General features: G+C 38.6%; 2 protein-coding genes and 2 pseudogenes across 4 annotated transcripts in view; 1 reads left to right on the top strand and 3 right to left on the bottom strand.

Moving 5' to 3' along the window:
- LOC131538062 (GTPase IMAP family member 9-like) overlaps positions 1-2,834 on the top strand; it is a 6,922-nt gene extending 4,088 nt beyond the window's left edge. For 2 of the 3 annotated variants that reach the window (XM_058771871.1, XM_058771872.1), the window contains exons 2-3: positions 452-498; positions 582-2,834. In XM_058771871.1, the coding sequence (XP_058627854.1) occupies positions 480-498; positions 582-1,414 (852 nt within the window). In that variant the 5' untranslated portion in view covers positions 452-479 and the 3' untranslated portion in view covers positions 1,415-2,834. Of the gene's footprint in view, positions 499-581 lie in introns of all 3 variants that reach the window. The other variant, XR_009270460.1, reaches the window with a different exon arrangement.
- Positions 2,835-5,677: 2,843 nt separating this feature from the next.
- LOC131534441 (zinc finger BED domain-containing protein 5-like) lies at positions 5,678-7,486 on the bottom strand. Its single transcript, XM_058767309.1, has one exon. The coding sequence runs from the start codon at positions 7,484-7,486 to the stop codon at positions 5,678-5,680; it is 1,809 nt and encodes a 602-aa protein (XP_058623292.1).
- Positions 7,487-10,630: 3,144 nt separating this feature from the next.
- On the bottom strand, positions 10,631-18,823 carry LOC131534448 (interferon-inducible GTPase 5-like; annotated as a pseudogene).
- A 6,001-nt stretch (positions 18,824-24,824) lies between these two features.
- LOC131534457 (neoverrucotoxin subunit beta-like) lies at positions 24,825-43,363 on the bottom strand (annotated as a pseudogene).
- Between the last annotated feature and the right edge of the window lie 28,726 nt (positions 43,364-72,089).

The raw sequence follows: 72,089 nt of genomic DNA on the forward strand, positions 1-72,089 counted from the left end.
AGCTTTTCAAATCTTCATTGCACAGTTGCATAGTTCAATAAAATAGTAAACATTCAATTAATTTGGAAAGTTGTCTGTCAAATGCCAATGTCAGCAATTAATTTAAATTTAAATAAATTGTTAAAAATATGATTTTTTTTTAAATTCCAGAACAAATGAATAAATATCCATTGTATTTTATTTTAGCATTATTTTGTATGCGTTTTTCATTTTTAGAATGATTTTTGGGTCACTCAACAATAGTAGGTGTCATCTTTTAGAGAAATAGTGCAACAGAAAATATCTTTATAAGCAGACATGGAGATCCAGAATAGTTTTTTTTAATTATTAGGATATACTTATCCTTCTTTCTAAATCATTAAAAAAAAAAAAAACATTTGATTTACTCTTGGGGGGAAAAAAACATCAAGTTTTTATCCTTTAATTAACAAAATGTGTTTTCTTATGATAGAGAAGAGAAACCATATCGGAAGAGCAGCATGGAACAATATCCTCCAAGTAAGTATTGAGCAATCCATCCTTCCATCTATTCATCCATCAGTACATCCATATCAACGTCTCTCTGTTTGTTTTATTTACAGAGCCAGAAGTGAACATGATGCTGTTGGGAATGACTGGATCAGGAAAGAGTGCATCAGGAAACACCATCATAGGTGGACATAAAAAACCATTCAAAGAAGATTTTTCTCCTTCATCTGTGACCAAAGTCTGTACAACAGAAATTGCAGAGGTAAACGGACAAACGATCACTGTGATCGACACTGTAGGACTCTCTGATACAGATGTGGAGATTACAGATGCTCAAACTGAAATAGAGAAGAAATTACAGCGTACAAATCTTGATGCGTTTCTGCTGGTGATCAAACTGGTTGAGCCTTTCACAAACGAGAAAAGAAAAGCAGTGAAATGGATCCAGGAGAATTTTGGAGCAAACGTCTTAAAACACACAATAGTGCTCTTTACTCATGGAGATGCATTAAGAGAGCAAATAGAGATATATGTGAGTAGATCTCAGTCACTGCGGTCAGTAGTTGAGCAGTCTTCAGGAGGTTATCATGTGTTTAATAACACAGATGAAGATCAATCTCAGGTCACTGAGCTTCTGAAAAAGAGTGAGTCACTGAGGATGAAGAATAAATACAGCAGATACACTGAGCAGGACTATGCAGAGGCTCAGAAAGCCCTTCTACGCAAAAAATGTGCTACAGGAGCTGCAGTAGGAGGAGGAGTAGGAGCAGTAGTAGGTGGAGGAGCAGCAGCAGGAACAGCAGCAGCAGGAGGAGCAGCAGTAGCAGCTGAGATTGGAGTCGCAGCACTAATAGGAGCAACAGGAGGTGCAGCTCTGCTAGCAATGGGAGTTGCTACAGGAGTGTATTTTTTGGCAAGAAAATATAAAAAAGATAATCGTGACTGAAAGGCTCTAAGCATCATTACAAATATATATATATATATATATATATAATGGGTAAAACAAACATATTTGAAATAAGCATTCCCTGCCATTGTCACAAATCTCACCTCTGTGATTTCTCGCTCTCTTGAGATTTCCTATAGACCATTTCAAGGAAGTAAACAATAACAAACGTGTCGAAATCTCAAGTACAACACATAATTTTTAAATCCAGTGAAAACAGAACAGTTAATGTATTTACAAAAAATGAAAATAAAGTCTGTAGAATTACCATACATACCGAATCAAGAATTTGAGATGCAAGATTTTCACACGCAACATTAAATGTTTGCCTGAAATATCTTATCCAGACCAGAGTACAGATCTGGCCATTCAAAATGCGTCCAAATAAGAACGTTCTTTTTTAATGACCTAAAATTAACGCTCCCAGAACATTCCCTGCAGGTTATTTTTAGTTGTCATAACCATGTGAACTAATTAAAACTTTGCACATTTTTCTGATTATTCTAATGCTAAAATGTGTTTTATTTTTGCAGAATTTCATGTCTGAAATAAACTTTTAATAAAGTGTAGACATCAGTAGTCAAATCGCATTATAATGATAATATAATTAAAATTTTATAGCTGAAATTAAGCCGAGGTTATGCATAGTCTGCAAAGCATACCATAAACACTGGGTTTGTTTGTATGTTTCTTTACAGCGCTTTTCTTATATGTGCCATATAACTCGGATTAATTAATTTAAAGATTAACGGTCATTTTGTTTTACTTACTGACTAACACTCGTTTGTTGATCTCTTTATTGAATAATTACTTATAATTAATAAACATTCGAGAGTAAATACTGTGATTTCAGAGAGATTTGACAAGTAATTGAAGAGAACATGATATTAACGGAGAAGTTTTTGTTGGTTACGGACCAAAAGAGAGAAGCACATCATCGTTAATTTCAGTGGTAAGAAATGAATGTAATATTAAAGTCAAATAAATGTTATTCATTTGTAATGTCTGTAAAAATAAAATTCACATTTTTAAAACCCAATATTTTGTTGAAATCATTGTAATTTGGTGCTTAAGAAATATAAATAACTGGGGTATCATATGGTACATGGTAGTTTTAATAAAGAAATCTTCCATATTAACAGATAATTCAATCTCATGTAATGCTCCTTATGATGGTTAAATGTGCTCTGATCATCTTTAATGATTAAACAATTTTCTGAAACAAGACATGGTTTGTAGTACTGATTATTGAGGTCCATATCTGTCCATCTTCCATGCCGCTTATACTCTACTCGGGACGGGAGTGCTGGATGATTACTGACAGCAGCGGTATCAGAGTAAAGAGGTTAGGAGAATGTTCTGGGAACCTTCTAGGAACATAAATAGAACATTTCCTTTAGGTTAGGAGAACTTTCTGGGAACCTTCTAGGAACGTAAATAGAATGTTCCCTTTAGGTTAGGGTAACATTCTGGGAAGGTTCCCAGAATGTTCCCCTAACCTAAAGGGAACGTTCTGGGAACCAGACATTTTTAGATGGGAAGGACTTGGAAACCCCATTTATGTTTTCAATATTTGTAATGCATACTTTATTGCGCTTTACACATGCATTGTCGATATGTAGGCTACTATAGGCTATAGCTAAACAAATCAGCATGATCGTCCAAGGCTAATTTATCATGTCAGAATTAGAACAATGCCACTCAGTCAGGTGTGCCAAAACTCTTATTTAAATGATAATATTTCATACAAAATAAACAATTGTTTTCTAAAAATGTGGCTGTAATATTTTTTTTAGGATTTTTGTGAGAGTCATGGTCGATATGCTGCTCTGAATAATTTTTTACATTTCTTTTGGTTGAAAATTATTTTATTTCCATATTTTATTTTCAAGTGTTTTGAGTATATTTATCCTCTTTTTGATTATTTTATCATCTTTAATGGTGTATTTTGATGTTTTATTTGTTCATGTAAAGCACTTTGAGATGTAACATTTAAAGGCGTTATAATATAAACACTTATTATTTTATTATTATGAAATTATTACATTGGCTAGCTGTAAGTTTCTTATTAAAATCACTGAAATATATAAATGTCAATATCATTCAAATCTGTACCGTTCAGCGTCACCACAGCCTCACTGTGTTGTTATTTGTGAGTGATGTTTTAGGCCGAATATGTGAGTGAAGTAAGTATATCCAATATGTGGCGAACATGGAAACATTTGGATTTGTGCCGAATGAGAGAGGGCTTTAGTTTCAATTTAAATTAATTCAGTTTGGCTTGACATTTATATAGCCTACTGTTAACTTTAGACAATGAGTAGTGAGGGGAAATATAGCCTATAGTTTTTTTTATAGTGTTAAAAATTATTTCTAAATGCAAAATGCAATGTATGTGTGATCTTTTTTCCACCCAAAATTGCAATTTTATAGTAGCGCATTTTTTAACATTGCAGCAAACATTTTAATATAACGTGGAAAAAACTTTAATTTCTTTAAACCGTTGAGAGTTTTCCTTTCTTCTGGCCAAAATGTTATAAAACCATAATTCTTTATTGGCTATGACTAGACAGCAAATAGCCTACTGTAGCCTACAAGCCCATTCTGCAGTTAAACACCCAGACAAGATCAACGATGGTGTTTTAGTGCCATGCTAAATAAATAATTAAATAGTCATAATGTTATGAGAATAAAATCAAAATTACGAGAATAAAGTCATTGCCATATTGTTGCGAACAAAGTCGTAGCAATATGAGATCAAAGTCATAATATTTTTAGAATAAAGGCATGGCATTATGTACGACAGCGTTTTAGTGCCATGTTAAAAACAAAAATAAGATAATATTTTGAGAAAAAAATAATGAGAATAAAGTTGTAGCAATGCGAGAATAAAGTCGAAATATATTGAGAATAAAATCAAAATTACAAGAATTGAGTCGTAGCTGGTCATTAAATGATGAACACATTCTTCTATTCTTTGTCGGACACATAGGTGCACATAAATTAGAGATGAATCGATATCAAATACTGCCACAACGAAACTATCACATTAAACATGAGTTCTAAGTCGACAAATTAAACATGAGTTCTAAGTCGACAAATTAAACACACACTCTTAGGCTGATGATACATGGGGCAATTTTTTGAGCAATGTTGCGTGGGCACTTTCCCAATGAGAATGGGTAACAAATTTAGATTGGTCGTGGACCCTGTGTCTCATCTGTTTGTCCGTTGGCTAATGGCTCGTTTCCACCGAGCGGTACGGGTCAGTACAGTTGAGAAGATGAAAAGAGTAAGAGGTGGTTGATGATGGTTACTGTATGATGATTGCAATTGCGAAATGGCCTTAACCCTTGTGCATTCCTTATTTGGGAGTCACACTCATGGTCTTCACGGTCAAAAGTGACCGGACACCTGAAATTATATTTTTTTCTTCTTCAGTAAAATCAATCTAATATATTTTTGTTCAATAATATTTTTTCTTTTGTATTTTGAGAGAATTTTATAATACTAAGTAATTAATATTTATGCAATAATTATGATAAATTTTTCCCATTGAAAATAGTACAAAAAATTATTTTTCAAATTTTTTACAATTATTTTTCAATTTATGCAGTATTTCAGATGAAAATAGACACTAGGCCTAATTTTTGAATGCAGATTAGCACCTCCTGGTGTGAGCAAAGAAAGAAAAAACATGTAATTTCATGGTGTAACCACTAGTTGCCTGTATAGGACTCTATAGAGCAGGGGTTCTCAACCTTTTGCAAGCTGGGCCCCCCCAAAGCTGGTTCATTGCAGTTGGGCCCCCCCACACCGCCTTGCATAGATAGATAGATAGATAGATAGCCATAGGCTATTATTTTTAGGCCCACATTATTATTATCATCATCAGTAGCGGTAGGTAGGCCTATTATCATTACTAGGCTATTGTTATAATTGGCAGTAGCACCAGACTTCTAATGTGAGATTGCAGACATTATTATTATTATTATTATTATGAGTAGTAGTAGGCCTATCATCATTACTAAGGCTATTGCTATATAATTATATGAGGTTACATGCTTTATTGTTGTTGCTGTTGTTATTATTATTATTATTATCATTATCAGAATAGGCCTATTATCATTACTAGGCTATTGCTATAATTGGGAATTGGCACCAGACCTCTGATATTAATTTATGCTTTATTATTGTTATTATTACTAGGCCTAATAGTAGGCATCATCTGCATTTTTTACAGAAGCTTGCAGGTAGGTGATGTTAATGTGAGACCTGAGCCTGCTTTGCCTTGCAAAGATCCTCAATTCTTGGCTCAATGTTTGATAAACATAGCCTCAAATCATCCTCGATTTGTGCACGATTGCGGTATTTCGTTTTGAGTGCAGTCATTTTTGAGAATCCTGCCTCACATAAATATGTGGACGTGAAAGGAAGGAGAATCTTCAAAGCGACGTCACAGAGTTCAGGATATTCCTGCATCGATGCTGCCCAGAATGACGAAAGAGGACAGGAGCTAAAGAGTTCCTTCAGTCTACTGTCACTCTTCAGCTCAATAAGCTGTTCCTGCATATCAATTGATAGCTCGTTTGCTGTGCACACAAACGGATCTCGAACCCACGCAAAAGAGCGATAATCCTCTTTAAAGTACGTCGCAAACTGTTTACTCATTGCTGACAGGTGCTCAGACGCTGATTGAAATAGGGAGGAGAAATCGTGTGACGTGCCTGCATCAGTGATAAAGTCTGCAAGGCTGGGGAACATGTCGCAGTTCCCTCGACTGATGCGGCCATGCCAGAGGTCTAGTTTTTGTGTGAAGGCGTGCACTTTGTCTGCAAGGAGCAAAATATGAGTTTCGCGGCCTTGCAAAGACAGGTTGAGGCCGTTCAAGCGGTCAAATATATCGACCAAATAGGACAGAGACGCAAGCCACATAGTGTCATCCAGATGCTTTGCCAGATCTGATCTGATTTCTGTCAAAAACCACTTCACCTCCTCTCGCAGCTCATACAACCGCTGTAACACCCGCCCCCTGGAGAGCCAGCGAACTTCAGTGTGCAGAAGCAGCTGTTCGTGCCCTGACCCCATCTCCTGGCAGAGGACCCCAAACAAGCGAGAGTTTAGCGGCCGTGATTTGATGAGATTTATAATTTTCACGGATTGGTTCAGCAGGGAGTCAAAAAGAACCGGCATTTTTTTAGCAGCTAGTGCTTCGCGATGGACCATGCAATGTGTCCATTTCACAAGTGGAGCTACTTGCTGAACGCGAGCAGCTAGGCCACGCTCACGCCCCGTCATTGCCTGCGCACCATCCGTGCATAGGCCAACGCATCGGTCCCAAGCCAAACCATTTTCACGGATAAAAATATCAAGGACATTGAAAATGGCTTCTCCTGTAGTGTGCGACTGAAGAGGCCGGCAAAACAGGACATCCTCCTCAATCGCCTTGTCCCGCAGATACCTGACATAGGTGAGGAGCTGTGCCTGCCCAGCAATATCAGTGGATTCGTCCAGCTGCAGCGCGTAGTAAGGACTCTTTTTTACGAACTCTATCAGTTGCTCTCTGATATCATTGGACATGTCTACAATTCTCCTAGCGACGGTGTCATTGGACAGTGGTACTGCACCGAGTTTGGCTGCTGCACTATCGCCTATCATTATTCTGCACATGTCTTGCGCTGCCGGCAAAATGAGAGTCTCAGCGATTGTATGCGGTTTACCCAATTTACGGATTCTTTTGGCCACTACATACGATGCCTCCAAACACTGTTTAGACACAGTGCTGTGCACTGAAATGGTTGCCTGTTGCTGATGGAGGCCATCAAGCTTTCTTTTAAAATATTCAGCCGGTTTATTTTTAATGCCAGCATGCTTTGTTTCGAGGTGCCTTTTTAATTTGCAGGGCTTCATACTGTCGTTTGCCAGCACCTCGGCACACACGACACACTGAGGTCTCAGATCAGCCGTGACTGTAAACCCAAACTGCAGGTATGCTTCATCGTACCTTCGAAGCTTTTTTGCAGCTGGTGGTGCGTCGGTTGGCTTGTTGGTCCTCACAAGAAATTTCTCCATTTTTGTTATGTGTTTTCAATAAAGTTTAGGCAATATGTAACTGTGTGTGTGGCTATGTTGAGAGACGTATCAGGGGCTAATCAGTCGGGACTTAGGCACGATCTTTAATTAAACAAACAAAATAATTATTTTGCAGACAATTCAGATTTTATTTTAATACTTAACGATTGTAGTGTGTGTGTGTGTGTGTGTGTGTGTGTGTGTGTGTGTGTATGTCTTAGTCGCGTGGGTAGTTTTAGCTAAGTGTACTGCCTAGCAGTTAAAAAAAATGACTGGCTAGGGCTGAGATTTGATCTAATCTTTAAAAAGACTGTTGGGGTTTTGTAGTAAAGGCCTATGTAAATCGAGATTGATAACAGACTAGCGAGAGCTGGCACAAGCGAACTTGGCAAGAGACTAGACTAGAGTGAATGGAGAGCTATGTCGTCAGTCAATTTAAATGCAGTGATTTATTTTTGTGTGAGAGTTAGTGAACATTTACATTTACACCCCGCTCTGTAAGCCAGGGCGGGAACGGCGGCGGCCATGCGCGATTCATTTGCAGCCTGGACGCGGAGGGGTGTGTGTCTCCTCTCTGCTCTGACTGCTGCGCGAGGCTACTGAGAGACTGACCACCTGTGAGTGTTTTTGGACGGGAGAGGGGCTCACGTTATATACGTTTGCAGCCTCTGAAACTTCCGTCCGTCATAAAAATTAATTCGGATGGTTCGATTTTCTGCATTTTTCGCATCCGTTGCAAATATTTTGAGGGGTGTTTTTGACAATTGAGAGCCACCAAATGACGAATATGAAAAAACGAATACGACAGTATCGGACTCGGTCAGGGTGCAAGGACCTTAAACTTTTGAGGCTCGCGCAGCTTCTCGAGGAGAAATCAAACAAATGAGCGCCGTTTTCTGAAGTCTATGAGCGCAGCACACACAAATAAACTAAACTGACATACTGCAGTTAAATTTCAAAATGTGTTGTTTTTATATTTATAACATTTGAATACAGTTCAGCAACATGCATCACATGACCTGACGACCAAGAGAGCTGACAATTGACCATCACTTAATTTACCATCACCTCACGATTGAAAATGTGACACTGATTTCATATGACAGTTCAACAAACAAGTTAATAATATTAAGTCACTTACATTTTAGACGAAATATTGACTGTTTTGGTCTGTTTTAGCAGCGAAAATAGATCCGATGAATCCAAACAAAGATCACAGCATAGCGCACCTCACAGCAACACTCAATCGTGTTTTAAATGATTTTAAAAATAATAATTATATAAAAATACAATTCAATCGGTTCACTCTGGGCAGAATCAGTATTTTAACGTTTCTGTTCTTGCGTTTCTTCTGTAGGCGTATCATTACCGTTCTGAAACCGTTTTCAGTAGAAAAAATATAGATTAATAACGTTAATTATTTTTTCTTTTTTGACTATAATAATAATAATCATAATGGTAACACTTTATTTTACAGTATGTGTACTTCCCTGCTACATACATGGTAAATATCTTGTACCTACAGGCAAATGAGTGGTAACACAAGGTAATTGCCCGAAATGTATGTACATATAACAAATAAGAAACACGGCTGTACTTAACAGTCGTACATGCATGGTAATTAGTTTGTAAATACAGACAAGTGTGGGTAAGAACCGTCACTGACAGGTAGTGCCCATACATGGTAACTAATTAGATACGTTACTGGTAGATGGGAGTTTTACTTAAGCCCTGTTCAGACTACACAATTTTGGCACGATTTGCTTGACGTAGGGTGTCGTGGGGATTCGTAAACGACAATAGGCGTTGGGACGCAAGATTCAATCATTTCATCTCGTGTAGTGTGTCATAGTGCATGTGTAACCCTCCTCTAAAGGGTAAGTACACACTAGGTTCAGATACTCAACTTAGGGTCACTGAATTATAGTATAGTGAATGGTACAACCAGAAGTCATTGATAACCACACAAATTACCATTTCACATGAACTGTATTGAAAAATATAAAACAATTGTTGACACCAAAACATTAATAAAGTGTGGTGCGCAATCAGTGTATGTGTTTGTCTCTTTTTTTCTCAGTCCAGTCTTTCAGATGACCAGAAAAATGTTTCCTTCCGTGGAAATCAGTTCTGTCTTTTGGTCCAAAAATGAGTGAAGCGAAAATACAAAAAAAATTCTATCCAATCCCAATCCGGAATTTAGGAGAAAGGGGAAAAAATGCATTCAAGGGTCCACTGAGATCCTACCGCACAGCAGTATGCGGTATGCTGAGTGCTAAAATGGGGGATTCCCCCGGTCTATACTTCTCTGCATCAACTGAATTATCCCCCATTTATTTTTTTATTCCCAGTGAATAGGAGTTAAAACTCCCACCCAGATGACAATAATAGACCATGCAAAATACAAAAAAAAAAAAAATAATAATAATAATTATATCTTTAAAATATTGCCAAGTAACGTTGCAAACAACAATAAAATCACAGAAGGACTTTAACTGTAAGCGACACAAGTATACGGAAAACAACGGTATTTCCTATTTTTTCCTGATGTTTGTTATTATTTCAAATTTTATATACATTTTTATAAACTTTTTTTATTTATTTACTACTGCATGTTGACAATAATGTCTTCAACATTGTCTATGACCAGATATGTTTTTAGTGGACTTTCAAAATGTGCTTTGCTTGAAAAAAGCATGAAAATATACAGTTATGATGTTTTTTTGTTGTTGTTGTTTTCATATGATTTCGTCGGGTTAGTTTTGCATCAAACACAATGTAATCGAGATCTGGCAACAACAGCACATTTTTCCACCTGGGCGAGCGCTTCGCGGACAGCTTACCTCGCGCATGAAATCAGCCGCATACCAGCAAAACACTGAGAACGCGCTACAATCCTGACGAGTCACAGCCACAGAGCGGAGGCGCCGAAGCTGCGGAGAATCCGCTTACCCGGAAGCTTCCGTCACTGACGTAGATTTAAAGAAAAATGACCATTGTTTTCAAATAAATAATTTTATATACTTATTTCCAACACTTTATTCACATCTCAAATAACAAGGGATCAACTTATAATCATGTTTATATTAATTAGCCCGTGAACTCATTCTCTCAGACGGCCTGGGTATGTGGCGCATTCACAGCTTATATGGACGGAACGCCACTGCCGCACAGTGTTATCTCATGAGACATCATGCAGCAATCAATGACTCCATGGATCCAACGATCAAGGGTGCTTGGCTCGCCATCTTCCCTCCGGAAGAATTCAATTGCATACAAAACCTGGCCTGCAATAAAACAGGCACATCCATATCATTGTCAGGGATCAGTCACAATCACCCACTCACAGTCACCTGACTACTGATCACACGCACCTGCTGCCACTAATCAGCATCAGCATATAAACACACACATCCCTACCTCTCATTGTCCGGTCTACTGTTCACCTTGACGGACTGCCCTGGACTCCCTCTAACATATTACTTACCTGCGATACTTACCTCTTGAACTCTCCACCCATCCTCCCTCGAATCCTGAGAAACCCAATCCAAGATCATCCTTCTACCTGCAACAGAAAGACACTGCATCAAGATCACAGCTAAGCACTCTGAAACCCATAACATCTTGCTCACTCACCTGCCTTTTGCCTATCCCGTTCCTGTTCCCCAAGTTCTCTTCAATAAACCATCCTGTTTGTCACCTACCTGTTGTGTTTACCCTTGCTTTGTGACAATCATATTACTCAATCAACCCAGCAATCAATTGCTATGGACCTTAATGCTCATTAACAGTTTAGACATCATTAATGAATTTAAATCATGAATTCAATTCCTTAAACATTCACAATCATGTGCTCAATTTACTAAATCTACATATACATAGATACAGGTCACTCAGTGAATTTGTCAACAACGTGACTTCCACACTTCAAATACATGTTCATTTCATATACTTAAGCTAGGTGTGACTAAACAGTAAGTGGGAGCAGTTAAGAAAAAAAACATATTGCAGCCAGCTGAGACGAGGCTGGAGGGGATGGTCGGCATCACACGACACCACTCAGTGTCACTAACTGAATGTAACTTGTGTGTGCAGAAGAAAACTGACTGCTGTGGTGTAAACTGAGGATGTCTGATAGCTTTTCCGTGATCTTAAAGTAAAGCATTATACAGGTATGCCAAACTTGGGAACCTTTATTACATGGGTTCTCAACTCCTTTGGACACAGAAAAGCAATGATAGACTGTTTTGAGATTTCCACAGAGAAACCATTCAGTGTGAAAGTGTGTGTCAGAATGTCTTCTACCTACAAGCACTGTTTAGTATTTGACAGATCATCTAGCACTTCTAAGAATCCATGCAGAAAGGGTCATCAGAAATGTTTGGCAGAAGTATCAAATCATCATCATCTTTATATTATTATTAATTTATTCAGCTTTCTTTGTAGTACTTGCACTGTGTCCACTTAAGGAAACAGTGTGCTGATGATTCATCATGCTTGTCACATCTTCTGTTATGTATTTTGAAACAGTTTTTTAACAGTGTTGCATTAATAATAAAGTATGCATAATGCCATTTTCATAAATGTGTTTTTGATTGTCTCCCTGTTATTAGTACTTATGAGTACTTGTTATCAGCCAAATGAAGTACGGAAAATTGTGAACAAACAGAGTAAGGTTTAATGGTAGAGACTCACATGATGTAATTACTTACAATTGTGCAAATGATGTGTGCAAATCAATGGTAGACAAAAACAGAACATATAAGTGTATAAGTAAATAATATAAGTTTTTATACTGTAAACAAGATAATCATATATCCAATGAGGTTGGAGGCAGCGATGCGTCAGGTAGTATGGATCAGTGTTAATTGTTAATCATCAATGAAAAATTATATAAATTACGGTTCCTAAAGAAATTTGCTGAGATTATCTCGGTACCGTATCTTCTCGGTTTGCATCAGTTTCTTCAGTATGACAATTTAATCGGTCTTTACTGTACAGCTCTGTACACTTTCAGTTCACTGCTCAATGCAACGATACCTTCAAAATGGCGCCTCGTTGACGTCACACATAATAAACGCACGTGACTGACAAAGACCTATTGGACTGATTACACCGTGATTCAGAGCACGGTCACGCTGAAGGCGTTCTCATAACGTTTTCGACACAGCATCTCATTCCCTCAGGGAACCATGGTTACATACGCAACCTGGAGACGTTTTCTGGAGGGAAGGTCTCAAAAGCAGAGAGAAGTTCAGTATAAGCTTTATTAAGAAATAAACTGGCAGCGAGCCCCGAGCTCAGCCACAGACAGAACAGAGGTAAGAAATAACAGGTGAAGGTTAAACATAAATATGCAACCTATTTTATCCAAACATAAAAGAAGCACAGTTACTGTCAAAACAGTAATTACCACTTCATCGGTAAAGTAATAATATTCTTCCATTGAATCTTAGACATTTTATGTTAGTTTCTTTGAAAAAAAAAAGCATCAGCTGTATCTACCGGATCTCATGAAAATGCATATCAATACCACAAGTTTTTGCTTCTTTTTTTGCGTACTATTTATATGCATAATTGACTTTGGTGTGAATATGATATGCAATGGTTAGGATTAGGGGTGTGGGGTAGGTGCGTATTATATGCGTGCGAAAACTGCGTATCATATGCACGCCAAACTCAATTTAAGCCTATAAATAGTATGCCAAACAGAAAGAAAAACTGCTGTATATATGTAGAAATGAAAATAAATGTGCATCAAATGTCTATTGTCTTCTGTATTCAGTGTGATGAAGATTTTTTTTCTGTAAATACCTCAAAAGCAATTTGTAATAAAAGCTGTTGAATAGACCTGTCACATTTTACATACCTACTTCAGCCTCCAGTGAAGCCATCAGCACATTCCTAGCATCATCAGCTAAGTCATTCAGAACTCTCCTCAGCATTGTTGAGACTGTCACATAAGACATTCCTCCTGCTGCCACAGTGCCAATTATTGGTATGAGGCTCACAAAGTACTTAACTGATTCTTCTGATATAAGATGGGATGCAGAACCAAGCATGGTTAATACTGAACTTAAGTTTATATCTTGATGCAAAGGAGACTTTTCAGTTCCTCTAGGGTTTTCCCAGATCTTTCACATGGCCTCTCCAGGGATTGATCATCTAGACTAAATGCACTGTAGTAATTTGTCAGCTCTCCTACTATGATGGCTAAATCTACAGCGATTGAAAGTCCGGGAAGAGGAAGTGCAGCTGCAAAAGCAGACGCAAAGGCAACTTTTGTAATGTTTGCCTCTATAGCTTTCTTCTTTTTCTCATTAATCTCTAGCGTGATATTTGGCAAAGCCAACATCAGTAGATAGCTTTTATACTGTGGAAGATCTTTATCAATTCTCTCATGCAGCAGATTTATGTCATATTTGCCAAATTCCCAGCCAGAAATCAGGAACACAACAGGATCTTCTATACCCATCTTCCTCAGCCCTAGACAGAATCCAAAAAGCCAAAAATGACAAACATAAATAATAAATATATGGGTCATTCTATAATTAAGGGTACATTTCAAGTCCATTGGTTGTATTTATCATTTTTACTGAATATTTACTTCAAGCAATGATCACTTTTATATTTGGGCACATTCCTCTTTATTTCATGCATAAAAGTCAACCAGTTCCAAAAGTTAATTAGGAGAAAATGCATATGCTGTACTGGAAATAACAGTTTTTGTGCTGTCCGATTTGCTAAAAGTCAAGTTTTGCCTTTCAAATTAACACTACAATACATGTTTTTTTATATTATTTTCATCATTATTTGTTAAAAATAATCATTAAAACAAGGCAAATGTATTTTAAAAACTAATTCACTTGTTTATATCTATTAAATTATTAACTTTGTGTGTGTCCGAGAAATCTTTGTCAACTGTGTTACCCATTGACAAAACCCCTATAAATCAGCAATGGTTTGTTCCAAAGTCACATGTCCAACATCATGTGATGTCACGACCTTCAGTGGCGGGAATTTTAAATACAGTGTGGTAAGTTTCTACTCCTCCTCTTCAATTTTTAATCATTATTATTGTCTACACATAGAGTAGATGAATTGCTCATCAACTGTGTTATCAACATGGTCGTGTGTACTTTAGATATTATATTTACAAAATGTAGATAAAATGTATAAAAACACTAGTTGATCAAGGTAATGTGGGGACATGTTCAAGGTCTACAGTTAGCACAAGGCCCTAAAATGGAAGAAATGTCAACTGTGTTACTTGTCAACTGTGTTACCCATCAAGTGTAACACAGTTGACAGGGATTAACACGGTTGACAATGTTGGCTGGGTTTCTTGTCATAGTTTATGCCTATATTGAGTATTGTTGATAAAACATACATTAACTATTGTTATAACACAGGAATGACATGGTAAAATATGAACAAGTGTAATTACATAGTAATAGTTATTTTATAAAAACATGTGATTCACATTAAGGGATTAATTTAACTAATCTTAACACTATAATATTATCTATATATTGCACTGAATAAATCATTACACTCGATTAAAGGAGCATTCCATAGCTTTTCAGCAAAATCTATATTATCTCCAGAAATATACATATATCAACAAACAAGGATTTCATGAAGTATGGTTCATTTTTATATGATTTCATGGTTTGGAATGGTGGGTTTCTGCTGACATTTATTTAATGTGATCCCTATCAAGCAAGGTTGAAAAACTATAAAGTGCTCTTAATCTTGTTTTAGGGAAATTATGTTATCTGCTGCAGAGAAGCAGCGCCAGTACAGGGCTCGGCGTGATGCTGATCCTGAGAGAAGGGCTGCGTATTTACAAAAACATAGACTGTTTTGTGAATGAGACTAATGTAGTATTAACAGCATTTTTTAAAGTTTTTGTTTGTTTTCTCCATTGTTTCAAGAGAGTTGATTAATTACTTGTTGCTGACACTTGTCAAAATAAAAAGGTTTTATTTTAAAGAAAGTTTTCTCTTTTTCTCCTAATGCATCCTGTCAACTGTGTTACTTTATCTGTCAATTGTGTTACGTGTGATTTTTGTGTCATAAATCTTTAATTGTAGGCAAAATTTTTATAAAAATTATAAAAAGGACATCTCTAGAGTGAACAGTATTACATAAAGACGTTGAATAACTCTAGATTCAGTGTAATGGAGAATTATGTTGAAAAAATATCCATCCTTGATGATAGTATACCAAAGAATATCCGTTATTCAGTTTAAAATTCATATTTTTTAAATCAGTTAGACATACAACCTCAAAACCCCTGGTGAATAGACTCAATAACTTTCAAACAAATGTTTTATCATATGTGTAGTACTTCATTTATTTCTTCTATGACACCACTTTTGTCTGTAACACAGTTGACAAAACAATGAATCAAATATTTATTTTCATTTAAATATTTAAAAAGTAATTTGAGTTTAAGCTTGGCAACTAATGAATTTAGAACAATATGGGGGTATATTATGGAAACAACTAGATTATTTTGCAGAAAAGCACACTGATTTCTTCACTTTTTTGTTGACCTGAAATGTACCCTTAATTATAGAATGACCCACAGTATGTAGCATCAATATATGAAAATGATACTATAGCTTACTGCCTTTATAATCAACAGGAGCTGGACCTAAGGAATCAGAGTAATAAAACGTGGCCACTTTCATAAAGCTTTTGAAAATACCAATACTAATGTGTCATTTTCCAGCTACAAAGACATGCATTATTATATTAGTGTATGTAAACGAATAGTACTGAAAAAAGCATAGAACTGAAAAATGTACAAGTAATATGTTGTCCTGTACCTTTGTTTTTATCAATGATACGTTCCACAAACCCCGGCTTGTCACACGAGGAGAGAATATATGACTTTGCTTCATCAACAGGTTTTATCCTCTACGTCTTTCTGAACATTATGGCACTGTGAAAATAATTTCAAAAACACTCAAAATTTACACACATGAATTCAACAATTTAAAGTCATTCAATATTCAGTGGTTTATTAAGTTAAGCTGTTATAAAAAATAAAAAAAAGTTATATATACAGTATCCACTCTGTAAATTCTGTACAATAGATAGACAGCTAGACAGACAATATATCTAGATAATATAGCAGTATATGCTAATCTAACATCAGCAGCTAATGATCTAAATAAATTGCTAGCAGTATACGCTAATCTAACATTAGCAGCTAACGATCTGAATAAAACGCTGCTTTAAAAACCATTTTGTTGTGCAACGACATTGCATAAGACTTTAAACGAAACTAAACCATATACAAAGTTTAAACGAAACTACATAATGTAAAAATAAAATATGACATACCTACCTGTCGTCCACATGTAGAAATTCCCATGTTCGCTTTCCTGACCTGTTCAACCACATGGAACTTCCGGTTTGAAATGCTCTAACACTGTCCGTAACAACAATTAAAGCCCAAGGGTTCCGTGGTGGGCTTTTAGAATCCAGCAATCTTATTTAAATTGTGTTTCATTAATCTTTCTGTTGATATGGGTAGGTATTGACATGAAAATATATCAAATGTACAGGAAAATGATATAAACCTGCCTGCTGTTCACATTAAATTGTTTTTTCTGTTGATTCAAAACATTCAAAACACATTAAATTACGGATTTAAAATGGTAACACCGTCATGGCGAAAAAGAACAACTCCTCCCTTTCCATGGGCCTGTCTCATTCGACTAATACACTTCCGGTAGTGTGTATCTGTGGTAATACCACACTGTCAGATATAGGTGCGCTAGAGAGCAAACACACACACACACACGAAACCAAACTTTGGTAACTCGTGGGGAAAAAAAAAAAAGCATAAAACATATCAGGAGAGGCTTCTGAGGTAGTTTCAATTAAAAATCGGTGTGGGGCCCGTTGGTGAGCGCCTGGTCACTGGGCCCAACAAAGTAAGAAATACAAGTACGCACACACACACACACACTCACACTCAGGCAGATATGCCAGACTATAGGAACCAAGGGTCAAATATGGAAAATGTCGAGTAACATCTGGGATGTCGCATAAGGATAAAAAATATTTGAAAACCATCACCGGTCATGTGGCAGTTGATTGGCTTACTCCTTGATTAATTATAGAGGTTCAAACACTTACACTAGTTTTAGGCGTCGCTAAAAATATAAAAATGTACATTTTTCCAGGAGCGGGAAAAGAGATTTTCAAGATAGGGTTAGGGTTAGGATCAATTATAAATTTATAGATTATAAACACCAAATGTCAAAATAAAAAAATTATATATATATATATATTAGGGCTGTCAATCGATTAAAATATTTAATCGTGATTAATCGCATGATTGTCATGAGTTAACTCGCGATTAATCGCAACTTAATCACACATTTATATCTGTTCTAAATGTACCTTAAATTAATACTTTTCAAGTTTTTAATACTCTAATCAACATGGGCAATGACAAATATGGATGCTTTATGCAAATGTATGTTTATTATTAGTGAAACCACCCTAAACAGAACATAAAGAACATAGACATGTTTTCAAAGAACATGTCTGTCTATTATTAAGCACATGGGAAAAGAACAGAAATACCAGGTTCCCATTACTTCTCTTTCTGTGCACTGAGCAATTTACATGTAATTTACACAAACCTGTTTACAGCTCACTTCTTCTGAACATGCAAAATGAAAATGTATTGTTACCGAAACCACCCTAAACATACAGCATAAAGAACATAGACATGTTTCAAAGATGGTAGATATGTTTTTTTTTAAGAACTTGTTTATGTCTATTAAACACATGGAAAAAAGAACAGAAAAACCACAGGTTCCCATTATTTCTCTTTCTTTGCACTGAGCCAGTTGCTCAAACAGACAAGCCTGTTTACATTTTCAGATGACAGGGCAGCTCGCTTTTCTGAACAACATGCCCTGACAGTGAAAACAATCTTTCACAAGGTATGGATGTGGCAGGTGTTGCTAAGTATCTGCGTGCAAGGTAGGCCATCTCACTGTGTGCCCCTTCATGTTTGGACCACCACTGCAGGGGACAGTCCTCTATTCCAATAGAGGGCTCTGCCTTGTAGCGCTCCACACATTTCCCAATACAGTCCTCTTCTTCATCAGATGAAGACTCTGGCACAGACATGAGACATAATCTCTTCTTAGGTGGCTCAGTTGTCACTGGTTTATCTTGCTCTGCAAGCCCCCTCTCCCGGAGCAAGGCACAGATTGAACGCCATGCCTCCGCTCTGCCAGCCCTGCTCAGACATTTGAGGTCCTTAAACCTTGGGTCCAGTGCTGTTGCAACCTCAGCCATGTGGTGTTGGTTTTTTCCTTCCGTTTGTCCATGTCTGTTGTGAAAGTTTCCTTAAACATAACCATGTATGCTGGGTCATCTTCTGAGACCTCCGTCACACGTGATAGATGACGAAATGCTGGCAGCACAACTGAGCAAGAAACAAACTTCTCTCCTCCTAGAAGTGCACTCACATACCTGCAATAATATAGAAAATAAATTGTATAGACAAAATACTTCCAAGGCACTCACAGGGTGAAGTAAAAAGCCTTTAATATATTGGGCTTAAAGCATTACAAATAATTAGTAGATCTACGCGTTTCGGGACAAAGCCTTCTTCAGGACAAAACTTTAGTTAGACATAATGAGTGTCTCACTCTCACTGACACACACACACACTGGATTTCTCTGTTGTTCTGACGTGTCTCTGACACTCTAACATTATAAATGTCTTGTATAGAAAAAACTAAAATTATCCACAAATTATCAGTTTCTATTTATTTATGATTTATAGGTGTGTTTTAATCTCTCACTGACACACACTTCCCCACTTTTTTGACACAACCTTACTTTGACTGAGAAACAAACATAATAAAAGAGAGTATCAATAAATTACCTGCATTGTTCCAGCACAGTCTCCAATCTCTTCAGTTTATCCAGTTCAGCATGTTGATGTTGCTTGCATGTAAGGCCAGTGCATCTCTCAATGGTTCTTGATTTCTTTGAACACGCTTTATCATTTCCAACGTGCTATTCCATCTAGTTGACACCTCCTGTGTGAGTGACTCTTTCTTTTGAAGATGTGCAACTTGCTGTTGTTCGAGCTCTGCTGCGTTTGCTGGGCTATGCTTGAAATGCCCCACTACCTTCCTGCATTTTGCCAAGGCGCTGTCAAACGGGCTGTTCTGGAGCGAAACTGTGATAGCTCGGTGGAGGCTGTGTGCAATGCAAGGCATATGCTCGAACGGGAGCTGCCTGGCCGCTGCAATCATGTTGCGTGCACTGTCAGTGGTCAGTGTGCTAATTTTGAGTTCAATGTTCCACTGTCTAGCTACTTGCAGAAAGTGCTCAGCGCAAACGTCAGCATAGTGCCTCTCATCTGTCTTCATAACGGTCAAAGCGTGCGACCGAAGATTCCAGTGTGTGTCAAAATAATGTGCCGTGACCCCAGGTAGCTATCGTTACTGAGGGAAGTCCAGTAGTCTCCGGTTAGCGCGACTGTGTTTGTCTGTCTCAACGCCTCCTCAACTTTAGCTTTCTCCTCTTCATAGGAGGTGTGAATTTTGCTTGTAACGGTGGCTCTCGAAGGTAGTTCATATGTAGAATCGTTAGATGCGATGCGAATAATTTCAAGTAGACCCTCATCCTCCACTACATTAACTGGCCTATGCTGTAGCCACCCATTTAGCTATCGCTGTAGCGAGTCTAGTGCTTGTGGAATTGTCCATCCGTCTCTGCTGAAAGTTAATCGCGCGTTAATAAAATTAGTGCCGTTAAAATGAATTTGCGTTAACGCGATATTAACGCGTTAACTTTGACAGCACTAATATATATATATATTAACAGGCCACACGATAAGGGCTATTGTCCCGGACATGTCTGGACTTAGATGTAGTGATTTTAATACTCCAACACCTAAACCTTCCCATCACAGTAAACTTTCTACATTTATTTTTCATTAAAATTTTCAAGACCATCATTTAGTATAATTTTTGCACAGGTCAATCATTTGGACTCTTACTACACATATGGTTTGTGGGACACTCCATATACACATAATGATTTTTTTTTACTTTACAAACTCTAGACTTACCCATCACACAAAAATTTCTGCATATGATTCCATTTTTTTATTAAATTTTGTTTGCAAGCGATCTTAATTATGAGGACTCAAGAAATATCCTCATAGTACACACATACATAAACATTTCAAATATGGAAATAAATAAAATATAGATTTATATATGACATCATAGTAACAAACATGTTACTCAAGCAAAGCCAGCCATTTATCATACATTTTAAACAAGCATTTTAAACAAAAATGTAGTTTTTCACTAACCACGCATAAACGTGGTTTTCTCAACAAAAAAAAAAACAAAACAAACATGTACATTCATGCTGCTCACATATTGTAGCCCAGTTTGTGCTGAATACAGTAGCCTTTATATATTTTTAAGATACTGAAAAACACAAATGTCAGGGCATGTCAAAACTTCTCTAGTTCCCCAAAGACCCCCATTTTAAATAAAACATTGTTTAGTATGTTTGTAAATATTTTAATTATAATGACTCGAGAAATAGCCTCATAAACTGCATTTATGCAATTATAGCAGTTGTCTAATGCTTTAGATGCATCAGAATGTGGATTTTTTTCAGTATCCAACATGAAATTAAAGAGTTGTATCAGTTGTTTCAGCTGTTTATTACCATTTTTATTATTATTATTATTATTATTATATTACTCACATATAGAATAGGTATAGAATAAAACTTATCGTCCATGCTTTTCCCCTTTACAGACCCCCATGCACAATTGTAAATTCAAGAGGCCTAGTTATGCACCATTTAAGAAAAGTGCCATAATGCAATCAGAATTCAGAAAACCCCCTCTCGATCTATTACGACTGGCGTTTTACTTAGTCAAATGATCAGGATTACGGATGACACTGTACACATTTCGTTTGTTGGACCGTATATGTCATTACCATGACTGCAGGCGAGGCATTCTCTCTGAGAGCCATCAGCATTCACTGTTTATAGAAATAAATGAAAATTTCTACTTGAGAGTGTTTGACTAATTTGGTATTTCTTTTAGGACAATTATCCATCTCTACAATGAACTGTCAACACATAAAGTAAGGTCAGATGTCCAGGACCTCCAGCAGAAATATAGGCCCACAACATCAAAATACAGCAGTATATTTCATTGTACACATGGGGTACTTTTTATCCCTGTGTTCACCAAACCCATCTTGAGTGTTTGCTGCTAAAAAGCTCATCTTTTAGTTTCATCTGACCATAGAAGCCAGTCCCATTTGAAGTTCCAGTCGTGTCTGATAACTGAATATGCTGGAGTTTGTTTTTGGATGAGCGAGGAGAATTTTTCTTGAAACCCTCCCAAACAACATGTGGTGATGTAGATGCTGTTTGACAATTTTTTTTTAAGGTTTTCTGACCCCAAGACTCAACTATTTTCTGCAGTTCTCCAGCTGTGGTCCTTGGAGAGTCTTTAGCCACTCAAACTCTCCTTCTCACCGTGCATTAGGACGATATAGACACACGTCCTCTTCCAGGCAGTTTCTGAACATTTTATGTTGATTGGAAATTCTTAATTATTGCCCTGATGGTGGAAATGGGAATTTTCACTGTTTACTCATAAGAATTTCTAGGGGTGCCAATAATTGTGTCCAAGGTGTATTTGAGAAAACATTTATTTCATAATGAGATTTTCCCCATTTTAAATTCTTATTATCCAATGAAAGGTTGGATTTTGTGACCTTTTTAATTTATTTTTAAATAAAAGATCAAAAGGATTAATAATGCAGGCTTATTTTCAGAGCCTTCTTTGATCATATTTACCAAGGGTGCCAATAATTCTGACCACGACTATATATATATATATATATATATATATATATATATATATATATATGGGATGGCATGGTACATGTATTCGCATCGAACCGTCACGTTTCGGACATCTCGGTTCGGTGCATAAGGCCTTACAACGAATACAGGCAATTCACCCTCAATCCAGAAGGGGGCACCTGCAGTAATGCAGCACTGTTTGATAACCGCCAGCAGAAGAACAGCGAATGCCATGAGTTGTGCACTTGAAAACAAAGCCCCTAGACAGTGACCATGTGCTGATTCTGAATGCGTCTCTCACATAGACTGACAAAGGTACTTTAAAGACTTGCACACGCAACTGTTTGCGAAATGGGGCTTTGTGCTCATGTATCCTACCTCTCTCATGTTTTGTGTGTGTGTGTGTGCGCGCGTGTGCGCTCAGGCGCATCACTTCAACTGTTTCCTTATACCAGAAGAATCAACTTTAAACACTTATTGTCTTATTAATAATCACTGTATAAAGGTCTGCTTTTATTTGTGTACACTCACAATGAAAACAAAACAGATTTTATATATATAAAACATGTAATAATATTTATTTTCACATCTGGATGGAAAAAAAAAATTGTAATTTGCACTACTGTCTGTTCAAAATAAATGAAAAGAAACTGAGCATAGTAGATTTCTTTTTATCGTATTGAACTGTGACCCCGAACCGAGGTATGTACCGAACCGTGACATCTGTGTGCCACCTAATATATATATATATATATATATATATATATATATATATATATATATAGTGAGTTTACATCTCGCAATATGGAGCTTTTTTATCACAATTTTGAGTTATATCTCACTGTGAAAATAAGTCAGAATTATGAGAAAAAGTCAAAACTTTGAGATATAAATATACCTTTGTTATTATTATTATTTTATTAATTATTATTTTTTAGAGTGTATTAAATAATGTCAGTGCTGCATTCAGCAGCTTTATTTCTCAAACTGTGCATCTTGGACACACGGTACAAAAGTTACCTTTATTCTTTCAGTCATTTTTGAGTCATGGGACAAAACATGTCCAGCAAATTGTAACTACTATCAGGTTTAAAAAAAACTAAAATTTTCAATTGTAAATGTTATGGGTATTAATAATAGAATGTATTTAACACAATTATCCCCTTCAATTTAATTTTATCATTATTATGTGAAATCTATGACACTTATTGTCTTCTCACTACATGTAAAACAGTGTGTCCACAGAGAAGGGTTCGATCATTCATATGCTATAACATGGAAAAAAAATGTTTTTTAATGATGAAAAAGACCTTGTTTTACCAAAAGTAACACTTAATAATGTCTCCTATCAAAGCAAGGTTGTTTTTCAGTGACACATGCATGTAGGTTTCAAAGTTGTGTGCCTACCTTTTGTCAACACCGTCAGACATTCATTCAGATGTAATAAAATTAGGGAATATCAGGGGCAGCTGTCACTCTAAAGGACCCCCTTGCCCCAGTTCTCCTCTGCAGAGTACATCACTGTCAGACAGGCTCTGGTCAGTTTTATAGTTTTAGAATATTTTAAATCCTAATGTTAATATTTCCTGTGTCACAACCATGATATGTCAACACCATCTTCCAATTTCTTGGGAAATTATTTGAAATATTTAGATCATTTTATTCTCCTGAAGCAGGTTCCATTAGCATCTAGCATCAACAGAAAAAAACTAAATGGCTACTTCATGAACTCTATTTGTTTTGTGAAAGAAATGCCAAATTTGTCAACACCGTCAGATGTCACCATCATAAGATTTTGTGTTTCAATGATATATCAAAATACTTAAATGTGACTCTTGAGTAAAAGCTTTATAAACAATAACATATGCACTGTTTGTTGTGTTTGTTTTAATACAGTAATTGATTGATTCAATGTATTTGATTGTTAAAATTTAGGTTTTTGTCACCACCGTCAGCTCCGTCAGTTCTGTCACCTCCGTCAGAGGAAAATTTTGATAATATTTCATTTGTTGAGGAATTGTTGGTCGCATGTGAAAGTGTAATCTGTTTGCTAACATGAGAATGTGTTTTGAAATGTTAAAAACATCTTGAATGCTGTTAAAGATAAAGTTGAAATTATATTACACAGTCCAAGGTAAAAAGCACATTCTTATTCTTAAGTGTAGGGAATAAGAGCAAAATGACAATGATATCAGGTCCTTTTACTTGATTTGGTGAGAAAAAAATAAATAAATCTAAGAATGTGATTTATATTATGAGCACATAGTTTGATTTGTAGAAAAAAAGGGAGACATGAATGTGAATTGCGAGACTAAAATTGGAATGAACTGCCTTGGTTTACTGAAGTAATTTTTTAATATTGAAAAAGACATTTTAATTGTGTATTACTCAGTTATTGGATATGTGTTTACTTATAACAGTGTATCCTGCTTTAAGGAAGCATATTTTTGTGAATCAGTTCTCCATGTCTATACACATAGATAGAAGAGCCTGGATTGGAGGGATCAGAGATATCAGAAATAACAAAAAGGACTTTCTTTCCCTCAGCCGCTTTTATAAGTGTTTTGAAGAGATAGAGGTTACGTCTCAACCGATCAGAATTATAAGAATCAGAAAACCACTTTTGGCAGGTGCCACAGAAACCATGTTTTGTTCCCCATCTGGTCCTTTAAACCTGTCCGTGTTCAGGAACTCCTTCAGGGCTGAAAGATACGGGTCTTCATACTTCAGAGACGTGAATGTCAAGCACATCACTACATCAAAATCAGGATTAGAATGGAACTCATTAAGATTGTCTTTAATTCTGATCCCTTCCAGTGACTTGGTTTGAGAACTCAAGAGAAGTAGTTCTTGCTTTGCATCATCTAACCAGTGGTTAAGCATGTCAGCATTGAATGGGGAGTTTCTGTGGGTCTTTAGGATGTCTTCCAGAGACTTCTCCTCCATCTCTCCTCCTCGAATAGCAGGCAAGACCCTGCCAACTGCTTTCAGTAGCATTGTCTTGTAAATGCTAAATGAGTTGTGAAAAGAGTTCAGCCTCGTTTTAACGTCTCTGAAACTATTAACCAGTGTGTGTCCTGACAGGTCATTGTATGTCCTCTCTGTCTCTCCCAGCTCATTGATTATCGATTCAATTTCGAAAGCCACACTAGTACTGATTTCTCTCTCCACCCGAGCTGCTGTTGCATTCAGAAGATGAAGCGGATAAAGCCAGACTTTTATTGGGACTTCATTCTGTGGTTTGTCCCGCAGCTGAGATGGGAGTTGCTTGTACAAATTTAAGGCCTCCATGTATGTGGTGGGGTTCTGCTGAAGGTGGACGTCACCATAAAATTTGCAGTTGATCTCCTTAGCCATTTTCTTATCCTCGTCGGTCATTTGGAAAGCTGCATTTCCCTCAGCGGATAAATCAGGGATCTTTTTAACCATGGCATACAGTTTTCCATCAATCTCCTGCTTGTTTTCCTCTTCTGAAACTGTCCGATCAAACTCCATGAATACCTGCGCTCCGTACAGCACAGCAACAACCACATGAGTTGCAGTTTTCTGGTCAAACACCTCTGGGTAGGTGATCTTGCCCAAATGGCTCACAGTGAGCTGTTCGTATCTTGTGGTTTGACTGTAATACATTGTGATTCTGGACTGTTGTTTTGAGGATTTGGTGTCACGCAGGTATTTGGCAGATCCTTCCACCTCCACAAGACCCCCTAAGAAACTGGTCTTCAGGGAAGCTCTTACATCCAGGAGATTGAGTTTATTTGAGAGAGAGTCAGAGTTTCTGTAATTCACAGAGGTCTGGGGCTTTGGACGACTGTCCAGATTTTCACTCAGAGATTTCTTATCCCATAAAGTAACACCTGAAATCAGAAATAGCTCTAGCAGTTATTCTCTGTATGAAGAAGTGGCTGATGGATGGTTTATTGACGGGTTAACATGCAGGGTTTTTTAGTATGTTTTAAACAAGTGGAGATTCAAGATGTTATGAAAAGTTTGTTTAGTGTGGAGCAGCACCTGGAAGGAAGGAATCCTTGCGGCAGTCGTAAAGCGTACCAGGAAAGAGAAATCTTCCTAGGGCTTCCACTTCTAATGTGTCTGATGGCAGAGCTGTTGAAAATAACAAAGAAAAAAGATTGCTTTCAGAACAGAATAAAAAAATTTAAAAAAAGTTTGTGAAATTTTGCATGAGAAACCCTGAGCATGATTTAATGTATTGCATGTATTTTTTCCAATATGTTTCTAGCATGTTTTATCATGTTGCTAGCATCAAGTAGTACAATGTTAGCATGATTTAATATGTTATTAGCATGAATTAGCACATTTCTGGCTTGTTTCAGCTCATTTCTAGCATGCATTAGCATGTTACTTCCATATTTTTATGCTGCTAATTAGGGGTGTCCCCAAATAGTCAACGATTCGATGCTTCGATTAGAGGAGCCTGATTCGACTCCCAATCTCACAGTCGAATATTCGCGGGGTGTTATGATCATGCCATTTTGGCTATATGGGGGTGCTCAGTGTCTGATTTCACATCAAACTACCGGTTTTCTCCCAATAAGTTAATATACAGCCTATTATGATAATGCTGTAAATAAGAATCTTAAAAGAAAGAAGTTTTAAATAAATATTAACGTGCGTGAATAAATCCAACTTCCCCTATAGATTAAAGTTTTGCTTTCTAATCCGTCACCGACAGAGGAGCATCTTGGCGTCAGGGATTTAAATCTTTAACAAGACTCAAACTGACACAGACAGAGTGGAAGACAAAATTTGTATTTATTTTTTTTGATCAGGTAGGGTATAACAAGTGATTTCAAAACGTTTCAGTCGGTTTATTTATATTGTGTATATATTACTTATCTCGTATAAGATGCATTTGGTTGAGTTACGCTACAGTAAAGTGCTTTATTATACATACATACGGTGATTATCTCTTCAGCGCACGGTGCGAGCAGAACAACAATGCAGAATATTAATAACTATGACACTGTCATATACATAGCATTATAATGAGAACTCTATAATAATAAATGCTGTGATTTTTTTAGTGTTTAGTTGTGTTTCTGCATGTTATTGTGTGAAGAAGACGTCCACAAAAGGAGTTCATTCAGAGCCGCGCAGACGCGTTCATGTGCATTCGGGGCATTTTGTGCAGATAGCCTATAAGTTGTAATATTAACATTATGTTATATAAATAACTAAGCCTATTTTATGTGAGATAAATGAGTTAAATCCCATTGATTAAAAACCTGCTATCATATGCTTCATTCTACTGGTCATCTTCAGCGCGCGCAGCTCAAAACAGAAATGCAGAACGTTATAACTACGATCATATAACGTTATAATGAGAGCACTATTGTAAAAAAATGTTGTGAATTCTTAAGGGTTTCGCTGATGTTTAATGTTAACTATCTTTTAATCAAAACATAAAACATTATTTACCCCGTTTGTATCTGCGAGGCCTCAGTTACACAATTTCCGTGTATTTATGACTGTCGAATGTCTGACTTGGCCCCGCCCCCAAATATATGATTCGACTATCGCCATGATTCGAAAATTCCGATTCGACTATGAAAATCCTTAGTCGGGGACACCCCTACTGCTAATGATTTTTAACAAATGATTGCTAACATGTTTTAACATACTGCAAACATGAATTAGCATTTTGCTAACATGTTTTAACATTTTAGCTTGAAATGGCATGTTGTTGGCATGTTTTATCATATTGTTAGCATTAATTAGTATGGTGATGGCATGTTTTAGCACATCACTAGCATGAATTAACATATTGCTAACATCTTTTAACATGTTGTTCTAGGATAGTTGTTAAGCTTTGGTAGTGATACTGTTTAAAAGGTTTGAACCCCTCAATGAAAGTCTATGGGTTTTATTTTCGTGCATCTCAATAAATTACAATGTCGTGGAAAAGCATCCAAACCCGACAAACTCCTGCAATGAACAGCGGTGTGCGCTCCTAATTTACAGTGTACGGTAAATGATAGACATGTCAATCTGAGTGAACCACCCAATCCAAATGCACTCCAACTGTTAAACAGTGCCCAGTTGGTGTCTACATATTGTCCCCACCCACAATATGCTAGATCAAATTCCCATTGGCCGGATTACTGTCATTTTTCAAATGATCCTGGAAGTCACAGCTCTAGACAAATAGCATTTCATGATATTCCATAAACATTATCTCAAGATCCATACATCACTTTATATTGTCTATAGGCTCGTTTGAATTGAGATTAACTGCTCTAAATAGCAATGTGAAATTGACTATGCCTTGCTAATGTTTTGCAAAGTTATAAGCTATACTTTGCACAAAGCATACAGTATGTACTGTTTAACATTGTGTACATGGCATTTTTTCTTACAAAAACCTTATATAGTTTGATCTCTAACTAAAACAAATGTCCTTGGTAATACCTCTTTTCATGCCATGAAAATGGAGCACTTTAATATGTTGTTAAAGTTTAAAGCCATTGTTAGGAGCAAACAGACACTCCTTGTCCATGACTTTGCTCCTACTGCTGTTTACTTTCCCTTACCCAACACACCCATCTACGCTCCTCTCCATTTTTCTCCTACCTTCTCCTCAGTTGACTCCAAAGCAGCCCCTAGCGTGAGGCTGCCTCTGCAACAAAGAACCACTCTGGCTGCTCCTTTGCATCCCTCTCTCTTTTCTTCCTACAACCTTTCTTTTAGAAGTGGCCTTACGTGAGGCTGCCTCCGCAAAGGTGCCTGCCTCTTCTCTCCTCTCTGCTAGCTATCCACCACCTACATCAGCTGAGCGGCTATCTTGCACCCTCTTTACAGCCACCCACATAGCAACCCCAACCCACACCACTGGTATGGAACTTCTGCCTGTCTCTGGGTGTTTTCACACCTGGTCATCTTGTCACCCAGTCCATCTCGGGAAGGCTATACAGCCACCAGAACTGCCAGCCTCTTAACCTCCAATATGCCGCTGCTGCAGCAATGATATTTCCCACATCTCTTGCAGCAGATGTCATACAAACTTTAATTTCTCTCTGCCGCAGCAGTGATTTTGCACAGCACTCTCGCAGTGCCCTGACTAAACTTCATATATTTTCTTCTGATTTTTGCAAGAGCAGTGATTTTCCCCCCAATTATTTTTTTTTCCTTTTACATCACTGTTTTCTCACTCCTCTCCTACAGGAGCCCTCTCATTTACTGGCCCCAATCTGCCTTATATTGCCCCAATGCTGCAACAGTGAAATGTTTTCTGAAATGATTCAGTGAAATTGAATCTATTAAAGTTTCCTCTACTTGTAGCACCAAACTATTCGCAGTTGATTGCCCAGCTTGCTGTCCCTTGTAAACACATTTTTTTGGGGGGTTGAACTCTGAGCTAAAGCCGAGCCTTGGGTTCGAGCCTCCATTGAGGACAGCAAGCCAAGTTTGTTTACCATTAAACATCAGGACTGGATAGGCAGGCAAACACGTGAAAGGTGAGTTTGGTGGTTGTAGCTATGAAGCTCTAGGACTAGTTAGAGTCAAAAATTTTAATCTCAGAAGATGAACCAGTTTAACCAACATTTCTGTATGTTGACTTTCTCAAGACAGCATAAAATTTTGCAACTTAGTGCTAATGAAAATATCATTCAAATTATAAAGACACTAGAAATGAGTTATAAAATATTGTTACTTGACCAAAGAAACCCAGGCCAAGCTATGCCACCAAGCTGATGAAAGGGAAAATCATTAAAGAGACAAACCAAAATTAAAGTCAGCACAGAAAGATGAATTGAATGTAAAGATAACTTAAGACAGTGCTTAATTTGAGCTGAATCTTGCTGGATCCTGTTCCGGAAAATGTCAGATTTTGGATTTTTGCGTTCTGGTATTTGCTTTTAAACATCCGGCATTAACAAGTGCAGTAGATTGTGACCGTGCGTGCATGCATACGAGACAGAGCGATTGCGGGTTTATGTAGATGTATTTGGAGCATTATTTGTAGATTATGTATTGTTCCTCAACATATTATTGACCAGTCACCTTTCTTAAATGCAAAATACCTCTCGTTGATTGGTGCTACTGCTTAACCTCCAAAAGTTCCCCTGCTCACAAAACAATAATTTGTTTTGTGAGCAGCGGAATGTTTGGAGAGAGTGTAATAATACCAGAAATATTACCGAATAAAGTGAAATATTATAATGTATAAACATTATAAACACTATAATCATAGCCTAGTTCCCCTCACTCCAAAACAAATCATTTAAATGTAACGGTATGCAGAACAGATCAAGAATGAAAAAATATATATAAAGCTAAAGAAACCAAAACAAAGCGACACTGAAAGTATCGTTGGGCTCACGTACCTCTTATTCAGCACAAATCCAGATGTTTCCATATTCGTAATGTATTTTAATGTTAAACTATTATTTATAATTTAGACTGGCTTTATGCACGTTCGTATATCGATGGAAAAACTCATCCTCTTCACATGCGCAAAAATGCACGCTTGGCATAACAGCAGCTGTAGACCGCTTATACTATGTAGGCCTACTCTTTAAATTGATATGACTGACTGTACTTTATTTTGATAATGAACAGACTACGATGGCAAGTTTGAATTGCTAGAATACAGGTGCATCTCAATAAATTAGAATGTCGTGGAAAAGTTAATTTATTTCAGTAATTCAACTGAAATTGTGAAACTCGTGTATTAAATAAATTCAATGCACACAGACTGAAGTAGTTTAAGTCTTTGGTTCTTTTAATTGTGATGATTTTGACTCACATTTAACAAAAACCTCAACCAATTCGAATACTTCATAAGACCAATAATAAAAACATTTTTAGTGAATTGTTGGCCTTCTGGAAAGTATGTTCATTTACTGTATATGTACTCGATACTTGGTAGGGGCTCCTTTTGCTTTAATTACTGCCTCAGTTCGGCGTGGCATGGAGGTGATCAGTTTGTGGCACTGCTGAGGTGGTATGGAAGCCCAGGTTTCTTTGACAGTGGCCTTCAGCTCATCTGCATTTTTTGGTCTCTTGTTTCTCATTTTCCTCTTGACAATACCTCATAGATTCTCTATGGGGTTCAGGTCTGGTGAGTTTGCTGGCCAGTCAAGCACACCAACATCATGGTCATTTAACCAACTTTTGGTGCTTTTGGCAGTGTGGGCAGGTGCCGAATCCTGCTGGAAAATGAAATCAGCATCTTCAAAAAGCTGGTCAACAGAAGGAAGCATGAAGTGCTCCACAATTTCTTGGTAAACGGGTGCAGTGACTTTGGTTTTCAAAAAACACAATGGACCAACACCAGCAGATGACATTGCACCCCAAATCATCACAGACTGTGGAAACTTAACACTGGACTTCAAGCAACTTGGGCTATGAGCTTCTCCATCCTTCCTCCAGACTCTAGGACCTTGGTTTCCAAATGAAATACAAAACATGCTCTCATCTGAAAAGAGGACTTTGGACCACTGGGCAACAGTCCAGTTCTTCTTCTCCTTAGCCCAGGTAAGACGCCTCTGACGTTGTTTGTGGTTCAGGAGTGGCTTAACAAGAGGAATACGACAACTGTAGCCAAATTCCTCGACACGTCTGTGTGTGGTGGCTCTTGATGCCTTGACCCCAGCCTCAGTCCATTCCTTGTGAAGTTCACCCAAATTCTTGAATCGATTTTGCTTGACAATCCTCATAAGGCTGCGGTTCTCTCGGTTGGTTGTGCATCTTTTTCTTCCACACTTTTTCCTTCCACTCAACTTTCTGTTAACATGCTTGGATACAGCACTCTGTGAACAGCCAGCTTCTTTGGCAATGAATGTTTGTGGCTTACCCTCCTTGTGAAGGGTGCCAATGATTGTCTTCTGGACAACTGTCAGATCAGCAGTCTTCCCCATGATTGTGTAGCCTAGTGAACCAAACTGAGAGACCATTTTGAAGGCTCAGGAAACCTTTGCAGGTGTTTTGAGTTGATTAGCTGATTGGCATGTCACCATATTCTAATTTGTTGAGATAGTGAATTGGTGGGTTTTTGTTAAATGTGACCCAAAATCATCACAATTAAAAGAACCAAAGACTTTAAATAAATTCAGTACACACAGACTGAAGTGGTTTATGCACAAGTTTCACAATTTGAGTTGAATTACTGAAATAAATGAACTTTCTTTCTTTTTTTAAATGCACTTTTTGCACCTGTATGTGATGTGTGCTCTGCCAAAAATGCTTTTCTTACTTAGATTTTTTGTCTTGTTTCCAGCCAAAATATCTAAAAATCAAGAAGGATTTTCTAGACAAGTAAAAATTATTGTCTTGTTTTCAGAAAAAATAAAATAAAATCTGCCAATGGGGTAAGCAAAATAATCTTGTTGAAATAAGATTATTTTGCTTACCCCATTGGCAGATTTATTGATTGTTTCAAGTTGTTGACTTGTTTATGTTGAAAACAAGACAATAATTTTTACTTGTCTAGAAAATCCTTATTTTTAGATATTTTGGCTGGAAACAAAACAAAAAAATCTAAGAACAGCTTTTTTTGCAGTGTGCGGCCCCGCGCAATCAAACAGCTGAAACATTAAATACTCTTATCTGTGTGACCAAAAATGGAGTAAGACAAACCACAAAGTGTTTACTTTTATTTTTGCACATTCACAATAAAAACAGAATTTTTTTTTAAGTATAGCAAACAAACAGGATGCGCGTTCTGTGATCTCAGTTCTCTGTTTCCTTTCTGTGAACTTGTTTGCGGATCGCCGCACCTCACATCTGTTTTATATCTGTTAATTATTTATGTCAGATATATTTCGCATATTTATACCTTTTCTATATAGATTATGATTGTATTTTATTTTTATGGAAACAAATTTTGTTATTTTTAATGTAACTTACATAAATTTTCCTTAAATCATGGCGACCTATTTTTGAACACCTAGGTTGTATAGTTAGGTCCATGCAGAAACTTGTGAACGATGCTCTATAGGCATCACCGTTTAGTGACGTCATTGAATGTTCCAGGAAAACTGAAATTGTATTGTCAGTGTATTGTCAGCGCCTTTTAACTGCTGATTTGGATCATTTGTTTCATTTACAAATTAAGCACTGACTTAAGGCCTATAATCACATAGCGAAGCAAACATTGTTGTCAGAACATTGTGAAATCAAGAGCAGATACAGCATTTTTGGACTTAATACTATAGGATATTGGAGTGAACACAGGACATAATGAGTCCAAGAGAGATTAAGTTAGGTCAAGGTATGACCTAAATCGGTCTCAAACCAAGCTTTCAGACTGAAGCGATTTCCAGAAATGTTATAGGATTTCAAACCACATGTAAATGTATCTCAAAACAGATTTGTAAAAATCACATTTTACTTTCAAACTTGCTAAATATGACTGGATACATTTTTTAAATTTGTAAAATGAAGCATATGCCATTTGGCTGTTTATCCACTATTTTTAGAGCCGATTATACAGCATTTCAATTTTCAATTTTCAATTAAAGAATCACTAGTTTGAGACCACACTGTAATACAATATGAGATGCGGGACAAAATAATTGTATGCAGAAACAAATGAGCTGCCTCAGTCGTAATGTAATAACTAATAAGTTTAAAACAATTTAAGTTCATCTTAACTATTTTTGACAGCCTTTTTATGTTTATGTCAAATTTGAGTTGTGAGTCTAGAACTACTCCTATAAAACTAACTTCATTTACCTCCTCTATTTCTTCGTTAAATACCTTAATTTGTTTTTTTTCTGTTTGCTTTCTATTAGAAAAACACAAAGACAGTTTTCTTAACATTTAATGTAAGATTATTTTCATGGAGCCATCTAGATATCTTTTCCAGTTGCTCTTTAAAAAGTGCAGCAACCTTAGCTGATGACTTAGCAGATGTATATATTACTGTATCATCCGCGTAGAGCTGACATTCAACATCTGAACAACTAGATGGCAAATCATTTATAAACAGACTAAAAAGCAATGGACCTAAAATTAAGACTTGAGGTAAGCCCATTTTATTCCTTATAAACAATGATTTTGTATCCTCAATTTTTACACACTGTTCCCTTTGTTTTAGATAAGAGGTAAACCACTCAATTCATTGCTTACTAAAGTTAAATGTACTTAGTTTAGATATCAATATAGTGTGATTAATTGTGTCAAAAGCTTTTTTTTAGATCAATAAAAACAGCACCCATTACATGGCCCTGATCCAAAGAAGCCTTTTAGCCTTTTCTAAAAATAAAAATAGTTTCGCTAGAATGCTGTAGTCTGAAACCAAATTGATGCTGATGAAGGAGTTTATTACTTTCTAAATAGTTTTTAGAGAAAGTTGTGGCTGAACAATTAATAAATTTAGACATAACCGATCAAATTGATATTGGACGATGATTTGAAATCATATTAGAATCTCCTGTTTTGTAAATTGGTGTGACAACAGCTTTACATTCTCTGATTGATAAATTTACCAAATGTGACCCTGGACCACAAAACCAGTCTTAAGTGTCAATTTTTCGAAATTGAGATTTCTATATCATCTGAAAGCTGAATAAATAAGCTTTCCATAATGGTTTGTTATGATAGGACAATATTTGGCTGAGATACAACTATTTGAAAATCTGAAATCTGAGGGTGCAAAAAAATCTAAATATTGAGAAAATGAAGTTCTTAGCAATGCATATTACTAATCAAAAATTAAGTTTTGATACATTTATTGTAAGAAATTTACAAAATATCTTCATGGAACATGATCTTTACTTAATATCCTAATGATTTTTGGCATAAAAGAAAAATTTATAATTTTGACCCATACAACGTATTTTTGACTATTGCTACAAATATACCCCAGCGACTTAAGACTGGTTTTGTGGTCTAGGGTCACAAATGGGTTAATGGAGGTATCATCAAGGAGCTATATATTTTTAATAACATTTATATCTAAATTTGGTAATATTTTTATAATTTCAGTTATTTTATTTTCATCAATCTCCTTAATACTAAATAAATGTAATGCCTCAGCCTCCACCCTATTTTCTGATACTTTTGAAATTTTGAGCTAATTCATCTACTGAACGAATAAAATATACATTAAACTCGTGTGCCAAAGTAGCTTTATCATTTGTTACTTTACCATTTAAATGTAACTCTTTAACTACATTTTGATTATGAGTCTTGTTAGCTACATTTAGTTGTTTCCATAAAACTGTACTTTGTCCTCTAGCCCTCTCTATTAGTTGTGTATAATATGATAATGTTGACTTACATAATTCTTGTATTACTTTATTTCTTAAACCTCTGTAAATTAAATTATCTGTATTTAGTTTAGAAGATAAAGCAGTTTTTAGCATATTATCTCTTTTTTTCATAAGATTACGAATGTCAATGTTCAGCCAAGGTAACAATATTCTTTTTCTTGAACTTTTCTGAGAGGTATAATACTTATTTAACAAATTGGTCAAATTTTTTTGTTAGAGAAGTGCAACACTGATTTACTTCATTTAAATGTAAAATATTACCCCAATCAGCATTGTTAATTTCCAGTTCAAACTGACTTACTCTTGATTTTGGTAACCCAAACTTAAATCTATTGGGTCTCTGATTTTTGAACTGCTGTAATCGTCGTTTAGTTCGTTTCCTTGCTGTTAATACCATATTATCTGATAGACCTGTCAGTAGATTATACGTTTTTATGATACGCTCTTCCCTATTTGTAAAAATAAGATCTATTACAGTCCTGCTATTTCTAGTAATTCTAGTTGTTGTTGTTTTTAATTAACTGATGATAATCAGTGATGAATCAAATGTGATAAAAGTATCACATTTATGGCTAAACTTATCACATTTAAGTATACTTGGGCTTTACAAGTAATGCAAGTTACATAATCAGATTACTTTTTTCAAGTAACTCGTAAAGTAACATTACTTTCTAATTTAAACGAGAAAATATCTGAGATGCTTGTTCAAATAAAATGCAGTCAGTTACTTTATTTTCCCATATATTGACTGACAATGTCTGTGCTGCTGACCTTCGATGATACAGTTTAACCATTCTAACAAGCAAAAATGCCTCTAGATAAATATTTCATTTATGCTTTTTATTGCTGAAGAGTGTTTCTTTCTTCTGCAGCATCCGATTCTTCTGCGATCCAGAATGGCTGCACAGCGAAAAGGTTTGTTTGAGCTGTGAATTTACATTTCTTTCAACCTGAAGCTTATTAATTTCACTTTTGGTGTGAGAGGGCTTTTACATTTGCCAAAGATTGAACGTTTTTAAATTAAAAAGGCAAGCCCAGATAAGAAAAAGTATTGCATTTTATGGGAATGTATACTTTGCATACATTCCCATAAAATGTAATTAAGTAACAATTAGTATCCTGGCCTTATGTTTTAGTTTGTTGTTGAATACCATCACCTAGTGGCCATTCCAAGAACTCTTATACTCTTAGCAATTACATCAGCCATTGTGGGATTTTCAGAGCACATGGTGCAGAGTGTGTTTGTGCATCCACGTCCTTCCTACATGTTTTACCCTTGAGAACGCAAAAATCTTTAAGTTTGAATAATTATTTATACATCGATATGATTAGGTATTTTGCTTGGTTGTATATTTTTGAGAACTATTTACATATGCCATGTTAGAAACACCATTCAAAGATTAAAACCTTGATAATAGATTGTATTCGCTTAGTTATAATAACATGACTATGTTTACATTTTGTTTAAATGTATGATTTAAGCACTTGAGTGTGTTTTTGAGTATAGTGCTGTGTGAAGTAACAGTGCTTCTGTTAGATAAATATCTTTACACCATTTTTGTTACTTTGTTACAGTTTCACAAGTTGGTCTACAGTAAAGAGCATCTAAAACACAAACTGTCTACGACCTTTACTGAGGGCTTTGTTTAGCTCGCTGCCGAAGCACTGTATAGAAACGCAAGCTGGGGGCAGAAGAATTAGTTACTTTTTATGGGGTAACACAACATTGTAATGCATTACTTTTACTTTTTGTTTGTTTTGTTTAAGTAACTTTCCCCAACACTGTTTAGGACTATTCAAGGCCACCCAGTAAGTGAGACAAGTTTAATTATTTTGCTATAAATAAAAGATGAGTTTTAAGGAATAAAAATATTGACTACAGTGGGACTAATTTAACAGTTCAAACGTATTGCACATATTACTGCACGTATACCACACCTCACAGCTGTGATGTCACTGAGTTCTAAACAGCACATTCACATGTTGTAACAACACTCGCATCTTACCTCGAGTCTTCATAATTCCTCTAGGTGCTCTTACATTTTGTTCAGTTAAAGTCCCAATCTCATCAGCTTCGGTTTGTAACATCTCCTGTTTTTGAAGAAATGGTTCATTCAATCTTCCACAGATTTTCAAAAATCTCTTATCTCTTAAAGACATTTGCATTTTGAGTGAGTGCACTCACCTCTGCATTTCCCACAGCAAGATATGCCAACCACAGATAAGCACATATGTAGATGCAGTTCAGCTGCTTCAGGTACACCAATAGCGACGGCATCTTAGAAAAGTTAATGGGGAAACCCAGTAGAATAAAAGTCAATGGAGAAGATGCTCAGTGCACTCAATTAACTGCTTTTGAGAGAAAGTTCGTTTAGAAACAGAGCATATACTACATCAACTTTCTCTATACTAATCGTCAACCTATTGGTCATGACAATTTCGTTTAGTACAGTTCAAAATGTTTACAGTTCAAAACATTGAAATGAATCAGACAAATTAATTTACAGTAGATTTGTTTCTATGGCAGTACTGAAAATATTATACAAATTAATGGTGCAGCTTTATACTCTATACAAAGCAAAAAGCCCAGTGTTAAATTAACTCTCCCAAGAGTTTATTTGAATCCACACTCAAGAGTGTAATCGGTGATTGACCATTATTGAAGACACCTGATGTTAACAAGCAGAATCACCAAAGGAGAAAATCAAAATTTTAAGTCACCATTATAGTGGTCAGTGTTTGCTTTAGTTGTGCTCTTGACCCTTAAATTGTTAACATTAGATTTTGTTTGGCTGCTGTAACTGGAGTTATAACAGCCAGACATACCAGAGGAAAGATGATCATGTGGTGTTGGTTATGTTCTAACATAATGTAAGGGAATCATATATGATTTTATAGGGAATTTGAACAGAATCACTGTTTTACGGCTTATCACTGAGTCGGCCAGCAATTCACTGAACGAGCCATATAAAATCAACTCTGCACTGGATATTAAAATCCAAAAATATAGTGAAAACACTATTAAATAGCACAGTAACAAGACCGGCAGTTTAAGACATTAACTTGTAAGCACAAAATACAAGATATTTCTCTTTTCAATATAAATAAGACTTTATTGGATAAATCTAAGACATGCAAACTAATCTAACACATGCATTCACACAGAGGATGCTTCCGTACTGCCTCCTCCACACCACCAGAGGGATACGTCTCCCGAATATTAGTCAATTCCAGTTGAACTCAAATTCCCATCATGCCTCTTACCTGGGTCTGATTGCACATCACACCTGCACCTAATTTACGCACACATAAAAGCCACTCAAACATACCACTTCCCTGTGAAGTCTTGATTTGCCTCGGCTGTCAATTCTGAGCTGTTACCCATGTTTACTTTTGTACCTTTTTTATCCAGGACTGTTCATCTCGTTTCTGTTTGTTCTCTGCCTGCCCTGACCCGACCCGGATTGTTCCTTGGACTCTGATTCTACCCGCCTGCCCCGATTTACTGCCTGACTTTCGACTCTGTCTCTGCCTTGCCCTCATTGCACTGTTTGCTGGTATTTGACTCGGCCTGTTTGACCATTCTAATAAAAAGCTGCAAATGGATCCAACTCAGTCTGATGCTTCGCAACACACACATTCACACAAGTTGCAGAAAGACAGCAAGTGAGGAAAGGATGAGTTTAAGTGAATGAAAATGTGAAATCCCATGTTTATAGCAATATGTGCAACTGCATAGACCTGAACAACCATCAATCACTTAATTAACCCTCGCATTGAGTTTCTCAATGAGGTTAAAATTTATATTAACCCTCTGGGGTCTAAGGGTGTTTTGGGGGCCTGGAGAAGTTTTGACATGCCTTTACATTTGTACTTTTTTCAGTTGCTTATAAACATATAAATGGCTAAAGTCTTATATCACTGTAAACAGCACAAACTGGGCTACAATAATTTGTTAGCAGCATTTATGTACATGATTTTTTTTTTGAGAAAGAAACATTTATGTGTGGCTAGTGAAAAACTAAAATTTTGAAGTCACTGAAATAAGGCCATAAAACACATACAGAACATTTGTTCACTAAACTTTTGAGAACTGAATCTTGTAGCCTAGAATTTTTGCTTCAAAATGACATGTAAATCATCTTGTTTACTTGCTCACAGAAAACAATATATTGATTTAGAATCTTTAAGTCACTTTTTGAGTGGAAAGGCTCTATGCGAGAGGGCGTGGCTCACACCTGAGAAGACAAAGGCCCGCATAATGAGCTCCATAATGAGCCATTGAGTCAGGTGTGTGACTGAGAGAGAAGAGTTACAAGACAGAATGTGAGGAAAAAAGAAATGTGTATACGTATAACTATCACATAAAATAACTTGAGATTCACTTGTGAGTACAGTTTATTAGGAACAAAAAAACAAATAAACAACAGAAGAGTCAAGACATTGTGGGTGCAATATCCAAAATATCCAAAACAGTGGCAGGAAACTGGAACCCAGGAAAACAGGAGACAGCAGAAACTGCATGAGAAAACACAAAACAGACATGAGCCACACAATGAACGGACAAAGACAAAGCAAACATGGTGACAATACATACACTACCAGTCAAATTATTTAAACAGTAAGATTTGTGTAGAACAGTAACAGTAAGAAGTGTCTTCAGCTCACCAAGCCTGCATTCATTTGATCCAAAGTACAGCAAAAACAGTACATTATATTTATAGCATAGAACATATAACTATCCTCACGTCGTGCAACATTTAAATGCAATGAAAGGTTGCCTATCATATTTCAAAATGTTGCACTCGATTTTACACATTTTATTCTGGAGTTATAGTTTTGGACAAGTTCACCAGTAAACTTTGTCACAACAACACATTATCGAATGCCAATAAGAAACATTACTTACTCGGTATAAAATATCTCTTCCTCCAGCTGCGCTCGCGTTCAGTTTGTGAGGCAAATACAACTCTTTTTCCTCTCAGCGCGTCTTCTGGCGGTAAATACAAGGCTTTTTCCTCACAGCGTGTTCTTCCAAAACTGAAAAGTATCCGAGATGAAGGCGTTGCTGCTTTGTTTACGGTGGTGTGCGCGTTTACATGCCGTGTGGCTCGCGTGGAGGTTTGTAATAACAATAGCGCGAGGCCGTGACCTAATTAGAGATAATGAGACCAGACGGAAAAACTGGCCTTGGTTTCATACGGATTACTTTATCACAGAATATTTGTTTTCGGTAAGACTTACTTCATTTAACAGTAGACATGTCAAGCTTTCTATAGATATATTTCTCATGTCTCTGTGTGAAGTATTTGCTGAGTTACAGTTCATTTTAGTGACGTGTTTCAAAAAGCAGTTCGCGGAGAGAGTGAAGACTGAGAGCGCACCCTGTTTGTTTTCTTTATTCTTTCAAAAGCACAAAGTTTAGTTGTTATTATGAGTGTATACAAATAAAAGTAGACCCCTTACAGATTCGAATGGTGTATTGCTCTTATCTGTACGATCAAAAATGGCAGAGTAATTCAAGCTCATTTCGGCCTTATCAGGAAAATCTGCCTCAAAACGCATATATGCGTTTGTCGACCCCAGAGGGTTAAATGCACCAATTCAGCTAGAATCTGGAGTTGTATTACTTGCGTTGCCTTTGTGTTAAGGGATTCCCTTTTGTCATCGTCGTTGCTGATTGGCTGAAAGTTCAGTGGTAGTTCGTAGTGAAGTCTTGGGCATTGGCTGAAGTTGTGGAGTTGTGGTCTGGTTGAAGTCTTAGATGGGTGCTCGAGGTCGGACTCGGAGACACAGCGTTGGCAAACTTAACTCAGAACACGACACTCAACGGATTAAGCTATTCAATAGTTATTAAAAAGACATACACAATGAGTGATTAGGACAGGATAGTCAAAAGTGTGGGTTACATACATAATATGGAGTTATGCATTGAAATGATTTTAGGTGCATCTATCTAGTTTCTGTGCCATTCTGTGTACGTGAGAATGTGTTCTGAGGAACACAGGTCAAAAAGGGTTTAGAAGGAATTTCAGTCTGGTTCTTGTCCTGCTAGTTGGGGGAAGTCAATCTGAGGAAGCTCATGATTTCTATCATGGATTTACATGTGATGGCCATGCTGTGCATCTCTTTGACCATCAGTCTTGGTTACTTGCCCCAAATTTGACAATCTCCTTCCTGAGTTGGGAATCATGATTGTGTTCTTTTGTGTTCATGTTGTAAGTTGTTCTGTGAAAGAGGCTTGTTGGTTAGGCTTGCTTCAGACGGGCTGGCGCTAGGGTATCGTGGACAGATTTATGACGAACATCCTGTTGCCTTGGGCCTCTTTGTGGAATTTTGGCTGCTCGTGTTTCAATGTTCTGATCGAATCTTAAATTGTCTGATTCGCTCTGATATCCTACAATAATCATAATGTAGTGACCCAAGTAAGAGTTAGGTTTTTTTTATTGATTACTTCAACCCTGTGAACAATGTAAAATGTAGTGTTTTCAGTATAATCAGACAGATGTTTTTAAAACTTATTTTGATCAAAAACTTGATCAAAAAGCATGTTGTAGCCCATTAAAACTCATCCATGGTTCCCATGATGCATTGCAGAATGAATAAATGATTCATAAATTTGGCTTTGTAATTTCTTTTATTCTTCCTATTTTCTTTCAGTTTTGCTGTTTTTTTATGCGACTTTTTAGTAGCTTGTTTTGTGATGTTCAGAGTTGATGTGTTTATCTGAATATGCTGTTTGTCACCATTGTTGAGATTCATATGCTGATTCTTGATGTCTGTGTGTGCCTAAACAAAATACTTTTTTTTTTTTTTAAATCAGAAGAGCTTGTAAAAAAACACTTACAAAATTCAAAGAAAATACAGGCTCTTTTGCTGTGGAATCACAAAGCTGTTGTAATCAATAAAGGAAATATAACTCAGAGATGAGACTCTAAATGATTTCAGTGATTGAGGTCAAATAATAATTATGTGAAACAATAATCACCACCACCCGATGACTTTTGCTCTTGGCTTTGTCTGGCTGTTATAGCTCAATTACAGCAGCTAAACAAATTCTAACATTAAAAAGTCAAGTGTCAAGAGCCCAACTAAAGAAAACACTAACCACTATAATGGTGACTTAAAAAATGTGATTTTCTCCTATGGTGATTCTACTTGTTAACATCAGGTGTCTTCAATAATGGTCAATCATCCCTCAGTGAATCACTTAATTACCTCATTGCTTCAGTGTTCAATTAACACTCTACAGTATTCATTTTAACACTCTTGAGTGTAGACTCAAATAAACTACTGGGAAAGTTCATTTAAAACTGGGCTTTTTGCTGTGTACAATTTCAATAATAATATTTTAATATTTGCTATGCTTATCCTCTAAAAGGCTTGTGTCATATGTTTCTTGTAGCAAAAATGTTGGTTTAGATTGAGGTTTCATGAAAAAAAAAAAAACATAAAATACAAATAACTTTAGTCATTTCATTAATTCTCTCAATGTCTTTAATTTCCTTATAAATACAAATTTAATTCATTGTTTAAAATAAATCCAGTATTAAGAAATCAAAGTTTCTTTAGTTTGTTTGCAGTTTAGTGAAGTTGTTTAATTGTAATAAACACACGTCTATAAATCACCTGTGATCACATCTGAATTCTGTCCACTTGAGCTCTAAACAGCACATTCACACTAACTTTACCTGTTCATATTGTATTAAAATGATTTATTACCTGCAGTCTCGGTGTGTTCTTGGTAAGTAAAGAGATGAAATCTTCTGTTAATGTCTTCAACTGATGTCTGAAGCGCATGGGATTTCTGTACTCATATATATTCTCAGAAAAAAACTGTCCCTTTGCCCTCATGGACCCAGACTCTGGTTAGTGCCTCCACTACAACATCACAGCAGGGGCGAATTTAGTGAATTGGGGGCCCCAGGCAAATATAGGAATGGGGCCCTATACATTTGCAAACATTTACCTTGATCAACCTTGAGGTTCCTTTTTTGTCGAGATGTTTGCTGTTGCACAATGGTGACCCATAGTTGAGTCCAATGTTTCTGCATTTTTCATGTACATGTTATAATGGGATTCTTTCATTTACATTTATTCATTTAGCAGACAAGTTTATTCTTTCATGTTGTAGACCACGAAATAGCAATAGATTTACTGTTGAGATACAAGTTATAACAAAAATCTAAATAAATTATAAAATGATAAACCTTACAACTGAACCTTTAAACCATTTTCTTAAGAAAAGGGATGAGTCAGAAGTATAAATTATTTCATAATTTAAAATGGGTTTATGTGGTTGGATTATCGCATTGGTCTGAACAAAAACTGCAGACTGGATTACTGAAAATGTACATTAATTCTCTGCCAGTAGGAGGTGCTTTTGGAACGTCAGAAATATAGCGGTTACCCCGGCAAAGGCTGTCACACTTCACGGGGAGCGAGGGAACCAGGAACGAGGAATCTGCACAAACTAGAGTCTTTAATCCAACATGGAACACAGGTCACAGGCAGGGAAGACATTCAAAGACCGACAAACATGAACTGAATGGACTGGGGCTTATAAAGACAGGATAATGAGGGAACTAAGGAGACACACCTGGAATCAAATTAACAATCAGACAGGGGAACAACTGGGTCAGAGAACACATGGGGAGCAAAAACACAACAAAACAGTCCAGGGGCGTGACATAAACAAAGCAGCGCTCAGCTCATAAATGATACTTTATCAGGTAAAATGAATATGTCATCGAAAATTTTCTGAAGACAATCGGTTCCCTTCAGAGATTAATTCATATAAAATGTTGAACTAGAGAGAATGAGAAAAGTGTGAAACAATATAGCCTATATTGACAAGGAAAGTCCACTGATGAGTTACCAGCGTAAGCCTACATTTAATTTTAGTCATTTTAACTTAGGGCTGTCAATCGATTAAAATATTTAATTGTGATTGTCATGAGTTAACTCAGGAATAACCGCAACTTAATCGCACATTTTTATCTGTTCTAAATGTACCTTAAATTAATACTACAACGGGATGAATATGAAATAGTGACTGAAACACTACCCATTAAGACTAAATAACCAGCTCTCCTTCCAAGATGTTAATCTGCACAAAAATCCTTATTTATAATCGTGCTGTCGTCTGATAAAATCAAATAGGCTATACATAAGATAAAGACAATAGCTGTGCTGTGATTTTGGCTATACTTGCATGTAAAATTAGAGAAGTAACATATCTGTTTTTAACTGAAAGCGCAGCTCCTTTCAGCTGCTTGCTGATCAGAGCAGACGCAGAGAGAGAGGTGTGCACGCACTGGGAAAGAGAGACCTCGCGCTCGTGCAGCAGTCAGCTTCAGATGCATAATATTTTCATTTGCTACAAGCAGGATACACAAGAAGCACGTTCAACTCGGACACACAGACGGTTGCCGTGGTAATAAACATCATAAAAAGTAATTGTTCTCGTGTCAGCGCTTAATGCGCATCTCGCCTATGAAAAGCATTTTAGGGGGCCCAAGGCAATCTTTGTGGAAAAATACCTATAGGCAGGGTTTAAATTGGGCCGGGACCGTCCGGGGCTGAGCCCCGGCACATAGACTCCAGGGCTTGACATACGCTTCATTAACGTCAGACAAGTAACATGATTAAAACATCACTAACCAAAAATAACTATGTAAACACCAAAATGCAAGTATTATTCTGATTTTATTACATTTAGAGTAAGTGGTGAATAGTGGATATAGCTAATGTATATAATGCATCTATTGACAGCAGTGGTGGTTTTAGGCATGGGCGAACGGGGCAGCCGCCCAGGGTGGCATTTTTTCATGACACGTGGGGGGCGGCACAAGCACTTGAAAAAAAAAAAAAAAATCATCTGCGCAGCTAAGCGATTTTCTATTATCTATCATATAACTGTGTGGGGAATTGGCAAATTAGCGCCCCTGCTTGCTGAGAAGGTGCCGTGTAGAGCCCTGCGCGGGACTGTTTTCTTAAACCCGCACCCGCCCGCTTCCGCTGAATTTCTGACCAGGACCACCCGCTCCCGCAACCTGCGTGTTCCGCTCCCGCCCGCGCCCGCAATGTTTGTGTCCACTCCCGCCGACTTTCTCTCAGAGCTTGTAAAAAAAATGTTGGCTACACAAATACTCAAATATTCGTTCAACTTATCATCCAGAATAGCAGGATTTAAACATGATTGCGTTTAAATAAGATGAAATAATGCTAAACCAAAGCACCACACCCGACAAAAACATTGGGTATTTTTTTTTATTAGTGTTATTAAACATTAACCGTTAAAACAAAAGCACAAATAGCAGTAAGGTTACCTCAGTTTTTAAAAGTAGCCTACTGCTTGATACAGAAGCACCAAACGATTTACTAAACAAACAGTTTAAAGGTCATTTCACACCCAGTCCGAAATGTTCGCACGTTAAAAAATAAATACAACCTCACATTATGTCACACACTGCCTCCAAAACTTTCATCCTTCATTAAAAAAAATAGGATCAGGTTCGAGTTTCTGCGTTTTCGCATCCGTAGCATGCATTTTGATAGGGAAGGATGAGGAATACGAAAAATCGGAAAAACGCACGCAAAAATTTCGGACTCAGTGTGCAATGACCTTAACTGTTAAACAGTTTAAGTATGCTAAATAAGCCAAAGCAAAATATGAAATAACTTTAATTTAAGTAAATAAACACATAGAACTTAGAAAATAGGTATGTCGCCTCAGGGCAGAGGTGCCAGATTTATGTCCTTGTGCACATTTATCGCAACTTACGAAGTTTAACTTTTTTCAGTGACAATTGAGAATTGTTTCCAGATGTCTGACTTGCCTTGCTTTGCTTTTGTCATGTAAACAGCCGCTTTAATTTTCTTCTCAACTTAACGTGTTGACTCCATTTCCATTACACACCAAATCCCACCGTTCCCTGCAGGTCTCACGCGAAAATTTCTGACCGCCCACTCCCGCCCGCTGCAAAGGTAAAACCGCCCGCTCCCGCGAGATTTGCGTTGGGTCCTGCGGGAGCCCAAACCCAATACAGCCCTCTAGTGCCTTGCACAGAAGCTGTGTGAGAAGTGGAAAGGGGAGGGGGGCGCGGCCGCGGAGGACAGTTCACCTCTCCGGAGGGCTTGTCCGCTCCATTAGTGGGACAAGTGGGATAAAGTCAGTAACACCTTGACTTTCTTCCAAATAACGCACATTTCATTCATAATATTAAAACACAGGCCTATAATTTGCACGTTTTTGTTTTTTTCTGAATTGTGTGAAATGGCTAATAAAAATAGGTAATACAAAACGATTATGTGGAGGTGAATTGGTTTAGTCTTAACTTCTGGTCGTGAGTGACGGTGTTGGGGGATGGGAAATCTGTTGATTGTCGATTGCCAAATAAACACAGAGTGTTTATTATGTATATACAGTATAGAGTTCTGATAACTCATACTGTTTTGTGCAGAATTGTGTTTTTCAAATGTTCTGTTGAAGGATTTGTGCAATTGAGAAATATAAGCTTATAAACTTATATTGTTATAGTAAAACATGGCTGTTTGTGCACATTTTTTGCAAAAAAACCTAGATTTTTTTTCTCGGATGGGGTGCGCTCAGAGGGAGTCTTGCCCGGAGAGTAATTCAATGTAGAACCGCCACTGATTGCCAGTATAAGGTTGCGCTGCTGAGGCGAGGTTCACGCAGCCTCTCGAGGAGTAATCAAAACACGCAACACTAAGAAACTCAGCATACTGATTCAAAATGGAGATTTATAGCCTATGTCACAGCTAATAGAAAACCGATGAGAATATTGCATTAGAATAAATTATATTTGCAAAAAACAAAACAAAAAACACACACATTATATATATATATATATATATATATATATATATATATTTCCATTGTCCTCATTTGTAAGTCACTTTGGATAAAAGTGTCTGCTAAATTGTTAAATTACTAAATGTAAATATATATATATATGCTCGATACCATAGAGCCGCCCCACATAACAAATCCCAATTTAACCCCTGCCTATAGGTGAACAAACCCTTTAAAGCCCCCTTCGTTTGAGGACCTTTGACATTATCGTGTATGGTGAATTTGCAGAAACTCTTAGCAGAGTTTGTTTTGTTGTTAATATTTAACGCATTCTGCTTATCATTGTACTTGTTATCTGTATCAAAGAACACACTGAAAACTTGGTTTCATTCATCCAATTAAAAAAAATTAGGGTAATGTTTCACATCTATATTTTATAACTTGAGCCAAAGAAAAATAAATAACTTGCCCTAAACAATATTTTCTATGTCTATGAAAACTATTTGATCAACTCTGGCACAAAGTATATTATTCTTGTTGAAGAAAGTCAATTAATTTAAATTCTATTTTTGATGTAAACAAAAATATATAGATTTAATCAAACAATTATTTCTCTTTTTTAAAAATACAAGTTAATAGAAATTATTTGTTTTAAAACGAACAAAAGATATGAATTAAACAAAACATGGTTCCCATTAAGGAACATTACTTAATATTTAATCTTATCCAAAATCTAAAAAAAACTAAACATCAACAATGTTTTTATTATATCGATATTTAATAACTTATTATACATTACTTTCACACATCCACAATTTCAGTACTCAAGTGTCAGATTTTTAATTTCTAAGAGCTGGCAAACATTGACTTTGCACAATCTGACTTTGCTGCAGCCTGAATTAAACTGCTGGGCCCGTATGTATAAAACTTCTCAGAAATACTCTTGAGAATAGTCTTAAGCTTTGACTTAAGTGTCAAAAAATTTTATAAAGAAGCTAAAAGCAACTTTCAGTAAAGTCTAAGACTGATTCTTAAGTGTTGACTGAGGTGACACTTAAGTGTTGTGAACTAAGGACTATAATGATGTCAACACAAAATGGCTGACCTTGACCTCTGAATCAGCCAATAGTGAGCCTGCTCATGTGAAGCCACAGCAGCACAACACCAATCATTTAATGTAACTACAATAAAATCATTTAATTAATTTTAATATTTAAATGTATCTTTTTAAATGCTTTGCATTGTGCAAAATTATCACAAATTATTACTGATGCTTTGTTTTCTATTGGTATGTCTCCTCGTTTACAGTTGGAGCAATGATATGAACATGAGTTCCATCAATGGCTCCAACAACTCCAGGAAAGCCCACAATCCTCATAAAAGTAGCTTGTTTTTGCAATATGGTTGGAAAGTCAATAAACTGCCATATAATAGTGGCCAAAAGTGATATCCGTCCTAGGAAATTGGACATCTTCACCCTTAATTTAAAAAAAGTGCAAGATTTTGTAAGCATATTGCATTGCTTAGAGTCAGTTGTTTTATTTGTGATAATAATGCAATGAAACATGCCAAATTGTGTGGTCATAATTTTCGGCCATGCTGTCATACAAAGAAATTATGAACACATGCAAAAACAAGAGGAGCAATGAAATGTAAATAACTTATGTTGTAGTCAGTGTGCCAATGTTGCCAGTTCAGTGATTTTGTCACAAGATTTAGTGACTTCCTCATCCCTTTAGAGACTTTTTTTTCAAAAGCCTAGCAACAAAATCAATTTCTTGGACAAACCTTATCTACATTCCGAGACTCTCCCATGACGTCATAAAGGTGAGTTTACTGATCTATATGAATATAAATATAAATATAGATCAGTGAACTCACCTTTAGGAGCTGAGACGTAAGCTGTGTCCCAAAGTTAAGTGCACACACTTCGAAGTCCACGGACTTGGAAGGCCACGCCTCCGAAGTGCACGAAGGACCCTCCGAAGTGCATGAGACGCTCCGCCTTCGCAGTGTAGGGTTTGATACATAAATATAATTTAATTTAGCTCAAAGGGAATCATTTATGATTTTACAGGGAATTTGAACAGAATCACTGTTTTGCGGCTGATCACTGAGTCGGCAGCGATTCACTGAACGAGCCGTATAGCATTAATTCTGCACTGGATATTAAAATCCAAAATATAGTGAAAACACTATTAATAAGCACAGTAACAAGATCGGCAGATTAAGACATTAACTTGTAAGCACAAAACACAAGATACTTCTCTTTTCAATATAAATAAGACTTTATTTATATAAACCTAAGACATAAACTAATCTAACATGAACACACGCATTCACACGTTGCAGAAAGAGAGAAAGGATGAGTTTAGAGAATGAGAATGTGAAATCCCAAGTTTATAGCAATATGTGCTATCGCATAGACCTGAACAAACCATCAATCACTTAATTAACCCTCGCATTGAGTTTCTCAATGAGGCTAACATTTATATTAAATGCACCAGTTCAGTTAGAATCTGGAGTTGTTTTACTTGCGTTGCCTTTGTGTTACAGGGATTCCTTTCTGTCGTCGTCGTTGCAGGAAAGGGGTTTTCCCGAGTTGGTGATTGGCTGGAAGTTCAGTAGCCTTTGAAGTGATGTCTTGGGAAGCCAATGGTTGGGCATTGGCTGAGGATGGTCTTGGAGTCAGTTGCTGGTTGAAGTTTGAAGCGGGTGCAGTCGGAGCTGGACTTTGCGGCAAACTTAACTTTTGAACACGAGACTCAACGGAAAGAAAAGAAACTAAAGTAAAAGAATAAAATGAGTAACGAGACTAGATGGTTTTTCTTCTCATCGTGGTTGTCACGAATCTGGTCTGCACTCCCATTCATTCACCACTAGAGGTCACCCACTCACCACATGGACTCTCACAGCACACAGCACACTGGACTCAATTTCCCATCATCCATTGCACTAATTGAGCACACAGCTGTAGGCACTAATCACACGCACACCTGATCCCACACCTTATTTAAACCCTGGACTTTCTCTGCCACACTGCCGAGTATTGTTTGCGTTTACTGCTCCCCTAGCTGTAGCAGCTCTCAGAGCCCCTGTTAGTTTTCCTATTGTTCCCTTGCCTGTCTTGGATTGTTTTCCCGTGTTTGATTCTAGCCCGTGTTCCCTGGATTATCTCTCTGCCTTGCCCACCGGATTCTGTTCGCCTATCGTTGACCTTTGCTTGCCCTAGGATTACTCTTCGTCTTGTCTCTGCCATACCTGTTTGCCATTGCTCTACCCTGCCTGTATTTGACCATGCCTATAAATAAAAGCTTGCAGATGGATCCGCACGTCTCATGTCTCGTCAGCCCTGTTACAGAGGTGTTAGGTAGCAACTGGCCTGTTAGCCAGAGCACGCTCAAAGAGCGCTAAAACAGCGTCAAAACGCAGTGGCGAGAAGAAGGATGAGAGGGAAGAAAAAAAAAATATATATTTGATGCTGTCCTGAGGTTTTAAACTCGGCTTTTTGGACACATCCCATCTGGTGTCTTGACCAATTAGATAGGCTATTATCTTAGCTAGGGTTGTTCCTTCCATCATAAATCAGCATGTTATCAGTCACATGGTCTGAATTTTACACACTCTTGCAAAGTATAATTTCGGATGTGATTTCTATAACCAGACTATGATACATTTGACAAAGAATCAGTTGGAAGAAACGTTTCAAGCTACAATTGTCAAACTCATACATACCAAACACGAATAAACCTTAAAGTCATTCAATAGTTATTAAAAAGACATACATAATATGTGCTTAAAACATGATAGTCTAATATGTGGTTACATACATAATATAGTGTTATGCCTAGCAATGTCCTTTAGGATGATTTTACGTGCATATGAAAAAGAAAGTCTCTGTGTATTTCTGTGGAGACCAAAAGACATGTTCTTTGGACAGAGGAATTTCAGTCTGGTTCTTTGTCTTGTATGTGTGGGGGAAAAGTCAATCTAAAGAAGTTCGTGATTTCTCTCGTGGAACACATGTGATGGCCATCTCTTTGACCATTAATCTTGATTATTTACCCCAAATTTGACGATCTCCTTCCTACGTTGGACACTTATCAATAAGTGTTCTTTTGTCTTAAATGTTGCAAGCTGTTCAGGAAGAGGCTTGTTGGTTAGGCTTGCTCCAGAGGTCGGAGATAGGAATCTTTACGACGTTGTCCTGTTCTCCTGGAATTTCAGCTCCTCATGTTTTGATGTTCTGATCAAATCTTAGTTTTGTCTGACTCGTTCTGATGCTACAGCAGGATTTCCTAATTGTGCCACCAGGTGTTCCCGATTGCCGCTCCTGACACATAGCAACGGTGTGAGAGGAGAGCTGCCATCCTGACAGGATAGGTGGAGCCAGAATTGCTCATTTTTGGTTTTTATGTCATAATGAAGGAGACGGTGATTAGCCAAGACCGAGGCCAGGTAAATTACACTGGTTTGTCCTTAATTGCTGGATTACAACTTTAAATTCAGGTATTGGCTTGGAGCTTACTTGAATAATGTAATGATACATATGAAAAACTACAAAACACAAAACCTAACCCTAACACACACACACACACACACACATTTTCAAAATAATCAGTGGTGGACTTTTAAGGAAGTACATTCAATAAGTATTCTCGTACAAATGTTAAATACTAAGTTTTCTTTGTCTTTTTTTTTTTTCTCACAGGACAGCAACACTACAAAAATATGGTCTTTTACAACATGATGCATTGTTGTAGATTAAACTACCCAACAGTAGGCAATTTTAAATTTAACAATCTTGAACATATTCAGAAGTAAAATGCAACATACATACACAGTAGTGCAGCAGTAATATTAATGCCAAACCATCCTGACAAATTATTTTTCAGAACAATACTATAAATACCTTTACTTTTACTCTCTGTACCTTAAGTATATAGAGTATGCAAGATAATACTTTTAATTAGAGGATAGATGCCCAAAAATGAAAATTCTGTAATCAATTACACACCCTCAAGTTGTTCCAAGTTTGGAATTTTCATTTTTGGGTGAACTATCCCTTCAACTAAGGTTTTAAATATGACTAGTTTTCCACAATGTGGTATTACTACAAGTAGTTTACTAAAGTACCTCAATATTTCTTCTACTAATTATTTTGTCATAGCTCTAAACAATTTCTCTTTTCCCTCTTTCGCTAAATCAGACCAGACCAGACCCCTGTACTGCAGGATAGAGCTGAATGTGTGTCAGCGCTGGACAGGTTTTTAATGGTTTTTGGCTGAGCAGGGAGGCTCTGACAGTGCTGCTGGATCTTCAGAGAAGTGAATGGCAACACTGATGGGGTGCCACAATCCAGACCCTTGTGTTTCTCTTCTGTCTGGCCAGTGGTGCATCATACAGAGTGGTCTCCAGAGCGTTTGACATGCCTCGTTCCACTGTCACCGCATTGTCCTCCGAGTCGCTGAGGAGGTGCTGGCCATTCACCAAGAGATTCACCTCCCGAAGACCCCAGAACACCTGGAGGCAGGGCTGGGCTTAAAATTGATGTTGTTGTTTTTTTATGTTAAACCTAAGCTATGTTGTAAATAGTACTTTCAGTAATGTATAGAACAATTTGTTTTAATGTGTAAAAAAAATTATTTATGTTAAATAAACATATAGAAGAAGGTTTTGTAAGCTGCATTAAAAAAAATTAACAATGTACATAATTACTTCCCTTTTATTTACACATGTGAATATGCATAATAAAAAATACAAAATGTACTGAAAGTACTCAGGCTCAAATAAATTATGGTGACGCAATCGGCCTTGGGATGCGGTCTTCGGAGGGAGCATCCTGAATTGGGACAGCTTACATCGTGACACAATCGCACTTCAAATACGGACTTCGGAGTGTGTACACTTCACATTGGGACAGTCTTCGTAGTGTTGGTGTGACGCAATCACACTTCAAGTCCGGTCTTGGAAGGGTGCGCACTCAACTTTGGGACACAGCTCTAGTCTTAACACTTAGGAACCTTTATGAATCAATCTTATTCTTAAGTCTAGGAATAAGAGTAAAATTACATCAATCTTAGAATTTTGACACACTTAGGACTCTGAGCAGCTTTATACATACGGCCCCAGGGCCCGTATTCATGAAAAATCTTAGTGCTAAGAGTTGCTCCTAGTAACAAAATTCTAAGAAAATTCTTAGAAATGTCTGTTGCCTCTTAAAATTAAGGAAAAGATCCTAGTAAATAAAAAAGTAATTCAGAAAGCATCTAAACCCTTAAAAGAGTTCTTAAGGTCCAAAATTGTTAGGAGTACAAACGAGGACTTTTAAGAAGCTTGAAAGTTTCTTTAGCAGAGAAGAAAATGGACTAAACGTGAAGAGGGAGAAGAAATGTGTTGCACACAATGCATGGCAGTGAGTTAATAAGACGCTACACATTAGATCGTGCAGGAATCATGTTTGTGACCGATCTTATTAGAGACACGCTAACATCCGACACCATGCAGAAATGCCATAGCACCAGAAATGGACATAATCACTACATTAACATATTTGGCAACTGGAAAAATGCAACTCTGCAGCAGCGGTGATTTGGGTCTGTTACAGCACTTTCAGAACCTCATTGTGTCGCTGTTCATTTCCTATAAAATACGTTAAGTATGACAGCATGGTAAATAAAAAGTAAAGAATATATATACATATATAATGTGTGTGTGTGTGTGTGTGTGTGTGAGTGAGAGAGAGAGAGAGAGAGAGAGAGAGAAACGGTAAAAATACGCCTGTAATTTCAAAGTGAAGGCTTATAATATACCCTACTCTTAAAGGTTTGTTGTAGTTTGGATTTAATATTACTTTAATATTGTATTTCAAATAAGACACAAACTCTGTTTATCTGTCATCTCAACACTATTAAATCACAGTGCATCGTAGCTAATTGGAGTGCACAGAATTTAGTTCGCTGTTCTGTGTATTTTTTGTTAATACCATTTTCTTTGAGTTGAGGTTCCCGTGCAGTGGGCTCTGCGGAGGTTCCCGAGCTTCCGGTGCTGGGTCCGGTCGTCTAAAAGGACTGCTGCGCTGCCTCCACAGTTCTTTAGTTCCACTTGCCGGCACCAACAGACAGATAAATGGCGGGGAGAACAGAGATGGTTGAACTTAGGATTGTTTGTTTAATGCTTTTTCTTTAATGGTATTTTGTTGGGTTTCATTTAAGATTGGCATTTAATCTGTATTTTTAGCATTTAAGTAGTTTGTTGTTGGTTTAAATGTTGTACTCTGTAGTTTGTGTTTCCCCTTCTGTGTGTAATTAATGTTGACTAGTCCAATTGTATAAATGTGGTCCTGTTGTGTCATTTGGAGTCAGTTCAGTTTGGTTAACACATGTATTAGTTGTTTTGAGTTTAGTTTTGTTCTGTTGACCATTCCTTTTAATAGGCCTAGATATTTGATTATTTGCAAATATTAGTTTTTTTCCCTTTCCAAATGTGAACCTATTTTTTGGACTTATTAAAATAATATATTTTTTGGAAACTTCTTTTTCTATGCCTCTTATTGCTTTTGGCTCTGTCCCTCACAATGTGTTTCAAAAGATAAGAAATCTGTGTAAACGGCTTCAACCATAGAGAGTAGTGACGGCGCAGGCAAGATGTGGTTTCTGTCCGATGAGTTACGGCATATCGTTAAAATGGATTGCTGTGAAAAACTTTTTTGAGTGCAGCGAGCTTAAAGTTTAGAACTAAAACCATGACAGCAACTGAAATGAGGAAATAAATGTAGAAGACAATTTTAACATCCAGTCATTTTTAATTGAAGCGTATGTGAAATTTCAGACATAGCTGAATTTAATGAACAGTAAGTTTGTTAAATACATGTATCTGAAATATTGCCCATCCCAGCGTGCATATACCTTCCATTACTGCCATCCTCACTCATGACTGCACAACAGCAACCACTCAGTTTTGTCAGTAGATGCACAAGAGGCTCACATTTCATATTAAAAGCATTGACTTTTTATTTTATTTTGAATACCTCCTGACACAAATTAAGAAATTACTGTCACAATAACATATTTACACTGAACAAAATTCTAAATGCAACATTTGTTTTTGCCCGAATTTTTCATGAGCTGAACTCAAAGATCTAAGACTTTTTCTATGTACAGAAAAGGCCTATTTCTCTCAAATATTGTTCACAAATCTGTCTGAATCTGTGTTAGTGAGCACTTCTCCTTTCCTGAGATACTCCATCCACCTCACAGGTGTGGCATATCAAGATGCTGATTAGACAGCATGATTATTGCACAGGTGTGCCTTAGGCTGACCACAATAAAAGGCCACTCTAAAATGTGCAGTTTTACTGTATTGGAGGGGGGGGTCCGAAAACCAGTCAGTATCTGGTGTGACCGCCATTTGCCTCACGCAGTGCAGCACATCTCCTTCGCATAAAGTTGATCAGTTTGTTGATTGTGGCCTGTGTAATGTTGGTCCACTCCTCTTCAATGGCTGTGCGAAGTTGCTGGATATTGGCAGGAACTGGAACACGCTGTCGTATACGCCGATCCAGAGCATCCCAAACATGCTCAATGGGTGACATGTCCGGTGAGTATGCTGGCCATGCAAGAACTGGGATGTTTTCAGCTTCCAGGAATTGTGTACAGATCCTTGCAACATGGGGCCGTGCATTATCATGCTGCAACATGAGGTGATGGTCGTGGATGAATGGCACAACAATGGGCCTCAGGATCTCGTCACGGTATCTCTGTGCATTCAAAATGCCATCAATAAAATGCACCTGAGTTCGTTGTCCATAACATACGCCTGCCCATACCATAACCCCACCGCCACCATTGTGGCCAGCCTAAGGCACACCTGTGCAATAATCATGCTGTCTAATCAGCATCTTGATATGCCACACCTGTGAGGTGGATGGAGTATCTCGGCAAAGGAGAAGTGCTCACTAACACAGATTTAGACAGATTTGTGAAAAATAGTCCTTTTGTGTACATAGAAAAAGTCTTAGATCTTTGAGTTCAGCTCATGAAAAATGGGGGCAAAAACAAAAGTGTTATGCTTTATAATTTTGTTCAGTGTGTGTATATATATATATATATATATATATATATATATATATATATATATATATATATATATATATAAAATGTAATATGACATTTTGTGTGCTATTACAGTTAATGACCACACTTTATTTTCCAGTGTCCATGTTAGTGTAATTATACATTTAAATACTTGTATTTACTATCCTCCTTTTTCCTATGCCACTTTGCATAATTATTAATGATTATGGATTGTTATTATTATGTATCTTCGGTTAAACTGTAAATAATCAGTGAAAGTCTCACTCTATGGTTGCAGTAAGCTTTCTTTCTTAAAAACAAAACAAAACTGTTACGTCTCTGGACGTAATGTGTCATTTCTTTATTATTCATTTATATTTATTTTTAATGTTGTGAATTGTTGTTGTGCAGTTCGTTGTTTCTCTTTTGCTCTATCTCTCCCTCTCCTTTTGAGTAGGCTTGATTGGGTTCAGCTGCGGCAGATTACGTTGATGAGAGCGGGAGTGTTGAAATACTGGGAAAGACGGCAATGCAGGAGAGCTTCTGGTGCACACGTCGTAGAGCTCCGTTGTCGTTTGTCCCTCATCTCCTGCCCCAGACATTTAGATTTTTGTTGGAGTTCTAAATGTTAATGTGTTGTTCTTTTGAGTGAGTTAAGCCTGTGTGGCCAGTTTTCACTGTTGAGTTATGAGGACATTTGTCTTGTTACTTTGGTATGAGTTTATCTTTGTATTATATTCTATTTATATGTTTTTTGTTTATTTAGACCGCTGCTGATTATGACATTTGTTAATGTTTAATTCAGCATTTTTGGAAGCCGTAGGGAGGAGGTTGCCATTTATTTTTCCTGAGTAGTTTTCTCGTTTATGGTCAGATAGGGAGTAAGTAAAGACTTTTGTACTTTCTTTGGGATTTTTATTTTGTTAGGTAAGTTATATTTGTCATGAGTCCGGGTCCACGATGCTCCCCCTCACCACCAGAGGTCGCCACCTCCCGTCTTCCCGGACTCATTTGCCATTACCACACACACCTGCCACTGATCACACTCCCAGCCAGCTGTTCCCCATCACCATGGACTATTTATACGCCTCACTCCCCCTACTCTGTCTGGTGAGATTATATCAGATTGTTGTTTGTGATTTGTAGTTTCTGTCAGACTCTGGGGATACATGCACTGTGTTGCCGTTTTTTGTATCCCACTCCTTAATCTGTTTTGTTTTTGCCCTGTTGGCTTTTTCGTTGACTATTAAATTAGTTTTTTCCCTGCATTTGGACCCAGACCCTGTTCTTACCGTGCACATTCCTACCGTGCCGTGACAATATTTATTTCTCTTTTAGTTAAAACCATTTTTGTTTGTTATTTTGGCCTGAACCCCTTCTGAAGATTCACGCTTCCTGCTATTCATATTTGTGTCAATAAAAATAAAAAGCTTACTTTTGACACTATTTCGTTTTTGGTAGTATTTGTTTGTGAGCTGGGACAGGAGAAGGGATATGCATAAAATTAATTGTTTTATTTGTCATCGACATTCCTAACCCTAGACGGGGAGGTCGTGACAAAACTGTGTACAATAAGGAGACATTATTCTACTCACCCTTCAACCAATGAACAATAAAATGAAACTTGTAAAAGCATTAACGAATTACTTTCAAGGAAATTTGAAGTAGCCCAAAAGCTCAACTATTTCCGTAGCAATGTTACTGATGTGTTCATTTTTAGTGCAGTATTAAAATTTGGTTTAGAAACATTCCAGTAAACACTGCTAATAGAATCCCTTTTCAATATTGTATAAAGCATCTAAATGAAAACAAACATGGAAAGAGAATTGAGGGGGGAAAAAATGGATTTCGACTAATTATTTGTCGGATATATTGTAAATTAAATCAGGAGAGCAGACCACAAATGCAAAGTACAGTGGAATACAGAGAAAGAAGAAAATATTCAGGAGGAAGAAGCAGCTGAATGAAAAGAGTTCTTGCCATAGATACTTTGGTGTATTATAATTCCAAGCATTACGTTACTCAAACATCTGAAAATAAAACCTAAAATAAAAGTGACAGCTTGGTCATTCATAATGATTTTTTTTTAAATTTGAAATTAAATTGAAATGACTTTTTTCAGTCTTTTTATAGTTTTTAGTAATTCGTTTTGATAGTAATTACTATGGTAACTACATGTACTGTGTAACGAGGACACTATAAAATAGTGTTAATCCATGAATTTTTTAAATAATGTGTTAACTATTAATGTCATTCAATTGAATATTTCTTTTGTTACTTGATTATACAAAAAATAAAGCAACAATATATTAACATTACATCAATTCCATGTTTTTTAAAGTGGCTTCTGATGGATTTGATGACGTGGGATGCCGAAAATGACAGTTTTTTTTTTTTTTGCCAACATCAACGCAGTGAGCACCATCGCTACAGTCACTGATGTCCAGGGAGGCACCATGGACCTTCATGGCCTTCACATTGTTGGATTCCTGATCAAAGACAATGCACTTGACTTGAAAGTAAAAGTTAAATTCAACAGTGTAAATTTACATGAGAGTGTAAATTACCTATAAATGTCTTTTTCAAAGATCATACCTTTAATCCTATGCTGCTCAGTTGGATTACTGCCTCCTTTATATTTTTGGCTATTTCATCACTTGGCATTGGGGACTTGCAGAGGAAGAATTCAATTGCCTAGAAAATGAGGAAATGTGTCCTTCTGAGAACATATAGTAGTTAATTTTGTAATTTTCACTTGTTGAAAACATTTTTTTCCATCTCTGACCTGTTTGCATTTGCCACTTATAGCCCTAACCGTGAAGACCATGGCCTGGCGAGCAGACCATCCATTGAGTTTCTTTTATTGTAGTCCAAGTGATTGTTTTTGGCCATTTAATCCTGGACAAGTGAGCACATTTTTTGCTCTGCAGTCATTGTCTTCAGTTTTAATTTAATCCGGGCTAGCACTCCATCAAGGAATCCAGGCTATGGAGTTTAATAATAGCTTTTGGTTGTACTTAACATATTTGATGTGTCTTAAACTTTTAAGACTGTAAGAATTTGGTGTCATTTTAAACTGTTTGTTTATAGTGAAATGTTAACTCACTCTAAATATTCCCACACAGACAATTAGGTGCTTCTCAAAGTTGCTGGTGATGGCAGGTGAAAGGTTTTACGCAGTTCAGAGTAACACCTGGGACTGTGATGATTTAGCTGGATAGACAGGTCTTTTATTTGGTTACTGTATCTCTGGCCCCCTTTTTTGTATTTGTCCTGATGCATTTGACTGGTTATAAATGTGTGGCTTTTGGGGTTGATCAGCTCAGTTACTGGACTTTGATGCAACTTTTGCTGCAAGTTCTGTATTGAACTGGAAAACCCAGGATGCCATCATGTGAATGCCATCAAGTCTCACTCATCGTCCTATCTCGTACGCATAACGTGGACTCTACTCCCGAGACCATCTCGCTGAGTATATCATTCTAACAATACTTACCCTTTGTGCCTTACCTCCTGTCTTTGCTCCCTGTGTTCTCTCCTCATACCAGATCGTCTGTCTCCGTGATCAGTGTGCTCCTGAAGATTCCCCCGTCTTGCCTGCCCTGCGTCTCTGACTTCTGGAGTATGCACAGAGGATGGGTTAGAATGATGGTAATACTATTTTCTTCCAGATACTCACCTCCAGTCCTCCTCTCTTTGCTCAGTTTTCCTCATCCTGCTCAATAAACACTCACAAACTATTACTCACCTCTGTGTCCGGCTTTGTTACAGAAGTGTTCACACACTCCATACTATGTATTTTTCTCAAGTCAGGTATGCTTACTCTTAGATTCATCTTTGAGATTTTGATGTTTTGTATTGATTTGATATTTTTGAATTGGCTGTATAATTGGCATAATACATATTTACCTGACTGATAATAAATTGTTACATTTGAATTTATTCTGACTTACTCTGCAATTATTTTCTCAAGTAGATTAAGTGAAGGCGTATTACAGGGTTAGTACATTCTAAATCTCAGGTTAGATGGAGCATGGGGCACATCAGGTGAGATTATAGATTTCTGACTAACTGCTTGACTTTAGTTAAGTTGTTACACAGTTGCATTAACTATGGGGGGCTAGATAAAATATTATTGGAGTATTAGCATGGTTCAGGCATACTTCATAGTACTAGCCATAACCTCTGGTTATTGTCTCAGCTTTAATTAAGTTGTACATAGTTATATTAACTATTGGGGGCTAGATAAAATACTATTGAAATACTAATATATTTCATAGTACTAGCATAACCTCTGATTATTGTTTGAGCTTTAGTTAAGTTGTACGTAGTTATATAACTATCGGGGGCTAGACAAATAGTACTAGCATAACCTCTGATTATTGTTTGAGCTTTAACTAAGTTGTTACATGGGTGACTGTAGGGGGCTAAACAGAACCACTATTTAAATAATGGTAAGCATGGGTGACCTATTAAATAGTTAGTCATAACCTCTGACTAATGATCAGACTGGGGAGTTTGTGATCGTGGGGTACACACAACTTACATCGGCTGGCGTGATGCACCCTGAGCGAAATAGATTCCTAATGAACGAGTAAATATAAAGTCAAGAATTAACTAGAATAGTCAAGTGTCAGAAGAATAATAGGAATAATTAGGGACAGACAAACGATCAATTTGCCTTTCAACCTAAGTTTGAGGTCATAATAAAATGGAGTCAGATTAGTTAATAAAATGGAGTCAGATTTGAAGTTAACCTAATTTTAATAACTTTGCGCGCTGAAAAGACCGAACACGCAGGAAACCTTCATCCACGATTGGATACCGTCCTTGGACCAAATTCGTGGACCTTACACCTTGTCACTATCAAAGTTGCCCATCCCTATAGGCTCTGGAGCAAGACTAAAACCTTTGTGACAGTCAATCTATTTTTTGCTGACATTTCTGAGGTAAATCTGTTTTAGCTTATCAATGGCATATAAAAATAACCAGAAAAAAACTGAGTTAACACTCAGTTGTTTATTTATTTATTTAATGAATACTATTTAACTTTCAGCTCTATTTCAAATATTGCTAAACTTAGACTATTACAGTCAGCTTATTTTAGTTTATTATTATTTTGTTAAATTATTTAAAATTTCTTGCTGACAAGTGTAAACTATTTTCTTCTTTCATGTTTAAAAGTTTAAAATTGAACTTCATATGCATAACACTGCATTGTGCATATTCATTTTTTTATATATAATATAAAAAAATAATGCATTTAAAAAATAAATAAATAACTGACTAAAACCCTGTGGCTTAAAGTTCAAAATGTCAAGTAAACTTCTAAAAAGACAGAAACAAAAATATACCAATAAATAGTGTTATTTAGTAATCAACCGTCTCAACCTAATTTTATTGTTTTGATACGGTAAATTTCATTCTCTTTCTCCTGCATTAGACAAAAAATAAAATCCAATAATTGTACACCATTAAAAACAGCATTTCTTGACATTCATATTTGAATGCTCTTTTCTGCATTTGTATGTTGACTCCTCTCAAAATCTTAGATTAGCATTGTGTGTAAAGCAGCCAAGTACAAAACACAAATGTGTGAATAAATGTTTGTGCCAGTCCCCTAATTATACCTTTTGTTTTGGCAATAGTTTAAGCTGTATATTTGAACATTGTTTAAACAAAGATACCAGTGAATATTGAACAAACTATTTACTTTTAAGCACTTTAGAAGAGTATTTAGTTTCCCCCATTTCAAGAAAATATCATTCAATCATATATTTTATTACTTTTCACCTAGTAAAGTATCTATTAATCTATATTTTCAGCCTCATACTGTTACGGGACTGACGAGACGTGAGACGTACGGATCCATATGCAGACTTTATTAGGCAGAGACGTGGTCGTACAGGCAGGGTCAAACAATGGCAAACAGGTATAATATGGACGAGACAAAGAGTAACCAGAGACAAGCGTGGGTCGACGATCAGTGTACAGAATCCAAAGGGGCGAGACAGGAGAGGTAATCCAAAACGTTAGCGATAGTCTAGGCAGGGGAAAACACGATTAAACAGAGGCAAGGCAAGGCAATTCACAGCATATACAGAGGAAGAGTTTAGCCCCGTTCACACATACAGTCTTTACTGGTAAATTACCATTAAGGGATCATGTGTAAACAGGACCTTTTCAAAAATCCCGGTAAATTTGTTCTGGCAATCGTATCATTTTTATGGAGATGACATGATTACTCTGAGCTGTTTACAAAGCTCCGCTGCTTTTTAATTTACATGTAAATATGCGCTTGATGGACATCTTTGACCATTGTGCCTTGCGCTTCTTCATTCATCAGGGCTGCGACTCTGCTACTGGATGTTATTATGCACGTCTCGTATTTATAAGAGCAAAAAATTCTGATTGGCTAGTAATGTTAGTTTGGTTGAGAGTGAAAGCTGTGCTCCTCTCATACCATTGGTAGGCGAACTCATGGACTCGAAAGTGATATCAGCAAGTTTGTTTTTTTTAAATGTAGGATTATTTACACGGTGCCGGAGAACTTTAAGCCCTGGGTGCGACATGTTGCGTCAAAGTACATTATGCCATGGTCTGTCTGAATATTCGATTCTGATTGGCTGGCAGGTGTTGATTAAATTCGTTGAACTGCAGGTAGTTCCAGGTCAGTTTAATCACGTTCTATATTAATGCGCTTCATATAAACATTGGTAACCATAGTAACATACAGTTACAGTTAAATAGTAATACAGACGAAAATAACCGTCATTTTTATCATTCCGGTCAAATATTGCAGCGCAAATATTGTTAACATCTTTAATATGTGAATGCTGGCAAATGACCATGGCATAAACGGGATAATCAACGGCTAGCTGTGCATTAAACTATTTGAATGCACTTCGCGGAGGCAACCACTTTGTAACAGTATATTTTCATGCTTTCTCAAGCAAAACTAATTTTCACATGAAAATATTTGCTTATATTTCTGGCATAGACAATGTATTGTTGAGGCTATCTGTTATTTGGCAAGTTTTATTCACACAAATTCAGGAACTAGTAACGAGAACAGAACAATCAGGTAACAAGCAATGAGAACTGAACAAAACACAGGACTTCAATAGACTGCCCAAACTAATTAAAGAAATGAACAGCAGGTGTGCAAATTAACCAGTAACCAAGGAAATGATCTGAAAACGATGTTTCAGATCAAAAACACGATACAACCATCCAGAACCGAATCAAATACAGATAAACGCTGACAATCAAGATAAAACATTTTACCTGGCAATATTTAAACCATTTTTACATGCTCTGTTGGAGTAGCATAACCAGGGTGAGAGATGTTTTCCTTTTCCTTTTCACTGAGAATAAAAAAATAATTAATCAAAAGGCAAAGGCATGTAGACCAGGGGAATCCCCCATCTCCCCACCCCTCTCAATATTAATAACAATGTACTATTTGATCGTTTTTGCTTGGAAAACCAACTATGTTTTTCTAGCATTTGAATAACAATGGACGAACATGAAATGATAGAATCACTACATTCAAATCCATTTTGCAGGAGATCATTCATTGAGAAGCAATGAATTTCATCACAAGGTAAACTCACACCAACACTTGAAATTACTGAGCCTGATGTCTGTTGAAAAGCAAATGCTGCACGAGCTGAAAACATCTGACAGATTTATGAACAGACTGGTCATAGATGAGTTATGTCTATGTCTAGGTAGAAAATGTGCATACTTTTAAATCGACACCTGTGTATCTTATTTGTTGTCACTGGTGTAATTATTTTTATTTCTTACAAATAATGTGAAAAAAGTTAACAGAGGCATCAGATACACAAGACATGAGACGGAGCATAAAGGTATTTATGCATTGTATGACAAGAAACCATTGATCGTATATGTTTATCTAGTTTTGGATAGCTTCAAGAGGGACTCGCTGTGGGTCTACACAGGATCTGATTATATATTTACAGGGTGTCTGTGGAGCTTTTAATTGTTTTGTTTATTTGCATACATATCTTGTTTATATGAAGTTATACCAAGTGATGTGGATCCTGCTTTTTTTCCCATTTGAAATCATTCTATATTCTCTTCTAATTCTATATTGAGAATGACCAGTAACATACTAATTTTAAGTACATTTTAATTAAAATTTATGATTTTGTGAAAATATATTACACAACTCAATTTTTAGAATTGCATATGACATTTGTATTGTCGTTTAGCAGACGCTTTTATCCAAAGTGACTTGCAAATGAGGACAATGTAAGCAATCAAAATCAATAAAAGTGTTTATGCAAGTGATTATACATCTTTTTTTCCTGACAAAATCAATATAATGCAATATTTATATCTGCTGAATGTAAGCTTTCCATATTGCAAGCTTGCCTGCTGCACTGGGGACATCACATGCACATGAGTTTCCAACTTATTTTTTTTACAGCACAATGACATCAATGTCACCGATGTTAGGGCCGAGGGTTATGTACCACACTCCGGAGGAGCAGACACCAGAGGACACCAAGAGACAGACAACAGGAATAAAGTTAAAAGGTAAGTTTTTATTTAGGTTAAAAGGGATAAAAGCAGGGGGGGGGTCGTGGCTGTGGCTTTAATGAAGAGAGGGGAGAGGGGTGCTGGTAGGTACTATTCCCGTGCTCTTGGTAAGTATATTCTTCTCTAGGCTGCTCGTGGGACAGACAGGGGCTTCTCTCGTCGTAGGGCACGTTGTATAGGCTCGTGGGACAGACAGTGGCTTCTTTCGTCGTAAGACTCGTCGAATGGCTTGTGGGACAGACAGTGGCTTCTTTCGTCGTAAGACTCGTCGAATGGCTCGTGGGACAGACAGTGGCTTCTTTCGTCGTAAGACTCGTCGAATGGCTCGTGGGACAGACAGTGGCTTCCCTCGTTCAGCTTCGTTGTCGTGCTCGTGGAGCCACCACTCCACTTCCAGCAGTAACTGCTTTTTCTTGGCTTCCTTACAGGAACAGACAAATGGACAGTGAGACGGACATTAGCAGGTAAGATGAAATCGGGTACTTTACCAGCCTACGCCTCGTTCTGTGCATGGTAGAACGGCGTCGTTGGGAGAAAGAGTGGGACTGGCCTCCTTTGATGGAACACAGCGTTACGTGAACTGTGGCACTTTAAGTGCGCTGGGATTCTCTCCTCCGCACTGCGCACAACTTCAGGGATCTAGACACAGCTGAGGGGACAGATCAATTTGAAAGAACCTTCAATAATTATGGGTCAATTTCATCCATCAGAGACTCAGAGAGAACATAGTCGTTTGATCTCACCACACTTGTGCATAAATCACTCTTGTAAAGCTTCACACGTGTTTAAATCACTCTTTCAGACACTGCAAACTCACTCTCTCTTCACAGCGATTAAGCAACTTGTTTCTCTTCTCTTCATAGGGTGGATGTCTCAAGGATTAATGGTGTTCAGAACATGGACATGGATTCAGCGATCTTCCCAGCCGTTCACAGTTACTGTTCCTCACTGTCAACAAGATGACACACACTGCCCACAAACACAGGTTAGTCGTACACTGGTGCTGGTGAATCTTCACATGTGGTTTTCTCAGAGAAGTGAATCAATAAAGGGTGCACTTAACTTTTCCTCGGTGAATCACATGAATCCTTGTGGCGTATTCCCACTCTCTGTTCTGCCAGTCACTCTCCTTCTTTCTCCATGCAATTTCTCTCACTCACTTCGTTGCGGTGCTGTTCGTGGTTTCTTCAAAGGACTCACTTAATGAGCATGTCTCGGGGGACCCAACAATGAACACCGATCTGACATTAAACCTCAGCTTTTCCGCACTTTCCGCTGCTCACTGTCACTGCTGCACACTACTCAGAACGTCTTCTCTCCAGGCACACACACTCTCTGTCCTTCCAGCCTCTCTTTATCCTCCTTTTCCCCGGCGGATGCTTCAATGAAGCGCCGTTATTTGCTTCAGCTGGCGCTCATTATACCCATGACGGTAAACCCAAAGCCGGCCCGGTGTTACACCGGAAGCTCTCCCCTAGCAACAAGTCCCATTTAATTTGTTCCGGGTTTGTTCACCGGTGACATCCTCCCCACGGATCCGTTCTAGTCGAGCGGGGTCCAGACTCCATTCTCCATACCTGGTAGGAGGTACTCGGGTCTCCCGTTGGGAGCGTCGGCGGGAGCAGCGGTTCTTCTTCCCTTGGTTCAGGAGTAGGGGCTCTAGGGAACACAGCCCAACCCACCCAAGGTGGTGCAGGGCCACAGGCGCGGTGGCGCCTCAGTCGCTTGCAGCGGATAGTTGGGGCAAGGGCGGCAAATTTCGGTGCAGGATTCTCACGGGCCAGTCTTCCCCTCTGGTCGAATGGTGTAAACGGGCTGGTCAGGCCTCTGTCGTTGTTCTACCACATAGGGCACGGTTTCCCACCGGTCACTGAGCTTCCCCTTCCCTGGCGCGGTTATCTCGAACCAGCACCCGTTCTCCGGGTAACAAGGGGGCCTCTCGGGCAGTACGGTCATACAGACGCTTGTTCTTCTTAGCGGCCACGTCGAGGTGCTTGGACACTTTCTCATACGCAGAGTGGAGTTGGCGGTGGCGGTGATGTCGGTGTACCCATTCGGTGGTGGTAGCGGGGGCCTCGGTCACTGTGGCTCCGAGTAGCAGATCTGTGGGCAGACGCACATGTCTCCCAAACATCAGGTAAGTAGGGGCATAACCCGTAGTGCTGTGGACGCTGTTGTTATAGGCCTGTACCAGGGCCGGGAGGCTATCAGTCCAGTAACCCTGGTGGTCCGCGTCCAGAGTCCCCAGTAAACTCAGAAGCGTCTGATTGAAACGTTCGCATCCCCCGTTTCCCTGTGGATGGTAAGGAGTAGTGTGGGTCTTTCTACACCCGTACAGTTGGCATAGTTCCTGGATGATACGGGACTCGAAGTTCGGCCCTTGGTCAGAATGGAGCGTCTCGGGACATCCAAAGGGCTGGAAGACGTGTCTCCATAGGGCACCGGCAGTGGTGGCGGCGGTCTGGTCCAAGGTTGGTATAGCCCAAGCGTACTTAGTGAACAAGTCAGTCACTACCAAGATGTTCTGGTAGCGGTCTGCGGGGCGACTTAAGGTCAGGAAGTCCATAGCCACCATATGTAACGGGGCTCTGGGTCGCACCGGAACCATAGGGGCCCTCACGTCTCGCCAGGACTTGAACAGCGTGCAACGGGGGCATCCTTGTACATACCTCCCCACCGACTCTTCCATACCACTCCAAAAGAAGTGCCGACGCAGTAGTGACACGGTCCGTTCTTGGCCCTGATGTCCTAACTGGTCATGATAGGCCTGGAGCAACGGCTGAATTTGGGCTGCGGGCACCACCACCTGAGACACCATCTCATGGGTCCTCGAGTCCAGAACAGACCTACAGATCACACCATCTCGCAACTTCAGCCTCTTCCACTGCCCCAGAAGCTTCTTTACCCTCACCGGATGTCCCTGTCGTTCCTCCTCCCCAGGGAATTTGTTCCGCTCCAGGTAGGTCCACAGGGTAGCCAGCCCTTCATCCTGCTCTTGCCGTTCCCTCCATCGATGGGGGTCCCATCCCCAATTTGCTGGTATGCCTTCCGCTCGTGCTCCAGGTGCTTCCACCACTCCCACCATCAGCCCTTCTTCTGGTTCTGGCCCTGAAGTTCCCCCTTCCCTAGCTGGTGGTAATCGGGACAGGACATCGGCATTTATGTGCTCTCGGCCTGGTCGATATTGTAGCCGATAGTTGAAGTTGGCGAGCTGGGCCACCCACCGCTGCTCCACCGCTCCCAGCTTCGCGGTCTGCAGGTGCACCAGCGGACTGTTGTCGGTTACTACCAGCACTTCGGCTCCCCACAGGTAATCCTTAAACTTCTCACACAAAGCCCACTTCAGGGCCAGCAGCTCAATTTTAAAAGAGCTGTAATTGGCATTGTTCCGTTCAGCAGGGTGGAGGCTCCGACTGGCGTAGGCGATGACCCTTTCTGTCCCGTCTTGTCGTTGGGCCAATACGGCTCCCAGCCCGCTATTGCTAGCATCAGTGTAGAGGACGAAAGGCTGGGTGAAATCGGCATAAGCCAGAATGGGGGCCTGCAACAACTCCTGCTTGAGTCGGTGGAAGGCGGTCTCGCACTCCTGACTCCAGGTGATGGTAGGGGAACTTGGCTCAGCGGTACCGGTACCGGCCAGCAGCTGATTCAGGGTTTTGCAATTTTGAGAAGTCCTTTATGAAGCGTCTGTAATAGCCGACGAATCCCAGAAAGGACCGTACCTGCCTTACGGTCTTCGGAGGGACCCAGCCCTGTACTGCAGACACCTTCTCCGGATCAACAGCCACTCCTGCAGCGCTCACCCAGGAACTGAACTTCTCTTCTGAGGAGCTGGCATTTCCCGGGCTGGAGCTTCAGTCCATACCGTTCCATTGCCTGGAAGACTTGCTCCAAGTGTGACAAGTGACAATTGAAGTCAGGGGAGTAGACGATCACATCGTCTAAGTAAACCAGGGCGGAGTCCATCAGCTGCCCTCCCAGGCATCGCTGCATGAGCCTCTGGAAGGTCGCAGGAGCATTGCAGAGGCCGAAGGGCATCTGATCCCATTCAAATAGGCCGAAGGGGGTGGTAAAGGCAGTCTTCTCGCGGTCCTGTTCCTCCATCCTCACCTGCCAGTAGCCACTCGCTAAGTCCAGGGTAGAGTACCAGCTGGCGTCAGTCAGTCCCGTAAGGGAATCCTCAATCCGGGGTAAGGGAAAGGCATCCTTCTTGGTGACCAAGTTCAGTTTCCGATAGTCTACACAAAACCTCCAAGAGCCTGTCTTCTTGCGGACCAGGACAATTGGGGCGGCCCATGGGCTGCTGCTCTCCCGGATAACTCCTCGTCCCAACATTCCTTTCAGTAGGGCTCGTACTTCCGTATACAAAGTCGGAGGGACTGGGCGGTATCGTTCTCGACTGGGTGGAGCGTCTCCAGTAGGAATGGTGTGCTTGACTATGTCGGTGCACCCATAGTCTTCGTCGTGGGTGGAGAAGACGTGTTGCCACTTGGCCAGTAGACTCTGGAGTTTGCAGGTTTGTTCTTTCGTTAGGCCCTCTCCTTCCAGGGACTCGCTCTGAAGGTGGCCCGGCATGCCCTGTGCAGTGGGACCAGGACGAGACTCCTTCTCCGCCAGGCCAACCTCGACCACTGTGGCGCTCACTTGGCAGAAGCGGACCTCCTGCTCCTCCCTCACCTGGTGGGGGTCTACAGGCGTGATACGGGTCAGTCGTTGGTGACGGTACAGATGGACGGGGTAAGTATTCGGGTTTCTTACTTTAACTGTGACTCGGCCCCGACGGGCTACTGTTAACCCCCGAGCGACTTCAACAGTCTGGCACTCCCAGTGGGGCTCAACAAGGACACACTCTTGGGACTATAGGCCCGCTCAGGAAGACGGACCCAGACCACAGCCTCGCTCTGGGCAGGAATGGAGACAGCGTACCGGCATGCCACCCGACCAACGTCTTCCCGATCTGGTTGGGAGCTGGCGACCCGTACTCGTCGACAGTCGGTGACGACACGTTCCCACTCTCGCTTCTCGGCTACAGAAGTGGGACGAGGAGGACCAGCCCGAAACAGCTCTTCCCAGCAGTCCATGAGTACGTTCATCCCCAGCAAGGCTCGATATTCTCCCAGACAGGAGTCCCGCACAATCACTACTCCCTTCTGTGGGATCGTGGTGCCGTGGATCTCAAGGTCGGTCACTTGGTATCCGATATAGGGGATGTTCAGGCCATTTGCTCCTCGCAGGGTGAGCCAGGGAACTTCAGCTCCAGGTAAGTGATGGGCATCGAACAGGTCTTTGGACAGACTCTCGGAAAACAGGGTGACCTGGGATCCTGTGTCTACCAGACACCGAACACTTACTCCATTGACTTTAATCTCCACGAGGGGGCAACGTCCCACCAGGCCATCTCGTGGGGCTGAGCTCACAAAGGGGTCCATCTGGGGGTCCCGACCACTTGACCCACAGTGGCGGTCGTCCTAAAACCCCCTGCGAGTTCGTCGGGAGCCGCATTGGCGGCTATAGTGTCCCGGCTCTCCGCAGTTGTTACAGATTGGGCGCCCTTGTTCATCCCACTGGAACCTGGAACTGAATGGTCGGCCGGTACGTCTTCCCGGATCCCTCCCTCCGTCCAGAATATGACCGGTCTCGAGGCAAAGGCGGGGCTCTAGCCGTCACGGCGGAATTCTCCTAGAATAGTCTTGAGAACTCAGCCATTTCTTCTCGAACATCCTTCATCAACTCTGCACGTAAGGCTTGTTTCCAATCCGTTGGTTCAGACGGTACTGGGGCACTCGTTCCACTTCCGCCATACACACCGGCGACTCCACAGTCTGATGGTGATCCTGTTCCAGGGCTAGGGCCTCTTTACGAGGGTCTTGAAGGTCAGGCGGCGTCCCGTCGAAGCTGCAGTCTCAGACTCTGTCGCACTGGACCTTCTCGTAACCCCAACAGAAACTGGTCCCTTAATAGTGTCTCTTCATCTCCGAGGCCGTGATGCTCCCTACTCTTCAACCTGGAGAACTGCTCTCGTAATCGCAGAGCGAATGCTCGCAAGGTCTGCCCAGGTCCCTGTTTACAATTAAAAAACTGAGCCCGCAACACTGCCACGGGAGTGGAATCACCATACTGCCTGGATAGGAACTCGAAGATCGCTTGTGGAGTGGCTCGGACGGCTTCCGGTGCTGCTCGAACTTCTCTCTTCGCCTCCCCCTCGAGCGAATTCAGCACAAACTGTATCCTCTGGGCTTCTCGGAGCCCTTGCAGTCCGGCCAGGTACTCCACTTGCGCTTTCCAGTCTGTCAAGCTCAACTCTGAGCCAGGCCCACCGTACTTCTGGGCCCATGGGACTCCGATGAACATAGATGCCATCGGCTGCCGGGCGGCTGGCAAATCCTCGTCGGACATCCTGGGTCCTCTGGCCGCTCAACTCCGAGTGGTAACCCTGCCGACTACGCCAAAAGTTATGTCACCGATGTTAGGGCCGAGGGTTATGTACCACACTCCGGAGGAGCAGACACCAGAGGACACCAAGAGACAGACAACAGGAATAAAGTTAAAAGGTAAGTTTTATTTAGGTTAAAAGGGATAAAAGCAGGGGGATGGTCGTGGCTGTGGCTTTAATGAAGAGAGGGGTGCTGGTAGGTACTATTCCGTGCTCTTGGTAAGTATATTCTTCTCTAGGCTGCTCGTGGGACAGACAGGGGCTTCTCTCGTCAGAGGGCACGTTGTATAGGCTCGTGGGACAGACAGTGGCTTCTTTCGTCAGAAGACTCGTCGAATGGCTCGTGGGACAGACAGTGGCTTCTTTCGTCGTGAAGACTCGTCCGAATGGCTCGTGGGACAGACAGTGGCTTCTTTCCTCGTAAGACTCGTCGAATAGGCTCGTGGGACAGACAGTGGCTTCTTCGTCGAAGACTCGTCGAATGGCTCGTGGGACAGACAGTGGCTTCCCTCGTTCAGCCGTTGTCGTGCTCGTGGAGCCACCACTCCACTTCCAGCAGTAA

Source organism: Onychostoma macrolepis, chromosome 03 (assembly GCF_012432095.1).
Source record: "Onychostoma macrolepis isolate SWU-2019 chromosome 03, ASM1243209v1, whole genome shotgun sequence".
Classification (NCBI taxonomy): Eukaryota; Metazoa; Chordata; class Actinopteri; order Cypriniformes; family Cyprinidae; genus Onychostoma; species Onychostoma macrolepis.

What these genes read in the sequence shown, in the direction of transcription:
- LOC131534441 (XM_058767309.1), bottom strand. Translation starts at nt 7,486, where the DNA reads ATGGAGAAATTTCTTGTGAGGACCAACAAGCCAACCGACGCACCACCA.